The sequence below is a fragment of the Onychomys torridus genome, chromosome 1 (genome assembly GCF_903995425.1).
Source record: "Onychomys torridus chromosome 1, mOncTor1.1, whole genome shotgun sequence".
In the NCBI taxonomy this organism is placed as follows: Eukaryota; Metazoa; Chordata; class Mammalia; order Rodentia; family Cricetidae; genus Onychomys; species Onychomys torridus.
Window position 1 is genome coordinate 32548681 of NC_050443.1, and position 72089 is coordinate 32620769.

Sequence of the window (72089 nt, forward strand, 5' to 3'; positions counted from 1 at the left end):
CAGGGTTTTGAGAGTGTGCAATGTAGTGCAGAGTCTGAGCCTTAGCGGGCATCTGTCTTTGTAAATTGTACATTAGTCTTACGACTGAGGGCTATCTATTATCAGCATGATGAGCATTACAGTTGCATAGGTGTACAACATTTTTGCTGTTGCTAAAGGTGTTGTCTCATGAGGATGGTTCACAGGAAACCATTGGGCTCCTTTGTCTTTACTGTCCAGTGTAAACAGATGGTTCTCTTCCACCAGTTCCTGAAAACGACTCAGATGCTTATATTAACTATAAATGCTTGGCTGATGGCTCAGGCTTATTATTAGCTAGCTCTTACATTTAAATTAACCCATATTTCTCATGTATGCTTTGCCATGTGGTTCGTTGTGCCTTGCTACCTCATTTTTTACATGTCTTGCTTTCTCAGCAATCCTAAACAAGAGAGCTGTGGTTTTGGACAGAGGCTGTGTCCATAGCAACAAAAGTTGCAAAGAAACAGCAAGAAAGCTCCAGAGGAAGTTAGCTTGAGAATTTTATTAATGTCAAGAAGGATGAAGACGCGATACTTTCAGATAAATCCTTTTACTCTGGAAAAGTAGAAAAACTAAGTCAATGACGACCAGTTGAAGACGTTAGGGAACCACTGAGGTATGTCAGGTTAGAAGCCTGAGAGGAGAGCAGAAAGCTGTCAACTGCAGCAGAGTTGTGGTCACTCCAAAGCCACCTCTCAGGTTCGGGCAGGGGCTCTTCATCACTGTTCCACTCTGCTGCTTGACATCTCCACCGTGTCCTGAGGAACACTGCTTCCATTTTCACCCGTGTCAGGGGCGTCCTGGAGAGCCCTCTGGAGAACCGTTCTGAGGGTCAGGTGCTTCAGCTGGTGCCTGAAGGAGCCCACGAAGAAGTAAATGATGGGGTTGGCACAGCTGTTAATGGCAGTCAGGACCAGTGACGCCAGATAAAGACCATAAGCAAACACACCATAATCAATCTTAATCCAGATTAACAGGAACCAGTGGATGCCAAAGGGCAAGCCGCAGAGGAGAAAAACGAGCACTGTGAGCATGATGGTCGCATACAATCTGGTGAGCTTTATCCGACCAGCGCCACAGAACAACTTGGCCAGCAGGGCCAGGCTGGACAGGCAGAGGACCACAAACAAAAACATCAGGCACGCGGCAGTGAAGAAGTTCGATGCCAGACACCGGTTGTCATTTTCATATTTGGTATCTAAGAAGCCACAGAAATACCGGTTCAGAATGCTGATCAATATGGACAGGACCCAGATCGTAGCACACATGACAGTTGATGTGTGTTTTGGGCGGTGGCAGCGGTACCAGATGGGGCACAGGACAGACAGGCAGCGCTCGGTGCTGATGGCACTGAGCATGCTCAGGCCTGCGATGTAGGGAACCATCATGACGGTGTTAAAGCATGGGAGGAAGATAATGTTGGGATAGGAAAACTTGAGGAGAAGCAGAATGGAGTCTATGATGTGGCAGAGGAGGAAGAGGAAGTCAGCCACAGCCAGGTTTAGGATGTAGACGGAGAAGGCATTCCTGCGCAAGCGGAAGCCCAGGAGCCAGAAGACGATGGCGTTTCCTGTCAGCCCCACCAGTCCTGAGATGACTATCATCAAGTTTGGGATCAGGGTCCTGCTGTTGAAGCTTCCAGGCACGGTTTTGTCCATTGGGTTTGTTGTGACTACTGTCCCTGAGGCTGAGGTGTTTGGGCTTAGAAACCCTGCGATGGTGCTGCTGGGAAGACAAAGAAGACGTGAGGTCTGCTGTGTGTACACGCCTTTTGTGAAAGATGTATTTTATTAGCACGTATTAACTGTGTAAGATGATGAATTTTATTATGAGGTTTTTCAGAGATGTTTGTAATGTACTTTTTTATGATCACTAATTAATTGACAGGCCTACCTTACTGTGCAGGAACAACAGTTTCAGGGGAGGTGGTACAGGCTGGCAGAGTAAGCAACTTATTAAAAAACCCCAAAGCCCCAGAATCTGCCCCCTCCCCTTTGAGCAGTCCTTTAGAATCATCACCAAGGTGTATTGATTATATGTAGATAAAAGAAAAGCCAGAGAATTAATGTCCAAATTAGGTTCAAGATGGCAATCCATATCGTGGATTAAGAAGCCATCAGGTTTAAATGAAGTACAGAAAGAGTGAGGAAAAGAAGACAACAGCATGGAACAAAATAGTCAACTAGGAGGAAAATCAGAATCTCTCTCTCTCTCTCTCTCTGTCTCTTAAACTCACAAAAGCCGGCCATTCTTTCAGGAATTCACAGAGGCAGGGGGATACTTGTTCTTCAGGGATGCAGACAGGCACCCAGCACTGAATGCACACCATTCTCTACGTCCTTTCTAAGAGACACTGGCCACTGTTGTCCCTACTTCCAGTTAGGGAGCTTAGAAATTTGCACCGCTAATTTTTGGGTCTGACGTATTGTCTTTTTCATCAAGCCAGGAGCTTCACATGAACAAGTTATTTATACCTAGTTTTTTCACTAACCTACTTGGGTCTGTAGAATCCTTATTTAACAGGGGTGGAGGGGGGATGACTAAGACTTAATCAGACAAAGGAATACTCATCTGATCATGTCATGCAAGCCATTTTCATACTCATCCTTGATCTCCTGAGGTGCTGTTTAAGGCTTTCTCTCCTCATGTCACTACACAATCCCATCATTATGATCTTCATCACTATATACTCCTACCATGGTGCTCTACATCACCATGATGCTCTACATGATTACACTCTTTTACCATGATGTTCTACTTCAGTACATACTCCCACCATGATGCCCCACATCACTACATAATCCTACCACGATGCTCTCCTCACTATCCACTCCCACCATAATGCTTCCTACCATTGCACACTCCCACCATCACTGTGAGTCTAGAAATGTATATACAAATGACCACAGAATGAAATCTAAAATCACATGGCAAAATAAATAATCTTCACCTTTACTGGTTTGTGTCAGATATTTTGGTTCTAATAATGATAAAATCAACTAGTATAAAAAATCAATAATGAGATTGGGGTCACTGGTATGACTAAATCTGGCTATGTGTGTATTAAGCCTTTTAAACAGGTTTGTGGGAAGAATTGGGGAGAAATTGTTGAAGTGTGCTATACAAGCCCTAGTGCTATAAGCAGAGACAGAAGGCCAGACACTAATAGATCAAAAGAGAGGAAAGACTTGAGATTACAAAATTTTGATGGGAACGTTGGACTAGAAGAAATTAATGCCACCTCAGGCAAAGAATTTGTCTACATTTTGTCAGTATCCTGAAACTATGAGCAAGCCTGAATTTGAGATCACAGGTAAATTATATTAGCAGAGGAAGTCTTGGAACAGCAATAGCATTGAGAATGTGTCATGGGTGTTGCTGGCAGCTTTGAGCTAGGTTTATAGTGAGAATTTGGAGACAAAAATAAAGCAAAAAGATTAGGAAAAATGTGTAGTTTGACCAGAAAAGAGTCAAGTTATAATCTGTGGTCAATGAGTACATGGTTGTTAAAGAGATTAACACCATTAAAAAGAAGCCAAGCACTGCACTAGGACAATAGTGTCTTAGTGTTTCTATTGTCATAAAATATCATGACCAAAAGTAACTCGTGGAGGGAAGGATTTGCTTCAAGTTTACAACACTGAGGTCATACTTTCTCACTGATCACTGAGTGAAATGAGGGTAGAAGCTCAAGGTGGGACTGTGGAGGAAAGTACTGAAACCATGGGGGAACCACTGTTAACTAGTTTGCTACTCAAGGATTGCTCAGCCCACAGTGGGTGGGGCCCTTCTATATCAATCATTAATCAAGAAGATGCCTACAGACTTGCCTACTAGCCAATCTGTTGGAGGCAGACAAGTTGACAATACCAGATCAAACCAACCAACCAACCAACCAACCAAAAAATACAGTGGTCAATAAGCAGAAAGTTTCCTGAGGGCATTTCAAGGTTCTGTTTCTTGGCCAGACTATCCATTACAAGTTCAAGAGTGCTAACTTGTACACTAATTTGAAAGACTTTTCTGTGAGATGAATGAGCCCCAGGACATCCCGTCACCAATAGAAGTACTTTCCCAGGTTCATTTGCCAAGGTTCTCAGAGGCTATTGGAGTCATGGCCCTTGGGAGCCCAGATACTGCTTGAGCTGGTGTTAGACATAGCCGTTGTTCATGTGGTGCACCCAGGATAAAAAAGTTTCTGGATCATAGGATTTTCCACTGTAATTCCAAAGGAAAGCTATGAAATCTGTAGCAGGGTTGTATTCTCTATGGAGAACCTCTGAGAGTGTGATATGTGAACAGTGAAGGTAAAGCCTAAGCTGTAATGGAATCCCATGAATACAGAATTCTGGCACAGTAGAACCAACTTCAGAGAGAGGCCAAGTCAGCTACAAATGACAAGCCTCTAGGAGCTCAGCTGCCCAAGCCTGTTGGTACTCATGTCCTGATGCATATGTCCTAGATGTTGGACATGCAGCTGCCATGTGCTCCCTGCTGAGTTTTGTTCTTGTTGTGATCGAATCCTTTTTCTCCATTCCTACATTTTTTCCTGTTGGAATGGCAATGATTACTCTGTGTCACAATTTTATGGAATTGTACCCTTTATATATATGTGTGTATATATTAATTTTTAATTGATTATTTGTGGATTTCACATCATGCATCCCAGTCCCATTCATTTCCCACCACTGCCCTCTGCCCTTGCAACTTCCCCTACCAAAATAAAATAAAATTTGAAAGAAAAACAAAAAACAAACAAACAAACTAAAGTCTCAGCGCGGAAGCTATACTGTGACACAGCGAGTCACAGCATACCCTTTAGTCTGTACATCTTTATAAGTGTTCATTGCAATGAGCCATTGGTCTGGTTCAAGGCCTCTGGCTTCTGCTACACCCTTGATACTGGGCCCTCACTGGGACTCCTCTTGGATCTCCTGTTGTTTTATTGTGTCATGGAGTTCTTACAGCTTTGGATCTGCAGGTCTAGTCCCTTTATGTGCTCCAGCCACTCATAGATGAGGTGGATGTTGGGGTGAGCCAACTTGTAACCCTGATTCTGGGACTGAGTGGTAGCTAGGTTGGTCAACACACCAGTTTTCCCCCATCATCACCACCAGGGTGAGCTTTTCAGCACTGCCCAGGCTAGCTCACCTGCAGCAGGCAGAAAGGAGCTGGGCCAGTTCTCCTGCTCTCATGCCCTCAGGGCTGGTTCCCTGCCACTCACACCACCAGTGCCAGCTCTACTGTTTTGCCCAGGCAACGTGCAGGGCCTGCTCTCCCAATTGCTACAGTTAGTGAGGGACAGGGCCAGCTCTCCCACCCAATGCACGTGGCAAGGGGTGAGCGTGGGAGGGCATCTTTCTCTCACCCATGCCACCACATGGCAAATAAGGGGGGGTGGGGTTAACTTTCCTGCTCTCATACCCTCAGGGCTGGCTCACTTGAGCCCCCGCCAACAGGGTCATCTCTACTGTGTTGCCAAGGTGAGGTACAGGGCCTGATCTCCCGAGTGCTGCAGTGAGGGGCAGGCCCAGCTCTCCTACTCTCACATACCTGTCGTATTTTCATAGGTGTTCATAGCTGAAAGTTTGTCTTGAGTCTCAGAGGAGACTGAATTTGTAATGTTGGAACTGCTAAGGCTTTGGGACTTTTGCAGTTGGACTGGGTGGAGGACTGGGAATAGTTTTCATGATGAGAGATACACAAGTCTTTTGAGGCCCAGAGGTGGAATACTGGAGTTTAAAGTGATGTTTTTGGGTGTCTGATTGGGAAGGGGTGGACTTTGTCATAGTTGATCTTAGCTGTAAATATGATTAGGTTAGGAAACACCTAGGAACCTCATGAAGTATGTCTCTCAATATGTGTGTGAGGTCACCTGCAGAGTTCAGCTCATGAGAACTGATGCAATAAATATATTCAGCCACTGATGGACTCACTGAAGATTGTGTCACTGGGAGGTGTGGCCTAGTTGGATAAAATAGGTGGTGGCAGCATGTTTCTTGGGGTCACAGCTTTCTCTGGCATCCTCTCTATGTCCCCCTTTTTGCTTCCCACACTCCAAAGTTCGAATCTCCTCTGCCATGAACTTCCACCCCATGGTGTTTGTTCTGCTCATAGTGGGCCCAGAAACACAGGGCCAAGTAACCAGGGACTGAGCCCTCTGAAATCATGAAGCAACACAGACAAAACTTCCACTTACATTATGTCAGGTACTAGCCATAGCAAGGAAAAGTAATGCAGGGAGCCATCATTAATGGTTTTGTCTTCTCACTCTTGTATTGGGTTTAAAGTCATTTACCACGAAATTTGAGTTCTAGGGAATTCTCAGTGTTGATTTGTGTGCCAGCTCCTTTCATCTCTGCTGTGATGAGAGCATTTGGCAAAGCAGTTGGAAAAGGGGTTTATTTGGGTCCATCATTTGAGAGGACGCATCGTGGCAGGGAAGGTATAGCGGTGGGACCATGAGGAAGCTTGCCACAAGCATCTTAAATCAGGAAGCGGAGAAAGACGAACGCTTTATTCTTTCCTTTTTGTTCAGTCTTGGATCTCATTCAAACCATGGGGTGATGTCAACACATTCAGGCCGCATCTCCCCTCCTTAATTAAACTGTTCTGGAAATGTCCTCACAGACACGCCCAGAGATGCATCTCCTAGGCTTCTGTAAATCCAGTTAAGTTGCCAATGAAGAGCAATGCACTGTGACAGCCTGTGTTATTTGAATAATTGGGTTTTATAGTCTGTCCTTTTGTGAGTCTTGTGCTATCAATAACGGCCCATTTTTTTCTAGCTTAAAGAACTTCCCTTTCACATTTCCTGCAAAGTCAGTCAAGAGGTTATGAAGTATGTCTTGTTTATCCAGGAAAGTTTTCTATTTCTACATCACTTATGGGTGACAGATATGATTGGTATGGTATTCTTGCTCTGCAGTTATTTTTTTTAAACTACAGAAATTTAAATATTTTATTCTGTGTTCTGGTCTGTAGAGTTTCTGCCAAGAAGTCCACAGATGGTTTTATTGGGATTTCATCATTTGTAATACGTTAAAAAAAATCCTGATGCTCTCTGAATTTTTCTTTGATTGTTGATGGGCATGCATTGGTAACCCCCTCTTTGTATTGAAATTCACTGGAGACCTCTGACTTTTTGTATATTGCTATGTCTTATTTTACTCCACCAGGGGAGGTTTTTACCAATCATTTCTTTAAATATGCTTTCTAGCTTTTTTTTTTTTTTTTTTTTTGAGGCCAACTCATTGTAGCCCAGGTTGGCCTTGAGCTCATATTCTTTCTGTCTCAGGCTCTCCTATTGTGATTATATTGTGTGTCACTATACTTGGTCTTCTTTCTTTTAACAATTTATGTTTATTTTTAATTCTGTGTATGTTATGTGTCTGTGTGGGGTATGTACATATGAGTGCAGTTGCTTACTGAGGCCAAGTGATGGTGTTGGATCACCTGACCCTGGAGTTACAGTCAGTGTTTAGCTTCCTGACTTGGATGCTAGAAACTGAACCTGGGTTGTCTGCAAGAACAGTGTGTACTCTTACCAGCAGAGCCACCTTCCTGTGCCATATCTCCTGTATTCAGTAGGTATCTTGATGATAATTCACAACAATTCCCTACACCCTAGTAAAGATTACACTGAATTTTCAGACATTTTTGAGCAGTAGGGATATTTTGGTACATGACCTAACACTGAGCTGCATCAATCCCTAGCATGGACATTTAAACAATACTGGTTTTTCTAATCCAGACTGCCTTTCTAGTTTTTAAATATCCCTTCCAATTTACTTAATCAAACCTTCCATTTTAAAGACCTTTCATTGGTGGTTGAATATGTTCCTAGGCATTTTTGATGGATATAGCAGAGGACTGGTCTTGTCTTTTCTACAAAGCACGACATGTACCAATACTACTGATTCACTGATTTGTGTTTGGATTTTGTACTTTGCTGAGTTTGTTTATTAGTTCTAGTGACTCTTGGATTTGTTAGAGCTGTTGATATAAGTAAGACCTTGTCACCTGCAAAAGTCAGGATTTGGCTTTCTCCTTCCTAATTAGTATTTTTTTAAAAAAAATCTTTTATCTTGCCCAAATTTACCAGCAAGGACTTTCAGTACCATATTGAATAAAATGGTGAAAGTGAGCATTCTTGATTTTTTAAAATTTTGTATGGGATCTTAAAGAGAAGGCTTCCAATTTTTCCTATATTGTTAGCTGGGGCTTATTGTGTATGGTATTTATTATGTTGAGACACACTTCTTTTGTACCTATCTGTTCAGAGTTTCATTATTTTTGGTGTTTTGAAAGAATGAATTTTAAGAAGTGTCATTTCTGCATCTGTTTAGATGACTGTACTTGGGTTTTTGTGTGTATGTGTGGCAAAGTGAGTGAGGCTGTGTGTGTGTGTGTGTGTGTGTGTGTGTGTGTGTGTGTGTTTGTGCGCAAATGTGAGTACATGACGGGGGTAGACACTGATATCTGTTTTCTCATCAAGTTTTTAAGACATGCTATCTCACTGAGTCTAGAGCTCACTAATTGGCCAGCAATCCCCAAGGACCCCCCTATTCTGCTCTCTTGGTGCTAGCATTACCGGTATGTGCCACACCTGGCTTTTATGAGTGATGCCCGGAGTTTGAATTCACGGCCTCACGCTTGTTGAGAAAGCACATTACCATCTGAGCAATCTTCCCAGAACCTCTCTTCCTTTATTTTGCTCATTAGGGAAGGTCTTGATCTCTTGTGTTTTGGTGCTGAGAACTGAAGCTGAGGTTTTTGAATGTTAAATATACATACCACCCTCAGGCCTCCTTCAAACCTTCAGCTTGTTGGCAAAGCACACCATCCACATAGTCAAGGAACGGTGTGTAGATTTAGTGTTCGTAATCTGATCTTGTGTACCCAGAGATTCTAAGCAGCTTGCTCATTTTCTCTGAGCTCCCAAACTTGAGGTTTGCGGTCATTTAGCTGTTGGGATGTCGTCACTGTTTCACCACTAGAGGGTGTTCCAAGCCCAAATTTGTACTAAATTCACAGATTGCCTTCATCTTCAAAAGGCACTAGAGGGGTGCCTAAAAGGGGAAATTTGTTTACAGAAGTCTCAGGTTGGTTCTGTGCTAGACACAGGCACCTCACCACTAACATGTGCTCAGGCACTATATCCTTCGTTCTAGCTCTGGGTGTCCTCACAGAGTAACTAGCTCTCATGCAGTGGTTTGATGTCTATTTCATTTTTCTTTCCTCAATTACTCTCTATTTTGTACTGCCTGGGATCGGGAGAGGGGTACAGTGGGCTTTGTGGTAGGAAATACTGAGATCACTAAGCACACAGAGACCGATGTAGCACTTGGAAGGAAAAAGATCTTTCTGTTGCAGGCTTCCTTTTGCTGTGGTAAGTTCATGGTTAAAGAGAGCATACTCAGGTACAGGTGATGTAGGTCAGCGTAGGACCCAACCATCTGGGACCACTTTTCTTCCCATCTGGCATGTGGATAGGTCCCGAGGCTTTGTGATGGTCACTTTCCTGGGAACAGAGCTCTGTGTGGCTCGGGTCTGCACCAGATTTTCTGGCTCACACTGAATCCAAGGCAACACTGAGGATTCTGCTTTGTCTTATCTCCAGTGACTGGAATTTTAGTCAGTGGTATGCTGTCTGAGGTTGGGAGATGGATGGTGGCATATGCTGAAGTTAGTTACACCCGAGTCTAACGGATGAAGGAACCTGCCCTATCTCAGGAGTCCACCAAATTCCAGACTAAGGATGATGATAATGCACGTGAAACCCAAGTTGGTTCCTGTAGGGGATAGGTATCTGTGGCATGCCAGGGCTGAGATAGAGAATCATTTTGAAAATACTGGCCAGTGCTTGAGGCATTTTGGCTCTGCATAGTGTTGGATCTCATTGTAGCAAGTCTGGTATCATGATCCTTGGAACTCACAAGAACTGTAAAGCAAAGTCACCTGTCCACTTCCCTGCCCCACCTCCCAGCAGGTGGAGTCTTCTTTCATGATGTTGTGTCTAAAGTCCAGTAGAGGTGGTGGAGACAGACACTAGCCCTGGGCTAGTGAGTTCAAGAGGTTCAGTTCTTGGGTATTTGCTTAGGGGAGGCAGTTACGGGGTTCTGACTGGCACTAGGTGTCATAAAGAAACACCTGGTGCAAGATTTTAAATCTAAGGTCTGGACTCAATCCACTTTCCTTTCTTGAAGTGGCAGACATCTCTCTGCTTTGCTGCATGTGGACTTTGGGGAGAGATGATGCAGGCAACATTTCCCTTTCTGCTTCTAAGGTGTTTCAAAAAATATACTAAAACTAGGCACCCTAGTCTCTTGCCTAGTTTCCTCAGCTCCCGTGAAGGTGCTGTGCTGATGAATAGATGTTCCAGAGTGAGGACAGATGGGGGGGAGATGGTGAGTCAGAGACACCCACTCCTGCATTTCCACTGGTCAAGTGCATGGCTGCCAGGAAAAGTGGGTTGTATGGAGAGGCAGGAAGGACAACACTAAAGAGTGGACCAAGACAAAGAGACGCCTGGAAATACCGAATGTTAGACTTATAGAAGAAACAGTAGACCCTAACACAGGATGATAAACAAAGGAGTAAGAAGTGGGACTGGAGTGGGCTGCAATCAAAGGAGAAGAGCTCACAGCTGCTTCTCTGAACTAACAAGGTGTAACGCTGTGTCTGTACCCTGGAAGCATCTCCTGGAGGAAGGGTCCCCAGCACTTCCTAGCTTGCTCACTATTACTGAGGAAGAGGGTAATTGTAAGAGAGGTTGCAAAGACAAACATTTTGGTTTAGGAGACAAAATCACACATTTTTTAATATAGCCAGACCCCAAATGTAACTCACCTCCCAAATGGATATGAATGTCCAGTCTGAGAAGCAATATGGGTCTAGGAAGTTGGTTGTAATCATGGACCTGGATGTACTTGGGTGAGAAGTACTAACTGCTGAAGAAATAATAAAGGCAAACATCTAGGACAACTAGAGTCTATATTGTGGATCACAAATTCAGGGCACAAATGCAAGGGATATGGAAAGTAAGACAGTGTGTGGGTGATATATTAAAGAACCCAGAAGTCCTCTATAACTGAGTATAAATACACCCAAATGGTTGGAATGCCAGATAAATAATTCAAAAGTCTACTGTTAAAAATGACCAACAACCTCAAGGCATATTTGAACAAACTGATAAATGAAGTGAGGGTGTCAGTTGAAACCTACATGAGTGTTGTAGAATATTATTTTAAGGTACGTTACTTTTGTTTATGTTGAATGTGTTTAACTCTGTGAAGCTGTGTTACTGTGCCTGTTTAAAACAACTGATGGTCTAAAAAAGAACTGAACGGCCAATAGCAAGGCAGGAGAAAGGACAGGCAGGGCTGGCAGACAGAGAAAGAATAAATAGAAGGAGATATCTGATAGGAAAAAAGAAGGAAGTAGCCAGAGGAGGAGGAGGACTCCAGGGGCCAGCCATCCAGCTACACAGTAAGCCTTGGAGTAAGAGTAAGAGTTTCAGAAGTAAGAGAATGGGAAAAGCCCAGAGGCAAAAGATAGACAGAGCTAATTTAAAGTTAAGGAAAGCCAGCAAGAAACAAGTCAAGAGAAGGCCAGGTGTTTGTAATTAAGAATAAGCCTCCATGTGTGTGAGTGGAGCTGAGTGGTAGGCCCCCAAAGAGCCAAAAGATCAAGACAGTGAAAAACAAACAACAACACATGAGGCTGGGTATAGTGACATCCACTTTTAGTCTCAACTTTCAGGAAGGAGAGGCAGGTGGAACTCTGTGAGTTCAAGACCAACCTGGTCTATAAAGCAAATTCTAGGCTAGCCAACCCTACACAGTAAGACCCTGTCTTAACCAAACCTAACCAAACCAAACCAATGACAACAACAACAACAAGAACAACAACAACAACACTTGATGAGAAAAATCAGAAACAGGGATGAGCAACTCAGCAAGAAAATTGAGATTCTAAAAACAAAAAATCAAATACAAACCCAAATAGAAATGTTGAAATTGAAAAAACTCATTAAGTTAAATAAAAACCAAGTGGAAAGGATGACCAGCAGGTTACACCCAGTAGAAGAAAATTAGGAACTCAAGACAAGGTCAAGGACACATTACATCCATGAAGCAATAAAGGAAAGACAAAAGGATATGACTACAACTCTCAAGAACTCTGAGTCCATTCGAATGGAAGCACATGAATTATGAACCAAAGGCTGTGGAGCCCCCAGGTGGATCAGGCCCTCTGGATAAGTGAGACCATTGAATAGCTTGATCTGTTTGGGAGGCATCCAGTCTGTGGGACCAGGATCTGTCCTTAGTGCATGAGCTGGCTGTTTGAAACCTTGAGCTTACACAGGGACACTTTGCTCAGTCTGGAAGGAGGTGACAGGACCTGCCTGTACTGAATCTACCAGGTTTAAATGAATCCCCAGGGGTGCCTTGATCCTGGAGGACATGGGAATGGAAGGGAGGGTCTGGGGGGGAAGGTGGAGGTGGGGGCAGGAGGGGGGAGGACAGGGGAACCCATGGCTGATGTATAAAATTTAAAACACATAATAATAAAGAAAAAAATATTAATTAAAAAAAAAGAACTCTGAGCTATGATTAAGAGGCCAAATCCAAGAATCCAAGAGCTCAACCTACCTACAAAGCAAAACTCATCAAAATTATACCTGGGATTCTAAAATGCAGAAACATGTAGCCCTGCAGCTGTCACTTGATGAGAAGAAATGCAGGAGGGTGCTGGATGTCTCTTAATGTCAACAAAGATTGCTATCTGCGACAATACTATTATTTAAAAAGTGATAGAGAGGTAAATACCCCCCCCCCCCCCACACACAAGTACAATTAAGACATTCATGGCCACTAACTAAGTGAGCACCACAAACTCTAAAGAGATCCTACACATACAAGGAAGAAAGATGGGTGCAAACACCAGAGCCTATGAAGGAAGGAATTTCACAAGAGGAAGAGGTGAACAGTTAGTTGGAAGCTAGAAAGAGTAACATGTTAAGGTCAGTGAACCAGAAAGCTTGAAAGATGAACAAGAGAAAAAATGAAGTATTCAAGCCAACCAATAAAACAGTGTCAACCAAATTACAGATTTCAGAAAATACCCCTCAATAATAACCCAGTACTGTAAATAGTCTTAACTCTTCCTTTGAGAGATGCAGAATGGCTGATTGGGTCAAAAACAAGATAGCTTGTTGACTACAAAAACATCCCTTATAATGGCCAAAGCATACAGTGTTAGAGGATGAAGACAAAGTGCCCAGCCAGGGAAGGAGAGGAGGCAGGAGCAGCTACACCCTTTGCCAATAGAGGAAGCATAAGTTAAAATTAGTCAGCGAGATGAGGACGCTCATCACATGTTAGTAAAGGGAATGATCCATAAGGAAGACACAGGATTGAAAAGAGACTAGTTGGGTAGAGGAAGAGGATCAGCAGGAGCTGGGGGATGAGGGAATGTAAGGGAGGTGAATATGATGGAACATATTATATATGTCAAAAATGGCATAATAAAGTACATTATATATAGTTAACATATATTAATAAAAACTGAAAAAAGAGGATTTAAGGATTGAAAATATATATGCACTAAATGCTGTCACATACAATTTGTAAAGCAAATAACTGGACATAAAATGACAGGTAGGTTCAGAAACAAAAATAGTGGCTGACATCAACACCCTACTCTCACCCATAGATACATTATCCAGACAAAGTTTTAACAAATATACTTTATACCTAAACTAGACCATAGATCAAAAAGACTTACATCGAGAGAATATTCCATACAATAGCTGTGGAATACATTTTCTTCTCAACAGACAATGGGACTTTCTCTAAGAGAGATCACATTTTAGGTGACACACAAAATCTCAACAATATTTTTGCTTAATATTTTGCTTAAGCAAAACCTGTGTGATGACAACATCAGTTGACATGCCAATGTGCATGGGAGAAATCTCACAAGATCCAATCCTAGATGAAGAGCTATAGACAATTAATGACTCTTAAGAAAGGAGAGATTCCGTTTTCTTTAGGGATAAGCCCCCTGATCAATTATCAAATCCCAAGTCATCTGCCCTAAACACATACCCATACAAGCAACACTAAATGACACTAAGTGATCTTAGTATGCTGTATCTTTCTCTCTCTCTCTCTCTCTGTATGTAGGTTGTATGTGTATATGCATACATAATACTGTGGTGGTTTGATAGAAAATGGCCTGCTGTGGATATCGCTCTGTGTAAATAAAGTTCTGATTGGCCAGTGGCCAGGCAGGAAGTATAGGCGGGACAAGAGAGAAGAGAATTCTGGGAAGTAGAAGGCTGGGGAGACACCACCAGCCGCCGCCATGAAAAGCAACATGTAAAGACACTGGTAAGCCACAAGCCATGTGGCAAAGTAAAGACTAACAGAAATGGGTTAATTTAAGATAAAAGAAGTAGATAACAAGCAGCCTGTCACGGCCATACAGTTTATAAGCAATATAAGTTTCTGTGTGCTTTCTTGGTTGGGTCTGAGTGACTGTGGGACTGGCGGGTAAGAGAAATTTGTCCTGACTGTGGGCCAGGCAGGAAAACTCTAACTACAATGGCCCCCAAAGGGAGTGGCACTTTTAGGAGGTGTGGCCTTGTGGAATAGGTGTGGTCTCGTTGGAGAAAGTGTGTCACTGTGGAGGCAGGCTTTGAGGTCTCATATACACTCACAATACTACCCAGAGTCACAGTCCACTTCCTGTTAACTTCTGATCAGGATGTAGCCAGCACCATGTCTGCCTGCACACTGCCATGCACCCTGCCATGATGACAATGGACTGAATCTCTGAACTATAAGCGGCTACCTCAATTCAATGTTTTCCTTTATAAGAGTCATGGTGTCTCTCCACAGCAATAGAAACCCTAACTAAGACACATACATACATACATTTCAGTGTGTATGTGTATGTGTATGTATTTGTGTGACAATAATAATTAAAGAAGAGATTATGGATTTTAGAGGGAGGACCACATGGGAGGAAGACACAGGAGGAGTTGGAGTGAGGAGAAGAAGAGATAGGAATGATGTAAATACAGTACTCAAGTATTCAATTCTCAAAAAATAAAATTTTTAAGTAATCCAATTCTTTGCAAATAAAAATAAATTGAAAGAATTTCTTTTATCTTACTAGATCGTAGTAGAATAAACCAATAAATCAATAGCAAATGAAAACTTAAACAAAAATGGAGGTAGAAACTTTTCTTGGATGAAGAAAGCAGGGAGGAAATAAAAAAAGTACCAAATGGTCAGCCCTGAAAACATGCACACAAGTAACATTATATGGATGGAACAGGTTATATTTAGGAATATGTATATGTATATACAATACACTGAACCAGTAAAGCAAACTGGTTCTCTGAAAAGCAAAACAGTGTTAATAAACCACCAGCCAAACTAAGTCACAGTGACAGAGAGAAGGTCCAAACAAAATTAGAGATTAAAAATGGGGCGTTATGACAGAGGATTACTAGGCTATATCAAACAGGTGAAGGAAGCAGTTCAAGACGTGAAAACTGAAATAGAAACAATAAAGAAAACACAAACTGAGAGAATTCAGGAAAAACTACAGAGGCAAGCATAACCAACAGAATACAAGAAATGTTATTATCTAATAAACAAGGAAAATCTACAAGAAATTGTTACACTTCCAGGTAAATATGACTCACTAAAGCACAAATTCAATATTAATGGTGTAATAGTTTTCTTATATGTAATAAGAAACATCCTGAAGGAGAAGTCAGGGGAATAAAAACAGTTAATGATGGTGGTTTGAATAGGAACGGCCCCCACAGACTCATGTGTTTGAATGTGTGGCCCATAGGGAGTAAGACTATTATGAGGAGTGGCCTTGTTGGAGGAAGTGTGTCACTGTGGGTGTGGGCTTTGAGGTCTCAGATGCTTTAGCTCCGGCTCAGTGGCACACGGTACTTTTCTTGCTACTGGCAAATCAAGATGTAGAACTCTCAGCTTCTTCTCCAGCATTTTTCTGCTTGTGCACTGCCATGCTCTCCACCATGACAATAATGGACTGAACCTCTGAAACTGTAAGCCAGCCCCAATTAAATGTTTTCTTTATAAGAGTTGCTGTGGTCATGGTGTCTCTTCACAGCAATAGAAACCCTAACTAAGACAATGACCTAAGAAATTCTTGGAACAGTGAAAATAGTAAGGCTCAGAAGAAAAAAGTTAAAGAAGACAGTTAAAAAATTTGGAAAGACCAAAGTCAGGTGGGGTAATACATGCCTTTAATCTCAGAACTTGGGAAGCAGAGGCAGATGATCTCTGTGAGTTCAAGGCTAGCCTGGTTTAAACATCAAGTTCCAAGACAGCCAGGGATACCCTCAAAAAGCTCCCCCTGCAAAAAAAAAAAAAAAAAAAAAAATTGGAAAGACTCCTATCTGTTTATTGTCCATACTAATAGTGTGAAAATGGCTATGTCCAGACCCTGCACCTTTCCTGGGCAGCACAATAGAGCCAACCCTATTGGTGGAGGTGTGGGTGAGCCAGCCCCAAAGTTGTGAACATGGGAGAGCTGTCCCCATTACTCATCTGTCACGTGGTGGCCATGAGATTCCTCACCTACTCCTGCCCATCAATACCTGAGGCAGGTGGGAAAGCTGAGCCTGAGGCTGTATGAGCAGGAGAGTTGCCCCTGTCTCCCCACTTGGGAGAGCAGGCCCTGCTCCTGTCCTGGGCAGCACAATAGAACCAATCCTGTTGGCAGAGGTGTGGGTGAGCCAGCCCTGAAACTGTGAACATTGGAGAGCTGTCCCCATTATTAATCTTTCATGTGGCATCATGAGTTGGGGAAAGGTCTGCTTCCCCATCAATGCCTGAGGCAGGTGAGAGAGTTGGCCCTGAGGCCATAAAAGTGGGAGAGCTGTCTCTGCCCCTCATCAGCTGCAGCACTCAGGAGAGTGACCCCTACACCCATGCCTGGGCAGCTGGTCAACACAATAGAGCTGGCCCTGAAGGTGTAGGTGTGGGAGAACCAATCCTGAGGACATGAAAGCAGAACTGGCTTCAACCCTTGCTCATCACCTCAAGGGGTGAACTTGCCAAGGCAATGCAGGAGAGCTCATCCTGGTAGTGAGGACAAAGGAGAGCTGGTGGGTTGACCAACTCTGCAGCTACCCCTGCCCAGAACCAGGATTACGTGCTGGTTCACCCCAACATCCACCCCATCTGTGATCTGCTGGAGCACATGAAGAGACTGGTTCTGCAGATCCAAAGCTGCTGGATCTTCATGACACAGGGCAATAACAGGATAACCAAGAGTAGTTCCAGTGAGGGCTCAGCATCGATTGTGTAGCAGAAACCAGAGGCCTTGAATCAGTCAATCACTCTTTACAATGAACACTTGCAAGTAAAGATATATGGATAAAGGGGTTTAATGCATGACTCACTGTGTCACACTACAGCTTTCATTGACAAGATTGATTTTTCTTTTTTTTTTCCCTTCTTAAATTTTATTTTATTTTGGGGGGAAGGCTAGAAGGGCAGAGGGCAGATATGAAGGGATGGGGAAATGAATAGGATGCAGAAGAAGAAAAAAAGGAAGTTTGAAAAAAGAAAATGGCTATGCCACTCAAAGTAATCTGTGGATTCAGTGGAGTCCCCATAAAATTCCAATTGCATTCTCACACAAATAGAAAGACCCCAAGATTCACACAGAAGCACAGAAGACCACAAATGATGACAGAAACCCTGAGCAAGGACAGTGCTAGAAGCATCACAACATCTGATTTCAAATGATAACACTGATCTGCACAGTAAAAAAGAGTGACACTGGCACAAGAAGAGATAATGGAGGTCAATGTAGTAGAACAGAGGACCCAGATGTGAACCCCAGATGCCTCCATCCAATCTTCGACAAAGCTAAGAGAACCCAGGCAGGAATGCTATTAAAACAAGAAGAGATAATGGAGGCCAGTGTAGTAGAACAGAGCACCTGAATGTGAACCCCCAGATGCCTCCATCTGATCATCAACAAAGCTAAGAAAGTCTCTGCAGGAATGATGCTGTTAAAACAGGAAATCCACAGGTAGATGGCAGAAACTACCCCAATCTCTCATGCTATACAAAATCAGTTCAAATGATCATCCCAGACAATATAAACACCACTAAAGCAGTAAACAGGAATGGATGCTGGTGAGGACATGGTGAGATGGGATCCCTTGACTACTGGAGGGAGTGTAAGTTATTGCAGCCAGAAAGGAAATCAGTATAGATATCATTCAAAAACTAGAGCTAACACTGCCATAGGTTCCATGTAGGTTGCTTTTGGGCATATAGCTCAAGACATCAGTCAGTGCACAGTAGAGATAATTTTATATCTGTGTTTATCATGGTCTTATTCATAATAGTCAAGTTATGGAACTAATCTACATGTACATAAAATGATGGCTGGATAAAGAAAACATACTCCACATACACATGTACACACACACACACACACACACACACACACACACACACACACACACGATAGTTTTATTTAGCTATAGAGAAAAAAGATCAGGGGCTGGGGATGTGGTTCAGTGGGTCAAGTGCTTGGGTGCAAATCTCCAGCACCATTGTAAGAAGCCACGCATGATTGTGAGTGTCTATAATCTCCAATCTGGGAGATGAAGATGGAGAATCCTCGTGAGCTTGCTGGTGAGCCAGTCTGGCCAATCTGTGAGTTCCATATTCACTGGGAGACACTGTCTCAAAATGTGTGGTGGAAGCTGGGAAAACAGTTCAGTGGACAATGCTTTTTGTCATGCAAACATGACAATTGGAGTTCAGATCTCCAGACTCGGCTTCAAAGCTGGGTAGGTGTGGTAGCTACCTGTAATCCAAGCACTTAGGGGGCAGAAACAGGGTATGATGGCAATTTTCTGCCAACTTGACACAATCTAGAGTTATCTGAATGGAAGGAACCTCAAAAAAAATGCCTCTATAAGATCCAGTTGTAGGGCATTTTCTTAATTAATGATTAATGTTGGAGCACCCGACCTATTATAGTGGTACAATTTCTGGCCTGGTGGTCCCGGGTTCTATAAGAAAGCAGGCTGAGCAAGCCATGGGAAGCAAGCCAATAAGTAGCACATGTCCAGGACCTCTGCATCAACTTCTACCTCCAGGTTCCTGCTCTGCTTGAGTTCCTGCCCTAATTAAGTCCTGCCCTTACTGTTTATGATGCTGAACTGTTATATAGAACTGTGAGCACAATAAACACTTTCCTGCCCAACTTGCTTTTGGTCATGGTGTTTCATCATAGCAATAATCACTCTAACAAGACCTGGGGAATCCCTAGAGCAAGCTACTGTGTTGCTTCCATACCTTAATTAATTTCTTGTCTTCATATCCTTGAACTTCATTGACAGTTTTAAAGAGGATGGGCTGGTCTGGGTTTTCTGTCATTTCTGTCCTTGTTTAATATCTGCTGTTGTAGCTTTGATAGTGTCCTTTGGAAGGCTCACAATTTCTTTTTTTCTCTCTGATTTTGAGCATTTGTGGAGACAATAATTTCTTTTTCACTTCTCATGGTGTTCTTTGGCAAGGACAGACACCCCACCCCCGAGTATCTAATCTGTGATGCTGAATGGACAGCTGCTACTGGCCCTGAGCAGTCGGAACATGCTTTCAGTTTCTCTAGACAGCTAGGCAAGTCCCTTTGCTCTGAATTTGGGTGGGGCAGTTGACTGGGCTTTGCTGTTTGGCAAGACCACTGGCTGACATCTGCAACTAGGCTGAGCAAGAGGATGTGCACTAATGTTGCCTCAGGTCTGGTGGAACACTGAGTGTGTTCTTCGGTTACAAGGTTCTGTGATTTGAGCTCATCTGTTGGGCAGGTTAGCAGCAAAAGCTTTAGTGGCCAGGAGATCAGGATGGAGTCTGATCCTAATCAATTAGCAGCTTCTAACCCCTCACTGTCCAGCCTGCCAGCACCAAACTCACCAAAAGGGAGTTGCATGTTTCTCATCTTTTCCTGCTGTGGACCTCATGACTACTTGAATATTCAGCCCCAGTATGGAGTAATATGGTTATATACGCAGAGAAGATATGATATAGCAATAGATTTGGAAGTAAGTTATAGATAGAATCTTACCTTTCCCCCATTCTTCTTGCTGGATGTGGCAAGCAGGCTTGTGTAGAAGGGAAGATACAGTCACCAAAGGACACTTCTCTGCTCTGGAGAAGTGCATTTAAAAGCTGGAAGGAAGTAAAGTTTATCAATACACCAGACAGCCCTGTGGTTTCCTGCTCAGAGTCCTATTGACAAATGGGAACGTAGGGTCTGTTACATCATGTTCCTCCTGAGACATTTCTCAATCTCTGGTTTTGCTATGGTTTTATCTCTCAACTTGTACTCATCCCAAACCCTCTGTGTCCTCCTTCCTGTGCTTGTTGTTTTGGAGTTTCCTGCCATCAAGACAATAATGCCAAGCAAGGTGAGCTGTGCTGTCAAGCGCTCAGTAAGGATGGAGCAAAGCCTCTCTAGTTACGCTGCACTCTTCATAGCCTGGTTTCTCCTATTTTCTGTTAAAGCAGTGATGTCAGCACATTTCCAGCTTCTGGCAAATGGCACAGAAGTGTATCAAACAAAAGGTGAATGTCTTATAAAACATTGTTCTTTGGAAGTATTTGCTTGTTAAAGTGTTTATTCCTAAATATCTTATTAGTTGAGATTATAGTTTGATTAGCAAACATTCATTTTTATTTTTTAGAATTTGTCTCTGTTAATGATTGTATAATCCAACTCCCTTCATAAGATGTAAAGATGTTGTTACACATACTAGACACATTGAAGAGTGACTAAGAGATCATTTATTTATTTATTTATTGAGATGTGATCTCATGTATTCCAAGATGGCCTTGAACTTTTGCTTTTCTTGTCTTTTTCTTTTAATATGAGAATTATAGGCATGTCCCACCATAGCTAACTTTATATGGTGCCGGGGATCAAACCCTAGGATTTGTACATGTTAGAGAAGTGCTTTACATGCTGAGACATATCCTCATCCCCGGCCCAGGAGTGAGAGAGATTTAAACAGATAGTCTGTGTCTGGTTAGTAAGCAGCAGTGAATGGAACAAGGGCACCAAGAATGTGTGCAGAGATGTGACTATAACAACACATTGTAGGATCTGAGTGTAGCAAACATGGATGTGATGGTCAGTGTGCTATACTGGCAAGAGACTGGATTTTATGTGGGAAGGCCATTGGAGCAGAGGCTCTAGGGAAAACAGCTTATTGGAGGAGGCAGGCAGATGCTGTGGTAATGAAGACTCTGGCAGTCCTATTGATGTAGAAGATGACAAAATACAGAGCTGGTGGTTGTATGGAGTGAATGACAAGGTTAAAGAAGGTTTGAATATAGAGAAGTGAGGACTGACTATCTAGATGAATATAATAGTTACTGTAAGTGAGGATAGGGCTGGTGCTCAAAAAGTCTGCAAACCAGACAGGTCATAAAATAATATAGTAAACACTTACACACCCACTAGTGATAGTAAGAATGTAGTATTTTTATTATTTTCTACAGATTTCCTTAAAAAAAAAAAGACTACATATCTAACTAGTGGTCCAACTGTACATCACCTTTCTTTCTGTGATGTTTCAGATGTTGAAATTTATGTGCCTCACTGTGGCATGTGCTACAATATGTTAGAAAAACAAGTTTTACTAAAAAAGCAAGATACTGTAGAAACGCACTGGAAATGAATTTTAATATGACTTATAGAATTTAATAACCAAATTGTTAACAACTGGTTCCACAGCTATTGTGTGGTGGTATATTGTATACCCTAACAAATTTGCCTGGGGATTGGAGGACAGAGCCAGCCACTAGGTTAGATGTAGAGGTCAGGCAATGGTGGCACAACACCCTTAATCCTATCACTTGGGAGGCAGAGATCTGTCTGGATCTCTGTGAGTTCAAGGCCACATTGGAAACAAAGCCAGGCATTGGTGGCACACACCTTTAATCCCAGGACTTGAGATCTCATGTCTTTGCTTGGGAAGGACACAAGCCTTTAATCCCAGGAAGCAATATGGCAGGACACAGAAAGGTATATAAGGCATGAGGAAACAGAAACTCATGCTCTTTAGACTGAGGATTTCATAGTCTTGGCTGGCTTGCTTTGCTCTCTGATCTTTCAGCTTTCACCCCAATATTGGGCTTTTACTATTATTGAGACCATTTAGTGATTCGTGTTACACCTTCAATGTTCAAATATGAAAAGATTCAGAGTATAATTATATGTGATTTAGTTTAAAGATAAATCATCTACTCCTTTCATTTTGGGGTTACTCATCAGTTCTCTGCATGGTAGGAGAAACTTTAGGAAAAGCTGTGAAATTGACAAAAATCACAAACACCTAAGTTTTGCAATCAGCTGAGCCAATGACATCACATCATGACACCTTGCCTGGGCCCAGACTTACAGCATTATAGCATTTCCTCATAGCTGGTGGGTGTTCTAAACGTGTCTTCTATAGCATTTAGACATGTGCTGGCTAGTTTTTGTTAATCTAACACAAAACCTAGACATATTTGGGAAGAGAGAATATCAACTGAGAATTGGCCTTTATCAGACGTCCTGTGGACATGTCTATGGGGAATTTTCTAATGAATAATGGGGAATTTTCTTAATAAATGATGATAATGTGTGAGGGCCTAGTCTGAAGTGGGTAGTATCTGGGCAGATGAACAAGCTAAGCAAGCTATGCAGAACAAGCCAGTAAGTAGCCTTCGTCATGGTCTTCGCTTCAGTTCCTGACACCAGGTTCCTGCCTTGAGTTCCTGCCTTGGCTTCCCTGTGATGAACTGTAATCTGTAAGCCAAATAAACCCCTGCCTCCCCAAGTTTGTGTTGGTCAGTGTTTTATCATAGCAGCCAAGCAAACTAGGACAGAAACATATAGGATTTGGAATCAGCAGAGTCCTGGACTGGGGAGAGCTGTGAATCTGGAGCCAAGGAACCTAAATCTGCAGCATTGAACCGTGTTATAAGAGCCATCAGGTGGGGGGCTGGAGAGATGGTTCAGTGGTTAAGAGCACTGCTGCTCTTCCAGAAGACTTGGGTTCAATTCTCAGCATCCACATGGCAGCTCACAACTGTCTGTAACTCCAGTTCCTGGGGATCTGACACCCTCATACAAATACACATAGAATAAAATTAAATTAAAAAAGAGCCATCAAGTGTGGGTAGGGCAGAAGTGTGTGTGTGAGTGAGTGAGTGAGTGAGTATGTGTGTATGTGTAGTGAATATATAGGCTATATGATTTTTCATATGAAAATATCTTTATAATACCCATTATTATGTCAAATGAACATATATCAATTTAAAAAAAACCATCAGTATATTTGGTAGGGAAATTTGAAAACTGGATGGTATAATTTCATAGTTATTTTAAAAAGACTTTATTTTTACTTATGTGTATGTGTGTGCTTGTGTCTGTGTACATGCACATGTGCGCAAGTACCTATGGAGGCCAGAACACGGCACTGGGTCCCCAGAAGCCAGAGTTATAGGCAGCTGTGAGCTGTCTGATGGGAGTGCTGGGAACTAAATTATTTGGATGGGCACCAACCATTCTTAACTACAGAACTGTTTTCCCAGATCCTCATAGCTATTAAAAAATTGTGTTCTGAATATTCACAGTCTAGTTGTTAACGTGTAGACTGCTAGCTACAGAGATTCTGCATTGTTTTAGCATCTCACAGTGGTCCCTTCAGTATGCATGAGTTCTTTGTGGGATGAATAATCACTAGTATCAAATAGTCCTAAACTCTTTGAACTAATTTTTACCCGTATAATTGACACAACTATGGGATAATTGATTGCTCTAAAATCATTCCTCAAGAGGACTGACCATTCAGACTGAGCAAAAGTCATAGAACAATTGATATAAAGTCTTGAAATATCTATGGTTTCCAACCATGTAACAAATTTAATAAACTGTTAATAAATGGTTTCTAGGATATGTTTTATTTTGAAATAAATACTGAGATTGGAATGTTAAATTGAGATTGGCCTTAAATATTTCTAGAATTCACATTATTCTGGGTGAAAACTAAATAAATACCAATTTTCAAGGGTACAGGAACAGTCTCTACAGGGCTTATGGCAGCTTCTTGGGTATTCACACTGCAGGCAGTATTCTGCAACACTTGATGATAAAATGAGACTCTGGAACTCATTCACTCAGAACCAAGCCACCCACCTGCAGCAACACCTGGTCAGAGAACAGAGTCTGAGAGACAAATAAGGAATTGTAGTTTCTAACTGTCATGTACACAACAACTACAAATAGAACTTTTGGGATTTAGTAAGGGAATTTCCACTGTGGTGAAAGTAAAAAGTGCTGAATAAGAAATGATTTAGAAAGCACAACATAAGATTCTTCCTTTTTTGTATAGGGGAACTCAAGCATTCTATTTTCAGACTAATGCTTTCTCAAAGAAAATCATGAGAAGCCAGAATAAAGTAAATCCATGTTGAGGAACCCCAAGGCATTTTATATACATGAGGTAGAAAGAAGATCAGAAAGCTGTCAAGTATGGCAGGGCAGTGCTCACTTCAAAGCTAGGCTGTAAGGCTCCTCATCACTGCTCCACTCTGCAGCCTGGCATCTCCAAAATTCCCTGAGGAACATCCTGCAGAACCTTTGGGGAATAGCCTGTGAATCTGTTGACTCAGCTTCTGTTTCAAGTGCCAGTAAAATAAGCTATGATATCTGTATAGTGGCCATCAGGGCAGGACACACAGTGCAATGACCTTACAGAGGAATGATCTATAAGAAGTTTGAGCCTATAACCTAAGGAACCTTGGATGCCACTTTGTGAGCTGCAAGACAGGAGTATGAGGACCAGAGACAGGATGGTCACATAGATCCTGGCCAGTTGCATACTCTGTGACACACAGTTGGACTTGTATCTACAAAAAACCTCAAGTAAGAATGTTAGCAATGTGCTGATGCTGAAATAAAGTGCTTCAAGACCTGTAGAAGACTGCATCAGTCAATACTCCAGCAGGAAGCAGGAAGGAAGCTGAAGAACTACAGACAGTCAATGATGCTGAGTCATGGGGGTGGGTTTTCCCACAGGGACAAGACCCCTGACGTGTTGCCCATGTCCAAGTGGTCAGCATAAATACAGAAGAGCAACACTTAATGGACTCAGTAGATTATATATGTATAAAAACACAACAGAAGTGTGTAGTTTCTGTTCTGTTCTATTGCTAGAAGATATACCATGACAAAGGAAACTTTTTTTAAAAACTAAACTTATTTATTTATTTTATATACCAACCACAGTCTCTCCTCCCCCTCTCTTCCTGTTTTCTCCCCTACCTTGAATCTATCTCCCCCACTCCACTCCTTCACCATTCAGAAATGGAGTCAACAAAGCATGATGTATCACTCTGAGGCAGGACCAAACTCCTCCCCCTGCATCAAGGCTGGGCAAGCATCCATGCATAGGGAATAGGTTCAAAAAGTCCTGCACATGTGCCAGGGACAGGTCCTGATCCCACTGCTAGGGGTTTCACAAACAGAGCAAGCTACATAACTGTCATCCACAAGGAGCCTAGGTTGGTCCCATACAAGCTCCCTAACTGTTGGTCCAGAGTCTGTGAGCTCCTACAATCTCAGGTCAGCTATTTCTGTGGGTTTCCCCATCAGAGACCTTGACTCACCTTGCTCATACAATCCCTCCTCCCTCTCATCAACTGGACTCCTGGAGGTTGGCCCAGTGCTTGGCTGTGGATCTCTTCATCTCCTTCTATCAGTTACTGGATGAAGGCTCTCTGTTGACAATTAGGGTAGTCACTAATCTTATTATAGGAGAAGGCCAGCTCAGGCAGTCTCTCCACCATTGCTAGGAGTCAACCTTGTGGATTCTTGGGAGTTTCCTTGGCATCAGGGACAAAGGCAACTCTTACAAAAAAAATATTTGATGGGGGGGTTTCCATGATTATCATATGGGAAACAGATAGGCATAGTGCTGGAGCAGTAGCTGAGAGCTTTACAATCCTGATCTGCAGGCATCAGCTCCTAGATCTGTTCTATTTGGACTACAATCAATTCAAATTACTTGCTATCCTTAAAACACTGGGCCATTTCAACCCCAACTCTGTATTGTAAAAACAAACAGAAAATCTGGCAATGCTGAGTTCATATCCCATATAACTGGTCAAATGGAACTGGGCAGCAATGGCTGCTCAGGGCAGGGTACTTACAGTTCACCATGGTCCTTCCTGTTATCTTCCTTTCTAAGCGCCATGGTTACTTGTCATTTATCTATGTGTTTTCTCTGCTGTTGTTTTCAAAGGGGAAACTCTAATTCTGGAAGCCAGCATCTGAACTCCCTCTTATTTGACCCAGCTTGCTTCATTTCTGTGGCCTTTGTGAGCACATGGGTGTGGTCCACCCCTTCTTTTTCATACTACTCTATATTTGCATTTGCAAAGCAAGCTTTTTGGAGGTGGGCCTGCCTAGTCTGGGCTTCCAGTGACAATGTGTAATTGTTCCGCAGAGGAGTTTTGAGGGCTTGCTCACCTGAGCCCCTCTGTTCATGACTTTTGATTTAGCCAGTTCCTTGGAAGCAAAGTGTCTTTGGTAGGTTCATCCTTCATCTTTGATTTTTAACAAAACTAGCAGTTTCAAACAATGTAGCAGCTCCAGCTGCTAGGGAGACAGACAGTTTGCCTGTGTACCAGGTGAGAGCAATATGCACTTATTTTTCCTTTTGTTCTCTTCTCTTTTCCTCATTTTTCTCTTTCCCTAGTTTGGGCAAAGATATTGTAATCAACAATTCTTTCCACAAAGACCAGTTTTAGTCACCAATAGAGTTTAGGTTATTTATTTCTTTTTTGTTTTTTTGATTTCTCTGTAGTCCTGGGTGTCCTGGCACTTGCTCTATAGCCAGGCTGGCCTTGAACTCACAGAGCTTTACCTGCCTTTGCCTCCTGAGTGCTGGGATTAGAGGGGTGCACCACCACCCCTTTTAAAAGAAAGACCACTTCTCACCAGTCAACAGTTAAATAACCAATGAAATGACTTCTGAAATACAAGGTGGCTCTGAAGCTACGAAGTCACTTGGCCTTGGGTAAGTAATTCAGTTCTTCCCTGGGCATCATTTTCCTCACTTGAAAAAGTGGGAAAAGGAGAAAGGTTTGGGTTACTCCTGTTTCCTTCCAGCCAGAGCCATAGCATGTCATGTAGCAGTGAGAGAGGACTTACACATGACTCAGCAAGGCCCTCTGACCCCTTATCCTTGAAGCAGCAATATTCAGATTTCTTCTGGGTCTCCTCTGGCTGTATGAACGGAAGTTACCAGGAAAAAGCTGTGCCTGTGTTAGATTCTATTTGGTTGGTTGACTGGTTAGAACCAGTCAGTGATTGTGGTGAGTAGGAATGTTGCAGGTCTGGGGCCAAATTATGTTGGGTTACATTTTTCTTATTAGCCATTCATTGCCCTTCTCTGTACTTAACATGATTGACCCTAGAGCTTAACATCCTAGTAGGCCGTGCGTTCCCATTAACCTAAAGGCTAAGAATGCTATGAGAGAACTTCTGAGGCCTATAGCAGAGACTTCCCTGCGTGGCTACAACCTGCCTATTTGATGTTTCCTTCAGTATGCTTACAATTTTTGTGACTTTTTTTGATATGTTACATCTCATTAAGCTCTTTCTAAGTCGGAACATGGCGTGTGGGGAGGTTTTAACCTGTGTTCCTGGGCCCCTCATAGTTGTCTCAGAATAAACTCTCTCTTGTTTCTTTTAGGTGAGAGTGGTGTTTTGTGTGAATGATAGAAAAAGAGCTTTCTTTCCCTCTTTAAATCTATGTTGTTTTTGTAATTTTTCTTTTAGAATAGTTTGTTGTAGCTGGGCGGTGGTGGCACATACCTTTAATCCCAGCACTCAGGAGGCAGAGGCAGGCGAATCTCTGTGAGTTCGAGGTCAGCCTGGGCTACATAGTGAGTTCCAGGAAAGATGCAAAGCTACACAGAAAAACCCTGTATCCAAAAACCAAAAAAAGAAAAAAAGGAAAGAATAGTTTGTTGTAGAAAGGGCTTGTACCAGGGCCTAAATATCTCAAAATTGCCCTCCAATGCTACAGGGCCCAGCAGGAAGGATGCCCCAACGTAGGGAGCACTTATACTTACTGTGATCCACATAAAAACTGAAGGGATTTTCTGCCATTAGTAAATGCATTTGTGATGTCCATATAGTCAGTATGGTTAAGGTATGGTCAAACTCATGGTAGCCAGCACCTTAAAGAAAAGTGAGCCTTTCCCAACCTGCAAGTAGCCCTCTATTACAGAGAACTATACTTTAGCATCCTTATCAAAATTTTAAGAGTTTTATTCAATGAATTCCTGTCTAGGTTGTTACTTTTTTGGGGGAAGGGTGGGGGTTGTCACAGAAGCCTTCTATGTATCTCTTTCTCAATTGTGAATCTGAAGTAATTGATACTGCTGTGGATATCGCTCTGTGTAAATAAAGTTCTGATTGGCCAGTGGCCAGGCAGGAAGTATAGGCGGGACAAGAGAGAAGAGGATTCTGGGAAGTAGAAGGCTGGAGAGAGACACCGCCAGCCGCCGCCATGAGAAGCAACATGTTAAGACACTGGTAAGCCATGAGCCATGTGGCAAAGTATAGATAAGCAGAAATGGGTTAATTTAAGATAAAAAAGTAGATAACAAGAAGCCTGCCACAGCCATACAGTTTGTAAACAATGTAAGTTTCTGTGTGCTTTTTTGGTTGGGTCTGAGCGACTATGGGACTGGCGGGTAAGAGAGATTTGTCCTGACTGGGCCAGGCAGGAAAACTCCAACTACATGATACTACTGCAGAAGAAGCTTCATCATCCTTTACAGTCATCAGGAGTACAGACGATGGATTTCCACATGGTATCTGGCAACAGCCCAGCCTCAGACACAGACATGGCCCCTGATGACAGCACTGACTATGGACATTAATGTGGCCCCAGCATGGTCTCTGGTGGCAGTATAGACCACATACATCAACATTGTCTCCCAGTGCGACACAGGCCATAAACACCAACAATGGCTCAACTCAAGGATATTAATACGGTTTCAGGAATCAGTACAGACCTTCAGTGGTAACATGTCCATGGACATCTGGTGGCAGCATGGATCAGGGACATCAACATAGCTTCAGGAAGAAGCACAGACCATGGACATCTGCATGACCTTCAGTGGTAACACAGCCATGGACAGCTGATGGGAGCATGGCTCAGGAACATCAACATGTCCTCCACTGGCAGCTCAGGCCTTGGACATTGACATGGTTCATCCTTTCTCCACAGCATAAGCACCATTCCATTCTTCTGTCCTTCCCACCCCTCCATTGAAAATTCATTCATTCATTCATTGCACTGGCATTGGAAACAATAGTGTATCACTTAGTACACACACACACACACACACACACACACACACACACACATTTTGCCCACACAGCTCTACATGCAAATACTCATTGTCATGAGTCACGTTCTTGCTCAAGGGCTTTGGGCTCTGAAGTACCATAAATCCCAGACCATCACTGAGACTTCTCTGATCACAGCCATACTTCAGGTTTTTATCTTCTTTGGTGATGATGTGATCCCAGATCTGGTGTGCTCCCAGATATGGTTCTGCAGTACCAGCTCTTCCTTGAGGTCTAGCAGCTTGTAGATGGAGTAGGTGTTGTGGTTGACCAATGTGAAATGCTGGATCTGGGCCCAGATGGCAGCTGAGTTTGTCAGGCCACCATTGCAGCAGGCTGTTTTGGGCCAGTCTGAGTATCTTTATTGCAGATGATATGATAGTATAAATAAGTGATCCTAAAAATTCTATTGGGAAACTCCTGTAGCTGATAGACACAGCAAAGTAGCTGGATACAAAATTAACACAAAATCAGTAGTCCTCCTATATACAAATGACAAATGGACTGAGAAAAAACGAGGGAAACCACACTCTTCACAGTAGCCTTAAATAATATAAAATATTTTGAAGTAACTCTAACCAAGCAAGTGAAAGACTTGTATGATAAAAACTATAAGACATTGAAGAAATAAATTTAAAGAGATATCAGGAGATGGAAGGATATCCATGTTCATGGATTAATAGGATTAATATAGTAAAAATGGCCATCCTACCAAAAGCAATCTACAGATTCATGGAATCCCCACCAAAATTCCAACACAATTCTTCATAGATCTTGATATGACAATTTTCAGCTTCATATCAAAACACAAAAAACCAAGCATAGCTAAAAAAGATCCTGAATAATCTAAGAACTGCTGGAAGTATCATCATTCCTCACCTCAAATTGTTCTACAGAACTATAGTAAAAAAAAATAGCATGGTATCAGCTCAAAAACAGACACATTGATCAATGGAATTGAACTGAAAACCCAAACAAATCCACACATCTATAGACACCTTATTTTTGGTAATCTAGAAACATAAACTGGAAAAAAATAGGATCTTGAACAAATGGAGCTGGTCAAACTGGATGTCTGCAATGAGAAGAATGCAAATAGATCCATACTTACTACACTGCACAAAACTCAACTCCAAATGGATCAAAGACCTCAATATAAAACTGGATACACTGAACCTGATAGAAGAGAAAGTGGGGAGTAGCCTGGAACTCATTAGCACAGGAGAAAACTTTCTGAACAGAACACCAATAGTGAAGGTATTTAAGATCAACAATTAATAAATCAGACCTCATGAAACTGAAAAGCTTCTGCACAGCAAAGAATACTATTATTCAGGTAAAGTGACAGCCTATAGAATGGGAAAAGATTTTTATCAACTACACATCTGATAGAGGGCTAATATCCAAAATGTATAAAGAACTAAAAAATCTAGAGATCAAGAAAACGTATCCCAAGTTAAAGAATGGGGTACATATCTAAACAGAGGAAATTCAAGTGGCTGAGAAACACTTAAAGAAATATTCACATCCTTAGCTATTAGGGAAATGGAAAGTCAAAACTACTTTGAGATTCCATATTACATCTGTCAGAATGGCTAAGATCAACAACACAAGTGACAGCTTATTGCTTGTGGTAGTATACAGACTCACACAGTCTCTAGAAAAATCAATGTGGAATTGCTCTACCTCAAGATCTAGCTATACCACTCTTGGGCATATATCCAAAGGATGCTTAATCCTATCACAGAGATGCTGGGGCAACTGTGTATTGCTGCTCTCTTCATTAATAGACAGAAGCTGAAAACAACCTGGATGTCACATCCCTAAAACAGATGAATTGGTAAAGAAAATTTGTTACATTTATACAACAGACTATGACTCAGCCATTAAAAAATAAAATCATCAAATTCTCAGGTAAATTGATGTAACCCAGAAAAATACTCCTGAGTCAGGTAACTCAGACCCAGAAAGACAATATGGCATATACTCATTTACATGTGTATATTAGCAGTTAAGTCAATGATAATCAAGCTACAATCCATAGAACCATAGAGGTTAGGTAAGAGTAAGAGACAGAGGGAATAGATAGCTTTCTTTAGGGGGAAGTAGAATAGATAATTATGGATGGTGCTGGGAAAAGAGGATCAAGTGGGAAAGACAATATAGTATATACTCAGTTACACGTGGGAATTAGCTGTTATGTCAATGATAACAGGCTACAATTCCATTTAGCACCATGCTTTTCTTGAAACTTTTTATCTCTTTACATCCTCGACTCCATTACACTTCCTAATATTTCTTTTCTCCTCAAAATTGTACAACTTGTAATTCTCTTGTCTTTATATTCCTGATCTCTCCTAGACCTTTATAATGAAGGGGTGTTGAATTTTGTCAAAGGCTTTTTCACTATCTAATGAGATGATCGTGTGGTTTTTTTCTTTCAGTTTGTTTATAAAAGATGGATTACAATGATAGATTTTCATATGTTGAACTATCCCTACATCTCTGGGATGAAGCTTACCTGATCATGGTGGATGATTTTACTGATGTTTTGGATTCAGTTTGCCAGTATTTTATTGAGTATTTTTGCATCAATGTTCATGAGGGAGATTGGTCTGTAATTCTCTTTCTTTGTAGCATCTTTGTGTGGTTTGGGTATCAGTATAATTATAGCCTCATAGAAAGAATTCGACAATGTTTCTTCTGTTTCTATTGTGTGGAACAATTTGAGTAGTATTGGTATTAGCCCTTTGAAATTCTGGTATAACTGTGCTAAAACTATCTGACCCTGGGGTTTTTTTTGGTTGGGAGACTTTTAATGACTGTTTCTTGCTGTGGGATGTTCTGTATGTTAAATGTGTTGCTCTGATTGGTTAATAAATAAAGCACTGATTGGCCAGTAGCCAGGCAGGAAGTATAGGCAGGAAAAGGAGAGAGGAGAATTCTGGGAAGTGGAAGGCTGAGGCAGAGAGACACTGCCAGCTGCCGCCATGACAAGCGAGATGTAAGGTACCAGTAAGCCACAAGCCACATGACAAAGTATAGATTAATAGAAATGGGTTAATTTAAGATAGAATAAATAGATAACAAGAAGCCTTCCAGGGCCATACAGTTTGTAAGCAATATAAGTCTCTGTGTGTTTACTTGGTTGGGTCTGAGTGGCTGTGGAGCTGGCAGGTGAGAGAGATTTGTCCTGACCCTGGGCCAGGCAGGACCAGAAAAACTCTAGCCACAGTTTCTATTTTCTTAGGGGTTATAGGTCTATTTAAACTGTTTATCTGGTCTTGATTTAATTTTGATATGTGATATCTATCCAGAAAATTGTTCATTTCTTTTAGATTTTCCAATTTTGTGGAGAACAGGTTTTTGAAGTATGATCTGATGATTCTCTGGATTTCCTCATTGTCTGTTGTTATGTCTCCCTTTTCATTTATGATTTTGCTAATTTGGATGCTCTCTCTCTGCCTTTTGGTTAGTTTGGATAAGGGTTTGTCTATCTTGTTGATTTTCTCAAAGAACCAACTCTTTGTTTCATTGATTCTTTTTGTACTGTTTTCTTTGTTTGTATTTTATTGATTTCAGTCCTCAATTTGGTTATTTCCTGGCATCTATTCCTCCTGGGTGAGTTTGCTTCTTGTTCTAGAGCTTTCAGTTGTGCTGTTAAGTCACTAGTGTGAGAATTCTCCAACTTCTTTATGTGGGCTTTAGAGCTATGAATTTTCCTCTTAGCACTGCTTTCATGGTGTCCCATAAGTTTGGGTATGCTGTACATTTGTTTTCATTGAATTCTAGGAAGTCTTTAATTTCTTTATTTTTTTCCTTGACCCATTGGTGATTCAGTTGAGCATTATTCAGTTCCCATGAGTTTGTAGGCCTTCTGTAATTTTTGTTGTTGAATTCTAAGTTTAAGCCCTGTGGTATGATAAAATACAGGAAGTTCCAATTTTTTTGTATCTGTTGAGATTTTCTTTGTGACTGAGTATGTGGTTGATTTTAGAGAAGGTTCTATTGGTTTCTGAGAAGAAAATAGATTCTTTTGTGTTTGGGTGGAATGTTCTGTAGATGTCTATTAAGTCCATTTGAGTCATAACATCTGTTAGTTCCCTTATTTCTCTGTTAAGTTTCTATCTGGCAGACCTGTCCATTGGTGAGAGTAGAGTGCTGAAGTCTCCCACTACTAGTGTGTGTGGTTTGATGTGCGATTTAAGCTTTAGTAATGTTTCTTTTTTATATGGGGGTGCTCTTGGGGCATAAATGTTCAGAACTGAGACCTCATCTTGATGGATTTTTCCTTTGATGAATATGTAATATCCTTCTCAATCTCTTTTCATTAATTTTAGTTTGAAATCTATTTTGCTAGATATTAGGATAGCTATACCAGGTTGCCTCTTAAGTCCATTTGACTGGATAGACTTTTCCCAACCCTTTATTCTGAGGTAGTGTCTGTCTTTGAAGTTGATGTGTGTTACTTGTATGAAGCAGATGGATGAATCCTGTTTTTGTTTCCATCCTGTTAGTCTTTTTGCAGGTGAATTGAGTACATTGATATTAAAGGATATTAATAACCAGTGATTGTTAATTTCTGCTATTTTTTGGTGGTTGTATCTGGGGGATGTCTTTCTGCATGGTGTGAATATATGTTGTTCTCATTGATTAATGAATAAGATGCTTTGGCCTGTGGAAAGGCAACACAGGCAGGCAGGAAATCCAAAGAGAGAGACAGGAAAGAGAAAGGCAGAGTCTGGAGAGATGCCAGCCTGTTAACCCACAGAGCAACTTTCCAGTAGACCAATAATACCATGGAACATGTAGCAAAAACACAGATTAATAGCAAGAGGCCTACCATAGGCCATACAGTTTGTAAATATTATAAACCTCTGTGTATTTACTTGGGTCCGAGTGGCTGAGGGACTGCATGAGAAAGATTTGTCTGGACTGTGGGGGGCTGGGTGGGACCTGGGAAACATACAGCTACAGTTGTATGCATGTGTTTTTCCCTTCTTTGGGATTTGTTGGTATGGGATGACCTATTGCTTGTGTTTTTGTGGGTGCCTCTAACTTCCTTAGGTTGGAATTTTCTTTCTAGTGCGTTCTATAGGGCTGGATTTGTGGATAGATTAATATTTAAATCTGGTTTTGTCATGGAATATCTTGTTTACTCTGTCTATGGTGATTAAGAGTTTTACTGGGCATAATAGACTGGGCTGGCATCTGTGATCTTTTAGTGTCTGCATAACGTCTGTCCAGGACCTTCTGGCTTTCTGAGTCTCCATTGAGAAGTCGAGTGTTATTCTGATGGGTCTGCCTTTATATGTTACTTGTCCTTTTTCCTTTGCAGCTCTTAATATGCTTTTTTTAGTCTGTGTGTTTAGTGGTTTGATTATTATGTGGCAAGGAAACTTTTTTTTTTTTTTTTTTGGTCCAGTCTATTTGGTGTTCTGTAAGCTTCTTGCATCTTCATAGGCATTTCCTTCTTTATGTTGGGAATGTTTTCTTCTATGATTTTGTTGAATATATTTTCTGTGTCTTTGAGTTGGTATTCTCCTTCTTCTATCACTATTATTCTTAGATTTGGTCTTTTCATGGACGTTTTGTGTCATGACTTTTTTGGCTTTAGTGTTTTCTTTGACTGATGAATCTATTTCTTCTATCATATCTTCAACATCAGAGATCCTCTCTTCCATCTCTTGCATTCTGCTGGTTATGATTGCATCTATAGTTCATCATTGTTTACTCAGATTTTCCATTTCCAGAATTCCTTCAGTTTGTGTCTTTTTTATTGCCTCTATTTCAGTTTTTAAGTCTTGAACCATCTCCTTCACCTGTTTGATGGCTTTTCTTGGTTTCCTTGACTTTCTTTAAGGGATTTATTGATTTTTTCCCATTTTTTTGTTTGCCTTTTCCTTGATTTCTTTAAGGGACTTTTTAATTTCCTCTTTAAATACCTCTGTCATCTTCATAAAGTCATTATTAAGGTCGTTTTGTTCTGCTTCTTCTACGTTGGTATGTTCAGGTCTTGTTGTAGTAGAGCCACTAGGTTCTGGCTATGCCATATTACTCTTTATGTTGTTGAATGTATTCTTGCACTGGTGTCTATCCATCTCTTCCTCTAATCATTGCAAAGGGCATCTGTGTCTAAAGAGTCCTCTCTTGGTCTAATCGGCACAGGGTGTGTTTGTATCTCAGGGAGCCCTTATTCCAATAGGAGCTCTTGGTCCAATAGAAGCTGGTAGAGTCTGTGTCTCAGGAAGCAGCTGGAGTCTCCGGGGATGGGTGGGTTTGGGGGATGAATGGAATGGAGCTTGTAGGTTTAAATGGGTGTGTGTGTGTGTGTGTGTGTGTGTGTGTGTGTGTGTGTGGTAGTCAGGCCTGCCTGCAGGATTCTTGCCTGCTGGCCTGCAACTGGGGCTTCAATGGGTGGGGGTATGGAAGCATGGGTTGTGCCTCTGGGCCTAAGGCCTAGAGATTGGGGTGACTGGCTGTGAAACAGTGACTTACCTCTTGGTCCAATAGGAGCTGGCTGAGTCTGTGTCTCAGGGAACAGCTGCTATCTTGGGGGATGGGGATGGGTGGGTTTGTGGGGTGGAGTGGGGCTTGTAGATTGCAGGGTCTGATGGTGGGGTGGTGGTGGTCAGGCCTGCTTGCAGGAGTCTTGCCTGTTGGGACTACAATGGGTGGGAGTATGGGATGATGTGTTTGTTTTTATGCCAATACCATGCTGTCTTTATTACTATAGCTTTATTGTAAAGCTTGAAATCAGAAATTGTGATACCTCCAGCAATTCCTCTATTGTTCAGGTTTGTTTTAGCTATCCTCCTGTTTTCTTTTCGTTTTTCTTGTGTGTGTGAGTGTGTGTGTGTGTGTGTTTCCCTATGAAGCTGAGAATTTTGTCCTCTCAAGATCTGTGAAGAATTGTCTTGGAATTTTGATGGGTATGTGTTTTCTTGGGTGTGACTAACCTGTTTAAACTGAAGCTTTCCTTCTAGCACTGTGTGTAGGGCTAGAGTTGTAGACAGATATTGCTTAAATTTGGTTTTATCATGGAATGTTTTATTTTCTACATCTTTTGTTATTGAAAGTTTTGCTGGTTATAGTAGCCCTGGCTGGTATCTTTGTTCTCTTAGAGTTGTAGAAAATATTGATACCAGTCCTTTTGACTTTTAGGGTCTCCACTGATAAGTCAGATATTTTATTCTAATAGATCTGCTTTTATATGTTACTTGGTCTTTTTCCCTTGCAGCTTTTAATATTTGTTTTTTCTTTTTATTGTTATGTGCTGAGAGGACTTTTTTTTCTGGTCCAATCTATTTGGTATTGTTTGCTTTTTGTGCACTTATAGGCATGTCTTTCTATAGGTTAAGGAAATTTTCTTGTTTGATTTTGTTGAAAATATTTCCTGTGCCTTTGACCTGAGTTTCTTCTTCCTCTATTCCTATTATTCTTAGATTTGATCTTTTCATAGTATCCTAGATTTCCTGGATGTTTTGTGCCAGGAATTTTTCAATTTAACATTTTCTTTGACTGGATATCCATTTCTTTTACTGTGTCATCAGTGCCTGAGATTCTGTCATCCATCTCTTGTATTCTGTTGGTGAAACTTGTCTTTGAGGCTCCTGTTTAAGTTCCTAAAATTTTCATTTCTGGATTTCTCGCAGTGTGAGTTTTCTTTATTGATTCTGTTCCCACTTTCAGATCTGGAACTGCTTTGTGTATCTCCTCCACGAATTTTTGGAGTTTTCATAGATTTCCTCAAGAGGTTCATTCATTTCCTCTTAAGGCCCTGTTTCTTATCCATAAAGGCTATTTTAAGGTCTTTGTCTTGTGTTTCACTTATGCTCCAATTCTTAGCACCCACTGTGGTAGGGTTTCTAAGCTTTAGTTGAGACACATCGTCTTAGTTGTTATTGACTATATTTTTTAAATGGTATCTAGGCATCTAGGTGCTGATATCTGTGTGGTATTTGTTCAGTGGGTTTTTTTTTTTTTTTTTGACTTCTGTTCCCCTCTCTGGTTCTTAGAAGGGCGTGGCAGCTGTGTGTTTCCTGGTAGGGAATTCTTCTGGGATCCTCTTAGGTGTGGCCACTAGAGGTTCTGGGTAAAGTGTTTTGTCATATTGGGAGAGAGAGTGAATGTGTCTACAAGAGTGAGGAAAGCAGGGTGTTGGGAATGGGGGCAGAGAGTAAGGAGAAGCCACACGTATTCTACCCCTGAACCGGGGATGAGAGGAGGGAGATTGAAGGTCTGTAGTCAGTCCATTGTGTCCCTGGCTAGGGTGGCCTGAGGGTTCCCAGGAGACACATGCTGGAGCTAGGGCTGAGATAAAGCAATGAGTGGGGAAGAAGGTTGGAGTGGAATATCTGTTTGATCCACCAGAGATGAAGATCTTCAGTTAGCCAACCTGCCTTCCTGTCTGACATGGCTTATGAAGTCCTGGTGGATCATTTTCTTATCTTGTATAAATTATGCCATATTGAAATGCTGTGCTGTGACTTCACTTACTTTATCTTACTTTGCTTCATCTAGTCTGGGTTTTAGAATGTACTAGTATACAGTTTTCTCCTCCTCCCTCCAATCTTCCTTCTCTTCATTTTAAAGTCTGATGAGTATTTTATATAATTAATTTATGCTATTTTCCTATGATAAATAATGTCACATGAGTGGCACTGTGAGCATTTACTATCTGCTTGTATAGCTGTGTCTCTAGGATAGATCCCTAGAAGTTAGAATTGTGAGTCAAAAGCTTAGCATGTATTAAGGCCCATTTAGATATTTACAGAGGCCATGGCCCTCTTTCTAGTGACGATTCACATCAGAATGCCCGTTTCTCTAGTTTCACCAACAGAAAGCATTGTACAGTTTATGAATTTTTACCAATATAACAAATAGTGGCATTTTAAGGCAATTATAGAACAATTGCATTTACTGTGCTGTGATTAAGTTAGTCATATTTTTTTTCAAAGGATTTTATGTTGATAAAAATTCATTGTGCTGGGTCTCATAAAGACAGTTTCTTTTAATTATATCATGCGAGCTGACCACACTCACCGCAGTCATTACTTCCCCTGACTTCTCCTTCCCCCTTCTTAGCAACCTCTTTCCTTCCTGCAGTCTTCCTTCTGCTTTTATGCTGTGTGTGTGTGTGTGTGTGTGTGTGTGTGTGTGTGTGTGTGTGCGCGCGCACGCATTATAGAATTCCAGTACTTAAGTATAAGAGAAATCATGCAATATTTGCCTTTCTGTGTCTGGCTCACTTTGCTTAATATGATGATGACCTTCAGTCACATACTTTTTCCTGAAAAGGACACAATTTCACTTTTCCTTATGGCTGAATAAAACTCCATTGTGTATCCACACTATGTTTTCTTTATCTATTCATCTGTTAATGGACACCAGTCTGGCTAATGTGAATACTGTTACAATACATAGGGTATGCAGGTATTTCTGTGTTCTGCTGACTTAGAGTCCTTTGAATGTGTTAAAGAAAGTCTTACAGCTGGGTTACATAATAGTTTTCTTTCTTTTTCTTTTCTTCTCTTTTCTTTTTGAGGAAGCTGCATGCTGATTTCCACAGTGGCTGATTGGATTTACATTCCTCCCAGCAGTTGATAAAGGCTCCCTTTACTCTACATTTTGGTCAGCATTTGTTGCTTTGACTTCTCAGTTAACTGGACTAAGACAGAATCTCAATGTGGTCATAATTTGCATTACCCTGATGGCTAAGAACATTGAACATTTTTCAAATGTGTATTGACCCCTTGTACTTCATCTTTTGAGAACTGTCTGTTCAATTCCTTAGCTCATTTATTGATTGGGTTGTTGGATTTTTTGTTGTTTAGTTCTTTTCATTTCTTTTTGTATTTTTGATACTAATCCTCTATCAGATGTACAGTTAGCAGAGACTTTCTCTTACTTCATAGCCTGCCTCTTTACTCAGTCATTCCTTTGCTGTGCAGAGGCCTTCTAACTTCATGTAATCCTCCCCTACTATTATTTTCTGAGGTATTAATGTCTTTTTCAGAAATTCTGTGCCTATGCCTACAACTTAAAATGTTTTCCTCTAGTAGTTTTGGAGTTTCAAGTCCTACTTGAAAATTTCTGATTCATTTTAATTTAACTTTTGTATGGAAAAAGAGAGTTTTTTGATCCTTATTATTTCTATTTCATGTGTAGATACCCAGTTTTCACAGTATAGTTTGTGAAGATTTTTTTTTGTTTGTTTAAATTTCCAGTCTATGCCCATTTTACTCATGTGACTCCCCTTAACCCTCAGAATATAAATGGTCTGATGCTCTGATTAAAGTTGACTATTGAAAGAGGCTTTAGCTTTCCCTGTTAATCTGCTCCTGCTGTGGGGTGGTCTTTCTGTACACTGTGAATATGCGTTGCTAGCCATTGGTTAATAAAGAAGCTGCTTTGGCTTATGGCAAGACAGATTTGAGCCAGGCAGGAAATCTAAACAATGATGCAGGGAGAAGAAAGAGTCAGAAAAGACCCTGCAGCTGCAGGGGGAGCAAGATGTAATGAAACACAGGTAAAGCCATGAGACACATGGTGATACATAGATTAATAGAAATAGGTTAATTTAAGATAAAAGAGCTAGTTAGCAATAAACCTGAGCCATAGACCAAATAGTTTGTAATTAATATAATCCTCAGTATATTTACTTGGGACCAAGGGGCTACAGGACACAGGAAAACTTTGGGCTACAAGCTCCATTCGCCCATGCCCTACCACTTCTAGAGCAGACAACAGGCTTTGGATTCAAATTACTGCAACTATGATGAAATAACATGTGACTCAATCATTGAAACATTGAGATGACTGTGTTGAGTCCTGAGCACTAGGTTAAGTGAGGAAGTGTTAGAGTGATTGACTAAGAGCTCCAGCTGCACAATACTCGATTATTTATTAGTAGCATCTGTGATGAGTTATATTGACCTCTATGACTCATTTTAATAGATAGCCATCAAAAGACGTGAGCAGAGGGATAGAGCTGAATTTTCTGTTTTAAAAGAATCACTATGACTGCTGAATTGAACATTTAATGGTAGAAAAGTGTAATGCAGAAACCAGATAAAAGGCTGCTTAATGATTGTAGGTTATGGACAATTGTGACTTTATCACCAGGAAATGGGTTTATAGAGAAAAATGTGATAATATCTTAGATATATTTCAATAATGTACATTATAGAGTACAAGAGATCTGGAAGATGTCACCACCTCTATAACTGTGTCATGTGATTGGCATCATCCACATCTGTGCTTTCATTTACTAAATAAATCACTACTTAATTTTCTTGAGCTCCTTGCAGAATGAAAATGCTACTGATTAAGGTTTATTAAAAAAATACTAATTTAGTGGACAGTAAACATGTAGAGGATTGGGTTGGCAATAAATTAACTTTTAAGATAGCTAGCATTCTTCTAAGTAATAAGGTAGACAGCTGATACAGTGGTTAGGGAGAGGAATGTTTTGGAGAGATTAATGTTGCAATCATAAGGATGCAGAATTTTGTTTATCAGATCCTGAGCTAGGTATGGTTCAAGGGAAGTAATGTTGAGTGCAGATATTCAAAGATATGGCCCAGGAAGTACAAAGATTTAAAGATTGAGGAGGAACAAAAAAAAAAAAACCATTTAGATTAAAAATGCCAAAATTAAGAAACAAACCTGAAAAAACAAAGAATAACATAAAAAAATAAAACAAGCAAGCAAACAAACAATAAATAACATGGTGTCTGTTCTGTGTTGGCTAACTGCTGGGCATGGGGCCTAGCATGGAGTGTAATTGAAATGTCCAGTGATAATCCATTAGAGAAAACTGATTTTCTCATTACCAACAGGCATCAAATGCAAATAGTTTCTTGGTTCCAGCAGTTGTTTATTTTGACTTTTCTTTTAATTTTGTTTTGTTTTAATTGAAAGAGAGAGAGAGAGAGAGAGAGAGAGAGAGAGAGAGAGAGAGAGAGAGAGAGAGAGAGAGAGAGAGAGAGAGAGAGAGAGAGAGAGAGAGAACTTGAATTTGGGTGCATATATGGAGGTAAGGAGGATCTGGGAGGAAAAAGAATATGATCAAAATATACCATATGAAAATAACTTTTAAAAAGGGGTGAGGAGGAAGTATATAAGGAGATTGAGAAGAGTAACAGATGGAATTTGAGGAAGTCAGACAAATGAAATGCTTCAGTCTGGAGTGGAAATTATTGGTCCCTATTCATTGATTTGTATTTCACATACGCTATGATTTAAACAGTGAGAAGCAAAATGTCTCATTTTAAGGCCACTGGGAATAGCAATAAATGTTGGTAGAATTCCATCAAAGGGCAATCCCACATTAAGCCATCACATAAGCATCCCTAAAGTGAAAGGGAATATAAAATTACTTGATGCACAGTGACTAGGGCAAAACGATGTGGGAGAAAAGATCATCAGAAAATCAAATCATGTCTGGCTCCTCTAAAGTTTATTATATCAAGATGAGTATATTGTAAGCCACCATAGAAGGAGCTTTAAACTTAGCTGTGACGTGATCTATGATGTTCTTTATAAAGACCTGCCATAGTTCTGGAGAGTTGATTCATTATCTTGGGAATAAATATCAATAAAGCCTGCTGTTTGGCATCATGAAGACAACATAACTGGTTGACTATTTCACATTTTCAGCTCTTAGTTTTGACATGTATATATATATATATACATAGATATACAGATATATATGTATATATACCTATGTATATATATGTATATATGTACATATATGTATATATGTATATATATATATATATATATATATAAAACCTCTAAATAAAAATGGTATTTTTAGCATAAAAATTTCCAATCTAACTTAATTACCCACAAAATACACACCAATAGCAAATGCTTTCAAGACATTTTATCAAATAAGTGTTATATAATTTCTGATTTTTTCATATTTTTCAAAACATAATGGCTAAGTATAGGACTTAGAAATGTGGATTCTACCAACTTTACATTTCAAATTTCAGAGCTTTAAGCTCAACGGCATCAGAAAGTTCCCTTTTTACTGTAGGGATCCTGAGAATAAAACGCCACAGCACTGCAAAGTGCAGAGGCCAATTTACTTTCTATGTGCAGGGGTGAGTGCATACCACAGTGCACAGGCTTTAAGAGAAAACATCTTTAGCCGCTGAGCCATCTTGCTGACCCACCAAAGATTTCTTACACACACACACACACACACACACACACACACACACCACACACACACCACACACACACACACACACACACACCCACACCACACACACACATCCACATCCACCACACACACACACACACACACACACACACACACACAACACACACACACACACACACACACACACACACACACACACACACACACCTCTCCAGGCTGGGGACATAGCTCGATAACACAGTGTACACTTACTATGCAAGGACCTAGGTTCCATCCTGAGCACCAAAATCAAATTGCTCTTCTAACACTGAACTGTTCAACACAGGGTCGAGATGCTGCCCTGTAGCCACCAGCCTTCACAGACCCAAGGCTTCTCTGGCAAGCTCTGCTCAAGCCCTCCAGCTTAAACCAAGAGGATAAACTATGCTCCATAGGCCAACATAACTGAGTCAGTTGAACATTGGACACAATCCAGTCAGGCCTTATTTCTTTGTGCAAGATTTTATTAAATGTCTTTACAGGGTGACATCCAGCCTCTAGATGTGTCTGCCAAAACCCTGTTATGCTGTAGTCACTGGCTGGCGCATGGCAGGTGGCTCTGGCTTCTCACTCTTCTGTTCTGAGATGGGGGTGGTGGGCAAGATTTCATGTTTAGGGTCCACAATGCTCACATGATCAGGCATGATCTTCTTAGGGTCTGTCTTACCACTTGGGGCCGAGGGCAGCATGATCTTCACTTTGATATTAGCATACCCTGTCTGAGGAGTTCATGGCCCATGGCAGTGTCAGCATAGTAGTTAACAGGGTCTCCACTGTGGATCATCAGACCATCTGCAAACTTCATGGACTTGGCTCTCTGTCCTCAGAGCTTTCCAGACACCAAAATCTCGAAGTCCTTGGCTCCACTCTCCACAGTGAACACACCATAGCAGCCCCTTCACAGAGCAAGCCCTCCTAGGAGTTTGTAACATAGAGACTCTGCCTAGGCAATTATAACACAAATCTTAAATGGTCTTATTAATAAAAACAAACCCAGGGCCTGGTATTGGGGTGAATGCTGGAAGATCAGGGAAACAGAACAAGCCACAGCCACCTCACCTTGCTAATTCCTCAGCTGATCCTGTTTCCTCAGACTGGAAGCCACTGAATCCTCATCCAAATGGATCTCAACTGAACTGCTACTCAAAAGCCTAAAAGCTTAACCAGCCTAGTTCCTGGTTTTCACGCCTTATATAACCTTCTGCTTTCTGCCATTACTTCCTGGGATTAAAGGTGTGAGTCACCATTCCTAGCTATTTCCAGTGTTGTCTTGAACTCACAGAGATCTGGATGGATCTCTGTCTCCCAAGTGATAGGATTAAAGGTGTGTGTGCCACCATTTTCTGGCCTCTGTATCTAGTGGCTGTTCTGTTCTCTGACCCCAGATAAGTTGGGTGCATAATATTTTGGGGAACACAATATCACCACAGGTAATGGCACATAGACCTCTTGTGGTCACCCTTTCTTCATAAAGCTCTATGCTGCTCACAGGGAAGCTGAACCTCTTCTGGACTACAGCAGTCAACTCTGACAGACGACATTTCTCACCAAGAACATTCTATGTTCTGGTGGCAAAGATAATGATTTCTGTGCTGGTTAGTGTAACTTGGACTTCAACTCCAGAGTAGCCATCTTCAGCCAGCTCCCCCAGTGAGAAACTCATTCTGTTCAGATACGGAGATGCATCAGCCACACACTTCCTCTTCTTGGAAGTCTGCACCTCCATTTTGCAGCAGCGCTTCTCTGGAAGGAAAGGAAGTGGCTTACAGGCAGAAGTGGGTATATTCTGTGTTTTCCTTTAGTGTAGGTTTTTGGCATCTTTGTAAACAATCATGGGGCTGTCTCTTTGTCTTTCTTTTGGAAGATCTGTCTGATTCCATTGATCTATATGGCTGACTTTGTGTCAGCACTACACTGTTTTTGCTGCTATGACGAAGTTGAATGATTGAAATTAGGTATTCTGCTGTCTCCAACATTGTTCATTTTGCTCAGGATTTCTTTGAGTAGCCAAAGTCTTTTATGCTTCTATAGGAATTTTAGGGTTGGTTTTTCTACTTGAATTGAATTTTGATGGATAGTGCGTTGAACCTGTATATAATTTTTGGTAATATAGACCATTCACAATATTAATTTTGCCTATCCCATGGATGGTCACTCCATCTTACAGTGTCTTCTTCAATTTCTTTAAGTTTATAATATTTCCAGTTTCTTTCTTAGCATGTTCCTTTTGGATACACAGAAAATTAGTATCTTTTGTATGTTGACTCTGTATCTTGAAACTTTGCTGAAAATGTTTATCAGTTCTGAGAAGTGTCTAGTCTTTTGTGTCTCTTGTACATCAGACATATCTACAAGTAGGAATACTTTAACTTTTTTCTTCCTTATTTGTGACCACTTTATTCCTCTTGTTTTATTTCTCCAGCTAAGATTTCAATATAGTCACATTGAATAAGACTGGAGAAAGTGGACACCCTTGTCTCATTCCTCATTTAATTATATATTTATTGATTTGTATGTGTTTAATCATCCTTGCATTCCTTGAAAAATGTCTACTTGGTCATAGTGAATGAACTTTTTGATGTTTAGTTGAATTTGGTTTGCAAATATTTTATTAAGAATTGTTTGCATCTATGTTTGCCAGGGAGATTGTCCTATAAATTAATTTGTTGTGTCCTTGTCTGGCTTTGGTATAATCCTAACTTCATAAAATGAGTTTGTCCGTGTTCCTCCCCATTTTGAGTAGCTTGAGAAGTATTGGTGTTAATTTTTTAAGGGGTTGGGAAAAATTGGCATAATTTATTTGAGCTAGCCTCTTCTCTTAATTGGGAAACTTTATTATTGCTTCAGTCTGTTAAAGGGATAGTAAAGTGGGTTATGTCTTCTTGGTTTAACTTTGGTAGGTCATATATGTCTAGAAATAATATTAATTTCTTCTAGATTTTTCAAATTTCTCAGGAGACAGGTTTTTTAGAGCATTCTGTAAGAATCTGAATTTCATCAGTGTCAATTGCCATGTCTCCCACTGTGGTGATTTGGGTAAAAGTGCCTTGTGTATTTGAATGCTCAGTCATCAGGGAGTAACACTATTTGAAAAACATCAGGAGGTGTGGCATTGTTGGAGGATATGTGTCATTAGGGGTGGGCTTTGAGGTTTCCAAAAGTGTCTCTCTGTCTCAGCCAGTGGATCAAGATGTAGCTCTCAGCTACTTCTCCTGTGTGGTACATGCTGCCATGATGATAACGGACTAAATCTCTGAAACCTTAGGCAAGCCCCCAGTTAAATACTTTTTTTTTTTTTTTAATGACAGTTGCGTTGGTCATTGTATCACACAACAGAACAGTGACTAAGACTCCCTCCTCATTTCTAATTTTTTGAATTTGGTGTTCTCCATCCTCCTTTTTAAAAATACAAAGTCTGTTGTATCTCAAACTGGCTTCAAACTCACTATGTAACTAAGGCTGCTATTGAACTCTTTACAGTTTTGCCACCTGGTGATGTAGGGTCACTTTGTGTATTGGGACCATGATTTATTTGAAATTATTACCAGAATATCAGAATTGATGGTATCCATGACCACTAACACTGTGGGAAGAGAGAAATTAAATCTTTAAGTTGTGTTATATTAGAGAGCTGGCAATCTGAGAAGGCAATGGGTTAACATACTAGAAAATAAGCTTTTTACATTGTCTTTCATGTAGTGGAATTTATAGGGATAGAGATAAAGTTAGTCAATCATTATGGAGCTCAGTCTTGACCCTCTGGTGAGCTCATCAGCCACATTTTTAAAACTTGTAAAATGTGTGTTCTCTCATTATTGTCCATTACACTCTTCACTTCTTCTCTGGACATTTGGGCTTAGGAACTGTATGGCATTTTCTCAATGAGCGATCAATGGGGGAGGGCCCAGGCCATGGTGGGTGGTGCTGTCTCTGGGCTGGTGTTCTTGGGTTCTACAAGAAAGCAGGCTGAGCAAGCAAAGGGAAGCAAGCCAGCAGGCAGCACTCTTCTATGGCCTCTGCATCAGCTCCTGCCTCCAGGTTCCAGCCCTCTTTGTATTCCTGTCCTGACTTCTTTTGGTGATGAACAGTCCTGTGGAAGTCTAAGCCAAACATACCCTTTCTTTTCGGTTATGGTTTCTGGCTAAGCAATAGAAACCCTAACTAAGACAGCATGGGAGTGCAGATTCCTTTCCATAGTAAAGTACAAAAGTCTTCCCAGAGCATGGAATGGAACAATATCCTTATCTATCTTGTCACTCCCCATGGTTAGCAACAACTCTTCAGTTATAAGATCAGTTTCATGTGGAAGATGGCATCCTGCTGCCACGACTCTTGTTGATTGTTGGCATAACTTCTTACCAGCAAGGGAGTTCTCTACCACGTAGTTTTGCACATTGGAACACACTATATGCACAAAGCAACTGCTACTGTCACCCAGCCTTGATGCAGGGGGAGGAGCTTGGTCCCACCTCAATTTGATGTGCTACGTTTTGTTGACTCCCATGGGAGGCCTGCCCCTTTCTCAATGGAGGAGGAGTAGACTGGGGGGGGGGGCTTGACAGGAGGTGTGGGGAGGGAACAGGAGAGAGGAGGAAGGGGAAACTGTGGTTGGTATGTAAAATAAATAAAAAAAAAAATTAAAAAGGATAAAGAGTAGGAAACCCAGGAAAACTTTGTTGAGGCAGGAAAAGATCAAAACTGAAGAAACCCTCTCTCTTCATTACATTAGAGACAATCTTATGAATTATCTTAACTTCTTGCTAGATATAAACAATTTTTAGAACATATTGTGAAAAAGAGAGTCTTTGGCAGGGTAGATACCCATCTCTCCAGTGGGTAACAATGCCCCTACTTTGTTTTTAGAACTGCAATTTGAGGGATTGGGGCTGAAATGTTAGACTTGGTATGCACATTCTCAAATTATGCTTGTGTCTGAATCAAATGTCATCAATGGAATACAAATAAGAGCCAATGTTAAGGAGCTATGCCATTATTGTTAACCCTAACCATGCATAAGAAAACAGTTCTCCTTATCTGCTCAGCTCTAATTGCTTTGCAAGGGCAGTCATGAAAGATTCCATTTTTATTGTTGGTTTTGGGTCTTGGTATGTAGCTCAGGCTGGCCTCAAACTCAGAGTTCCTCTGCTTTAGCCTCCCAAGTGTGAGATTGCAAGCACACAGCACTATGCCCAGTGGGAGTTCTCTTTGGGTTTTGTAACTTCCCTCCTTGTCTCAGAAAGCTCTCTTTGAAGACATCATAGATGAAGCATCTGATGATTTGGTTTTGACTGTTCCTCATTGTTGAGATGACAGCTGTTCTAGCTGATCTGACACCACATTGGGGTGTGTGTAAGTGACAGATGTCAAGGAGTTAGTGCCAGTAAATCCATTTATGACCAAACTTGAGCAACTTACAAGAATGGTACTTAGTACAACCCCATCTGGTGTTCATTCAATTTGGTCTGTCCCGTGGATGATGCCCTCACATCTAAAAACTTGTAGCTCAGGCCCCTTTGTTAGAAGCTGTACTCTAAAGTATGTCAGTAGACAACATTTACTAGAATCATAAGGAGCATTTACTCCTTTGAAGAACTGTGGAGCTAGCCAAAGCTTTTCCCTCATCCTGGAGGATTGGGGGAAGAAAATAGAGAGTGGTTCAGAACTGGTTGTTGGACAGAGACTCACTTTTGGGATAATTGATGGTAGGCTGGACCCAGACAATTTATGTCTTCATTAAGAACTCCAACATATCTGAAAACAATAAAGACTAAGAAAAAATATTAATGACATAACATTGCATCTATTTATAACATCTATTAAGGGTTAATGAATAAAGCTATATCAATATGTGTGTGTGCTTGCATGCATGTATCTCACAAGGTTATTTTCTGTTTCAGTCAGAAATTTTGAATCTAAGGAGTCAATGAACATAGAGACCTAGATTTAATATAGTCTTTTTATGAATAATAATAGTTTTATCTTGGTAAGTTTACAATGTACATAATACTTAATTACATACTAAAATACCTCATCTCATCACTTATAATAGATTTTATTATTTATTAGGAATGGATAAATGTTGAGTGACAACTTCATCTTCCCTTCTTAGCAATGACAAAATTTATGTACAGTTCATATGGGACAAAGCCTAGAAACAATGCAAAAGTGTCTCTAAATGTCAGTCAGTCCTTGAGATTTTTAAAAATCTTTTATATACATTTTATGTTTGCCTGGAAAAATATCAGTTCAGAAATTTTCTGAGCATTCAACAAATGGATATTTTGATAGAATGAATGTTTAAATGCAAGATATTGTTTTTCTCATTTGTAAGCCTGCAGTAAGTTTTATTTTGCAGTCTGTTTCCAGAACTGACATTTGATAGCCAAGTCTTTGCATGACCAATTGTTCCCCCTTTGTCCCAAACATTACAGTTAACCCTTTAATGCAACTCTAGTACACACACACACATATGCACGCATGTATGCACATATGCACACATGCACATACCACATCTCCGTTATCCATCCACTCCTTTATGAAACCCAGGCTGATTCCATAAATGTGCAATAGTGACTATTTTAGCAATCAACATGGAGTTTTCAGAGAGCTCTACTGTATCTTGACATTGATTTCTTCCAGTGTGCACTCAGCAATACTATATCTGGGCCCTAAGATAGATCTATTTTAGGTTTTGAGGAAGTGTTTTACTGATTTACATAGTGACCACACTAATTTGAACTTTTAACCAACAGCCTACAAAGGTTCCTGTTTCCTTACATCTTTGCCAGCACTTAACGAGTTTTGGGTTTCTTGATGGCGTCTCAATGTAGTTGTAATGTGCACTTCCAGGATGGCTATGGTACTGAGCACTTTTCCACCACCACTTGCACTTCTGAAAAATGCTTGTTCTAATCATTTGCCCATTGCCTTAGTTACTTCTCTATTGCTGTGACAAAACATCATGACCAAGGCAACTTACAAAAAAATAAAGCATTTAACTGGGCTTACAATTTCAGAGGGTTAAAGTCTACAGTGAAAGGGCAAAGGCGTGGTGGTGGTAGAACTGCTGAGAGGTCACATCTTTTTTTTTTTTTTCCCGAGACAGGGTTTCTCTGTGTAGCTTTATGCCTTTCCTGGAACTCACTTGGTAGCCCAGGCTGGCTCGAACTCACAGAGATCCGCCTGGCTCTGCCTCCCGAGTGCTGGGATTAAAGGCGCCACCACCACCCTGCTGAGTGTTCTTTCTGTATGGATGTATATGGTATATGACCCACAAGTGAGTCCCAGGAAAGGTGCAAAGCTACACAGAGAAACCCTGTCTCGAAAAACAAACAAACAAAAAAACCCAAACAAACAAAAACAAACAAACAAACAAAAAAAAAACCAAAAAGAGGTCACATCTTAATCCACGAATTGGAGAAAGAGAGAACTCAAAATTGTGTCTTTTGAACCTCAAAGCCCACACTCAATGACATACTTCTTCTAGCAAGGCTACACCTCCTAATGCTCTCCCAGAAGTTACTAACTGGAGACCAAGTATCCAAATATATGAGCTTATAGAGGCTGTTCTCATTTAAATCGCCACACTCATGTTGATTGGATTATTTTTTTCTCTTGGTGTCAAATTTTTTTAGTTCTTTGTGTATTCTGTGTACTAACCCCTTGTATGATGAACATCTGGCTAAGCCTTTGTTCCATTATGTAGGGTGCCTCATCAGTTTCTTGTTTCTTTTGCTATGTGGGGACATTTTAGTTTGATGCTATTTGTCAATTCCAGCACTTGAGTAGCGCAGGTAGGGAGACTAAGCCTGAGGTCAGCTTTGGTCCCCTGTGGTGAGAAGGGGTCTAGAAAGAAAAGTAGAAAAAAAGAAAGGAAGATATAGAAATTAGGTGTTAAAAGGAAGAAAAAATGAGAGGGGACTATAAAAGACAAAAAGTTGCATAAATAAAAATTTATATCTAAATATTTGTATCTGATTAAAAGTTTATATAGAAAAAATATAAGTGCTCCAAAATAAGACACAAAAGAGAGAAATAAAAATAAAAAAATAAAAAAGAAAACAAGTTTGTGATCCTTTAAGGTCAGTCAATTGGCAGCTAAGGAAGATTTTGGCCTAGCCTGTCTCTTCCTTTGTAACCACTTAAGTGTGTTTTACTTGGTGAGAACAAATTTGTTTAATATTTGGCTTCCTCTCTCTCTCTTTTTTCTTTTTTGTGGTACTTGCCCAACAACCACAAGGTGTGGTTTGTGGGCAGAGACAACTGTAATTAGCTCTTCACAGACAGGTATGGTAGACAAGTTTCCACTGACTAGTCCTAGCCTCTTACACATTTAGATGTCTTCATGGGTGAAGTTGCTTTCCATCATTGTAGACTGCTCAGTGTCTCTGAGTTTTCACACTTTAGCTACTACAGGTAATTACTGGCAACTGCTTCCCTTAACTCCTTACCTCTCCTTGTTAGCTTCTGTAATTGATGGCCTCAAACATGAAACATTATTATCTCTCATGACTACATCTGATTTCCCACCATGTTCAGTTCATATGTCTGACTCAAAAATCTTTCCCTTGTAATTAACTTGAGAAAAGGACTCAATGGATTAAAACAAGAGCTTACCTGAGAATTCTCAGAGATATGACAGTGCAGGGAACTTGGATTTCTTAAGCTGGAGACTCAGGAATCTTTCCAAACGGATTACTACTGCCACAAAGCAATGGAATGGGAGGAATAGTGGAGAACTTTGCTAGTGCCGTCACATCATACGGGCTACAGGACCCTTGTCAGGTCATAATGCAATTTTGCTTGGCATTGGGAACAATGCTACTTTTGTTCTTCCAGTCTTTCCCTTCTTTCCCCCTCTGCTTATTCCTTTTGTTCCAGCACTTCTGTGACTTTCATGTGCTAGAGCAGTCTGGTCTGAGCTCTAATTTCTCTTTTTAAGTGAGATTATTTCTATTCACAGCTTAAAATGTGTGGCTTTTTTGAGGCTTATTTTCTTTATTTCTTGTATATCAGTCCCTGTCTTCAGTTGCGCACTCCAGGCATCATGTGCTAAATGGTATTTCCCTGTTCTCTCCAAACCCTTTAAAAATAAGGCTGTCTGTTGCCTATTGCAACTTCAATGCTGTCTCAACACTGTCTACCTTGAATGGCAACTGTTCTCTAGCTGTTTCAGCTCTACTTCCTGGAAATGCTAGTGATTGGTTGTTGCTAATAGTCAATGATCTTCCTGAGTCCATGGAGCTTTTATTCTTACAATAATGTTTCCATTGACAAGCATGGCTTCACTGTATATCAAAACTATCATATCTTGTCTAGACGGGTAATTTGACATCTTAGATTGTTATGCTCTCTTCAATTTCTTTCTCTTGTCTGTTTTGTTGACACAGTGGCAACGGTAGGTGTATTAGTCACTATTGCTGTGATAATGCACTGTGGCCAACACAACTTATACAAGGAAGGGCCTATTTGGGGCTGACAGTTCCAGAGGGATAAGATTCTATCATCATCACAGTAGGGAAGTATGGCGGCAGGCAGATAGTTGTGGCACTGGAAGAGCAACTGAGAATTCACATTCTGATCCATAAGTAGGAAGCAGAGAGTTCACTGGACATGTTGGAAGCCTCCCCTTCCCCCACTGTATGTGATACACCTCCTCCAACAAGGCTACATCTCCTAATCCTTCCCCAACACTTTCACCAACTGGACATCAATGATTCAAACATATGAGCCTATGGGGGCCATTCTCATTCAAACTACCACAGTAGGCATCATTTCTTCATTCAATATTGGGAATTATTTATTCAATGCCACTCCCCTCTGATATATCTATATCATCTATATCTATATCTATATAATTGAGTATTTTAGTCAGGAATTGTTATTGAATTTCGCCAAATGACTTCTTGTATTTATAGAGATGATCATAAGGTCTTTTTTTTTTTTGTAGTAACAAAGCTTATTTTGAAAGACAAATGTTTAAGTAGCATCTGTGACTTCCATACTTCAATGATTGGAATACTAAATCTTCCCTGAGGTAGTAAATATCTTTGACTTAGTGGCAACAACAAACTATCTCAATATTTCATGCAGCTATGGTACTTCCTTCCAGGTACTTGTGTCAGGGCTGGCAACCATGGAGTCAGTGTCAGTTTTTATCAGTGTCTCCATGGGTACCATGAGCAGATTCTGGTATATGTTTTAGGGAACCACTGATGACTTCACATTGTTTTAAGTACATAAGTACGTAGTTAGGCTCTTGATTCTGGGTCTCTTGTCATCATTATTTTTTTTTTCTTCTTTGCGTGGTGGGCTGGTAGAAATAAAATATTTTAAACTCAGCTGCTGAGAGTTCATGATAGTGACAGGCATGCCATGTCCAGGAACCAGTACATCACAACACTACTTCTTGGCCTTCGGCTCTTACATTCTTTCTTGCGTCTTCCAGGATGTCCCCTCATCTGTGGTAGTGGGGTTAATGTACATGTCTGATTTAGAGCTGAGCGGTCTGTCACTTCTTCCTAGCACTTCAGTTAGATTCATCTCTCTATTAACTATTCTCTACTGGAAAAATAAGCTTCTCTGATAAGCACTCCAGGTCTATAGGCAGAAACACACACATTTAGCAATTTAGCCCCTGTGATGGAATTCAAATTTGGCTTCAGTGAGCTTCAAAGATGTATCAGATTCCTTCTACCAAGAAAAGAGGAGACAATTTTCTCATTATGGTTCTGAGGCCAAAGAATTAATACCATCTTTTGAGTACAGTCAATTACATTTCTTCTTGTGGACTGCTATCTCTAAGCATGATGCTCTACCATATACCTCTGTTATGTAGAAGCTCCATAAAGCTTTGCAAGGAATAGTTGGACTCTCATACAACTTTTAGAATATTTTATTCATAATTATTTGTCATACTTTATGGGAGCCCACAACTGACTCAGTTTCCCTGGTTTGAATCTGAAGTCTATTCTGAGTCAATAGAGTTCAAGCTTGCTTGCTCCAAGGCTGTGAGAAAGTCCTGATTAGGCCATGGGAAGGAACGTACTAACTAGCTAGACATAGGCTGCTGATGCCAGCTAGAGGTACATTGAGACAGAAAATGAAACTGCCTGCTCCTTGATGCAAGGCAGGATAGATAGTGGCTGAATGCCTGTGCTGTGCATTGTTCTACCTCTGTCCTTCAAAACTGTATACAAGCTGCCTGTGAAATAAACTCATGACTGTTCGGCATTGGCTGGCAGTCCTCTTGACTCTTTCTTGTCTTCTTCATTGTCTCTACAATCTGCATGCCAGATATCCAGTGGACTGGTTGGCAGGTTCTGACAAGACTTCAAAAGGTGATGATGATATTTTCTCGTCTTTTCTTTGAACACAAATGCAAAATATATCTTGAAGTCAAACAGGTCAGCAAGATTCCTCTCTCTCTCTTTGTAAACTGAGCACACAGTCTGCTCATAGCTTATTTCTTCTACGAGTTTGGGTGCCCATTTTGAAATATAGGTGATACTAAAGCCTTTGGAAATTGCCTCTAAAACATGGACACTTTTTCTTAAGGTTCTAGTATAACCATCATTATCTTTTCTTGCTAATATTATTGAATAGTTTAAGTCATAATTTTAAAAAATAATAAATTTACTTATTTAACATCCCAATTATGGTTTGCCCTCCCTTCTCTCCTCCCAGTCCCTCATCCTCATCCCTACTCTGTCCCATCCTCCAACCCACTTTCCCTCCACTTCTTTTTAGGAATGGGCAGGTCTCCCATGAGTGCTGTGGGATGTTCTGTATGCTGTGAATATGTGTTTCTCTAGTTGGTTGATAAATGAAATGCTGATTGGCCAGTAACCAGGCAGGAAGTATAGGTGGGATAACCAGAGAGGAGAATTCTGGGAAGATGAAGGCTGTGTGAGGAGACGTCAGCCTGCTGTCCAAGGAGCAGCATGTAATGGCACACAGGTAAAGCCATGGAACATGTGGTGACATATAGATTAACAGAAATGGGCTGAGTTTAAGTGTAAGAGCTAGTCAGTGGTAGGCCTGAGCTAATGGCTGAGTAGTTTTAATTAATATAAGCCTCTGTGTGTTTACTTGGGTCTGCAGGGCCAGGCTGGACATCAGAATTTTATAAATGGCTGTGGGACCTTGGTGCTGGGCGAGCACAGGAAAACTTCAGCTACACATGAGTATCAACAAAATATGGCATATCAAGTTGCAGTAAGACTAAGTAAGCACCTCCCCATGTATTAAGATGGGGCAAGGTGACCCAGTATGAGGAGTAGGGTCTCAAAAGCCAGTAAAAGAGTCAGAGACAGCTACTGTTCTTACTGTTTAGGAGTTCCACAAGAGGACCAAGCTACACAACTGTAACAGTCAGTCCCATGCTGGCTCCCTGGTTGTCAGTTCAGTCTCTGTGAGCCCTTGTGAGCCCAGGTTAGTTGATTCTGTGAGTTTTCTTATGGTGTTCTTGACCTCTCTGGCTCCTATAATCCTTTCTCCTTCACTTCTGCAGGATTCCCTGAACTCAGACTAATGTTTGGCTGTGGGTCTGCATCTTTTCCATCAGTTGCCTCTCTGATGACAACTGGGCTAGGCATCAATCTGGTCACAGGACATGGCCAGTTCAGGCTACATGGCCGTTGTTGCTAGGAGTCTTAGCTGGGATCATCCTGGTAGATTTCCTTGTACGAGCTTTTTATCTCACCCCAAATGCCCCCCATCCCTTTCCAGTAGTTTCTTTCAATATTCTCCTCCTCTATCCCCACCCCTCAACCTGACTGCTTGTGTTCCAATCATCACCCTCCCTCAGTCCACTCTCGAAATCCCTTCTATTTTCCTCTTCTCAGGGAGATTCAGGTGTTCCCCCATGAACCCTCCTTATTACCTAGTCTCTCTGAGTCTTTGGATTGTAGCATAGTTATTCTTTATTTTACAGCTAGTAGCCACTTATGTTAAGTCATAATTGTCATCCCTAAACTATAGCAGACCATGATACTAGGGGTCAAGAAATAAAAATTTCTGCCCAGCTACACTTGGAGAGATGGGGAAAAGAAAGGGGAAGAAGAAAAAAGGAAAAACTTGGTCAGCTTTTTGGGCACCAAATTTTTCTAAACTGCTGTGCTAGTTAGCTTTTGTGAACTTGACATAAACTGGTGTCACCTATGAAGGGGGACCTTCAATTGAGGCATTGCCTCCACCAGACTGGTGTGCGGGCATGTTTCTGATGAATTTTCTGATTGTAATTGCACACTGTGAGCTGTGCAGCGGAGTGGTGGGGGTGGGTTGGTGGAGGTGAGTGGTGGGGTGGGCGGTGGTGGTGGGAGAGCCTGGGCTGTATAAGAAAGGAGTCTGAGCAATCCTGTAAGCAGAGTTCCCCTATCTGCTTTGTTTCTTCCTCAGGCTCCTGTCTTGGCTCCCTTCAGTGATGGACTCTAGGCTGTAAGATGAAATAAGCTCCCTTCCTCCCTAACTTGTTTTTAGTCAGTGTTTTATCACAGCAGAAACTAAACTAGGAGAGATGACAAACTAAAGGCCTTTAGGAGAAATATTAAGATTGAAGTGTAGACTATAACTCAGCCGACATCTACTCAATCCTTGAACACTGCTCTGTTTTAGAAGTCTGACACCAATGATGCTTTTTTCATAATCAGCATCGGAAAACAGAGAACGCAGAGTAGTAAAATCGAGGCATTTTACTTTCCCACTTTGCAAGGCCAGCATCATCTGGGAATGGCAGGTGCACTGGTTTCAGTCCAGAAAACAGTTTTAAACCCTGAAGCAAGTAACCCCCCCCCCCCCCTTTCCTCTTTGGCTGACTAGTCAGGAGGATTGTCTCAGTCACTCAGGTTTTATTCCCTCTGTCAATGATGTTTGTCTTTTTCTTGACAAAAACCATGTGAGAGTTAATCTATGTTTTATATTTTGTTTGCTGTAAAGCTTGTCAGGTAGGTACATGACCTTGTAGGCAAGTTTCCTATTAGTACCTTTCTACTTTAAACCTTTACTTTGGGGGCCTAGAAGGATTTGGGTGGGGACTCCTAATTTAGCAGGCTGCCGGCCCTAGAGACCCACTGTTTCCTGTTGGATATAGGTTGACTCAGATGTTTTTATTTTGAAAACAAACTATCAGATTTTATTTCATATGGCAAGTGTGATAGTTGCTTCTCAAGTGTAAAAGGAGAACACCAAACATGGTAGGTGAATGTATCAGACATACTCAGTTGGATTTTTACCAAATCAGATCCATGGCCGTAGTAGCCAATTCTTAAGTTATTTCAGAATTCCTTTTGCAATACACTCTCAGTACTTGCTAATGATTACTCTCGGCAAGAAAAGTACAAAATCAGCAGAGAAAGAAGGGGCAAAGGTACAGGGTTTTCCTGAAACAAACCACAATGTTTAACGGGAAGAAGGGCAGTTGTTGCTCAAAGGAGCCGCCACCACCTTTAAAAGAACCTGACCAAAGCAAAGCAACAAAAACCGATGAAGTGCTAGATTCTGAGTTCGCCTTTCCGCCCACAGACCAGGCTTCCAGGATTCCAGAGGGAGCCTTGGGTGTTGCCAGATGAAGCATAAACTGCCACCGAGGCTGGTGACAGGAAAGCCCCTTCCTCTATCCCTTAGAGGACTTCTGCACAGATGCTAACCAGGCTGGCGCCCTCTGGCAGCCCACTGCTCACCCGCAGGCCCCTCCTGCAGCGGAAGTGGCGGGGTGGGGGTGGGGATGGGGGTGGGCAGTGCTCGCAGAAGCAGCGGGGGTGCCCATGAGGAGGGCCGGTGTCTGGGTGAAACCCATCGGCTGTCGGGGTGATCCAAGGGCGAGAAGGAAGCTGTGATGGGGGAGACCGAGGGGAGGAAAAGTGAGGAGAAAAGGCAGGGTGGAGCATGGAAGCCGGAGGAAAAGGAGCGGCGCCCCTGCCTGCGCTCAGGGGTCTGTTGTTAGCAAGCAACCTCTCAAATACTTAGTTCCAGCGTCTGCTAGTCTTTCATTTCTCAGATGTCCCGGTCTGGCTCTGGAAGGATGATTCAGGCAACCTGGAGTAGGGGAGAAACCACTGCCAAGGAGGCTTCCCTCACAGCTGGTTCCTGCCCGGGGTCAGGAACAGAGTTTTATCTTTGAGGACGTTACAGCATTCTTTTCGACAGGTTTCTGGTTAGGGTGGGCTGTATTTAGCAGTTGAAACAGAACAATAATTATCTAAGTCTGGTAGGTTGGGGCGGGGGTACTTGGATGACCAGGTTGTGTTGCTTCCGTGGAGGTTACAACATGGTGATGAACTGGGAACTGGGCTTTCAGCTGCTCCAACTTCCGTTGTATACTTCATCTTTTCTGAGTCCTAGACCGGTATTCGTTTAGTTCCCCATGAAGGGGCACAACTTCTGCAAAGCACAACTCTTTGCAGACATTGAGTGAGACCATGAAAGGTACTAGTTTTTATGAGTTTTAGCTCTTCTTCCTGGGATCTTGCTGGCCCTGTAGACATCACGTGTGAGACAGACAAAAATCTCATAGACAGTTTAGCCAGAAGTTAACAATGGGGTAAGGTTTTCCCTTTACACGATAAATATGCAGTTTTCTAGAGAAACTAGTTCTTTGCAACTTGGTCAATCCAGTCACTTTGCAAAATGTCTCAAGAAATCAGGACCTCTGTGTTCAAGTTTTTATAAAGGACCTCTCACTTCCGTTCTTGATGTGAGTTCCATCTCCTGGGCCAAAATGATGAATTCCTGCTCAGAATCCTCACTGAGTTGAAAGGGAGCACAAATAATGCTTCAGTGCCTCTTATTCAAGCCTTAATTCTCAGGACCATACTGCTGTGTGAGAAACACTGTCCCTTATGTTACAGAAGAGGAGACAGGGTTTCACAGATCAAGAAAATTATCAAAAACTGGGGAGGCTTGGTGCTTCACATCCAGCTTTTCCCGAGTCCAGTGCCTAGGGGCAGCACAGGTCCTCTACTGAAGTGTGGATGTTTTGCAGTCTAGTCACATACCATGTCCCCACACCATTCCACATCTATATGTTATGTCATGCCCCTAGAATTTCTTGAAGAAGGAAAAGTAAGCCTGAGATAGGATCTGAGAGACTTTGAGGAGAGATAGTAGACTTTGCTCAGTATTATTCTCTATTGTGACAGACTTCTCTGAAGTTCAGGAATCAAAAAGAGATTATATCAGACAATACTGGCCACTAAAATCAGCCCAGCATGGAAGAGATCATGGTTTAGGGTCAAGAGGACAGTGTGACCTCTTGGAAAAATAGGAATGAGGATTACGGTGCCTGGTGTCCTGGAAATGTCTCAGTATTTCAACTATTAAAGACATAAACCCTGGAACTGAGGAGATGGCTCAGGGGGCCTGAATGTTTTCCATGTAAGCATAAAGAACCAAGTTCAAATCTCTAGCATCCATGCAAAAGGAAGGCATGGTTGTGTGTGCCTTTAATCCCTATTGAAGGGTGGAGATAGGCAGATAGATCCCAGGAGCTCTCTGGGTATCCCACCCAGCTAAAATAGCAAGTATCAGCTTCAGTGAGTGACCCTATTTTAAGAGAATAATGTGGAGAGTGATAGAAGCAGACATCTGACATCCTCCTCTGGCTCCTTTATGTGTACATTTATGCATGTATTACCCTCATAAATAAATGACATAAATGGTTTAAAAAAACTAAAGGACATAAATGCTCTCTCTCTCTCTCTCTCTCTCTCTCTCTCTCTCTCTCTCTCTCTCTGTGTCTAGCTCTACAGTTCAGATGGATCTCAAGTTTATGATCCTGTTTCAGCATTCTGAATGCTGGAGTTGCAGGCCAGTACTAACACACACAAAAAAATTGAAAATACTCTTGATATCACTGGTTTCTATTTGTGTGTGTGTGTGTGTGTGTGTGTGTGTGTGTGTGTGTGTGTGTGTATGCAGAGTACGGTGCTCTCATTTATTTAAAAAAACAAATACAAAGATGAATAGGCTAATTGATTGGGCTAAATGGGAAGTAAAAATGAAAACACATTTAAGGCTTTAGAATATGTATTTTAAAATGAAATGAAGAAAATGTCATTAATTGTTTTGAGGGAAGCTCTCTGTGCAGAAGCATTACTTATATGTGCCCAAATAATGGAAGTTGATCACAGATATGTCTTTAAAGAGGGGAATCAATTTAGGTTTGCTGAGCACCCAGAAACAATTTGGTGCACTGTGTGGGACTAAATTTTTGTCTGGGCTGAATCTCTCAGCAGTGTATGGGAGAGGAAAGTGAGGGTGGGACTGACACTAAGAAGAGGCATTTGAAGTAGGAGAATAATTCTGAAACAGTAGGCTCCGGGTAGAACACAGACCTGTTTCATTTTCTCTCACTGGATAACTTAGTGGACTTTGGTTTATAGATGAATATTTATGTGAGGGGAAGTTGAAGTAGTTTGAGGCTTGGAATGTGAAGAGATGCTTATGCCCGTATCAACTGGAGAAAGAACCAGTGTAAACTTAGGTGACTAACAGCTGCTGACTGAAAGTTTACCAGATGTCTCTCCCTCAAGAACCTATGAGATAAAAAATGAGTATTTGCCCCATTTAACAGTAGGTGGAATGGGAGGAAAATCAGAATGGGTGTTTAATTCCTGGTCTCACAGTATGATTTGAACCCAGCAGGACTGCTTGCAAACCACACTTTACTCCTTCTAAAAAGTTTTAGAGAAGTCTCTTTGTATAGCCCTGCTACCTGCTACTTATTATGAAGATCTGGCTGGCCTTAAACTCACAGAGATGTACCTGCCCCTGACTCCTGAGTGCTTATTAAACACATGTACTACCATGTCTGGCCTACTGTTTTTTTTTTCCAAGACAGGTGTAGCTTTGCGTCTTTCCTGGATCTCGCTCTGTAGACCAGGCTGGCCTCGAACTCACAGAGATCCACCTGCCTCTGCCTCCCGAGTGCTGGGATTAAAGGCTTGTGCCACCATTGCCTGGCCTTTATTTATTTATTTTTAAATCATCCCTTATGACCCACTGCTTCTGTGTGTAGAATAAATGTGGATAGGAAAAGCAGAGATGTAGTTTTCAGGTTACATCAAAATTGACAGTCAGAATTGTGGAGAAAATAAAATCCCTACAAACAAGGAGAAAAGTAAAGTCAGGACAAAAGAAGAAGTTGGAAGCTAGTTAGAACAGATAACCATTCAGGTGCTCCTTCTTAGATTCACAAAGGCAGCCATTACTGTGATATCTAGAGAACTTGCTTGGGCAGGTCTGAAATTAAAGAGGAAATGTCTTCCAGGAGTTCAGAGAAGTATTCAGCAGTGGATGCATCCATTTTGTACTCTCAGACAAGCTCCCACAGTCTTGATTGACCAGGAAAGGAAGTGGAAGGAAATCAAGAAACTCTGTACACAGTGTCCTTCATATTATTTCTTCTTATCAAACCTGATGGTCCATAAGCATCAGTGTTCTTGCTTTAATGACTCCTTTACCCCAACATCTCAACCATTTGTTGTAATCTCATATAACACAGGAAAAATTTGGGGTTAAATAATGAAGAAGATTTATCATGAGCAGGTCTATTACCAATCCTGATTACCTAGAGGCCTAGCTAAGTTGTTTACACTGTTTTCTACTCCATCACTTTTTATTTCTGAGGAGCTTCTGACAAGTGTTCTTGTAATCTCCATCGGGCTGTAGAGACTGCTGGTTCCCCTCAGAATCCATTCTCCTTTTTTGTCAGATAGTGGCTCTCAAAATTTTAATCCAGAAAAAGTATGTAATATTCTAGTTCCTCTTGTCAGATGATATCATGTAACCAATGGGATATGAGCAGAAACCGTGCAACCAACTCTTGGGTCATGGGATTAATGGTAGCATCTGTGATGGTTATTACTCTTGATTGTCAACTTGACAGGATCCAGAATCAGTCGGGGGACAAGCCACTGGTAATGCCAGTGAGATTACCTAGGGTAAGCTAATTGTGGTGGAAAGATTTATTTTCCAGGGACACCATCTCATGATTGGTGTGATCTGAACACAAATGTCTCCTATAGGCTCATATATTTGATACACTTGGCTCCCACAGTGGCATTGTTTGAGGAGGCTTTGGAAGTGTGGCTTTGCTGGGGGAAGTGTGTCACTGGAGGTGGGCTTTGAGAGTTTAAAAAGTCATGTCATTCCTAGTGTGGACTATCTGCTTACATGCTTATGGATGTGACTTTTAATCCTGTACCAGCCACCATGCCTCCTGCTGTTGTGGACTTGTATCTCTCTGGAACCATAAGCTCAAATAAACTAACTCCCTTCAATTTCCTTGGTTGTGATGTTATCACAGAAAGAGAAAGTATCTAATATAGCTGGGCTCTCAGGCTGACTAAAATGGAGGAAGCTAGCTGAGCATGAGGATTCACCACTCTCTGCTTCCCAAGTGCAGGTGTAATGTGACCAGTTGGCTCAAGAGTCTGCCATTCATGTCTTCACTGCCATCATGGACTGTACCCTCAAACTTTGGTCAGAAGTTTGTCACAATAATGAGGTATGTAATCAAGCTCCTCCCACTCCCACCTCCTTTTCTAGGATAGACTATTGATGTTCCTTGTAGTATGCCATTTTTATAGTGTAACCAATTAGTCATATGTTTTCATTTCCTTTTTATATTTTAATAGTGGTTTTTGTTTGTTTGTTTGTTTGTTTTTCCTAGATAGTGCCTCCCAGATGCAAACAAAACTGAAAACAGTGTTGGGGCATGAAGCTTGGTGGCAGAATATTTATGTAGAATGTGAGTCCCTGAGTTCCATCACCAACACTGAAGGAAAAAGAAAAACCGAAAAGCACAAAACAATAAATCATGTTTTCCTATTCCTATTTATGAATAATAAAATACTGTTATTCAGCACACAGCAACATTTATTTTCTTTTTCTCCTTATTTTTATTAGTTCTTTGAGAATTTTGTACAATGTATTTTGATCATATCCACCTCACCTCCCTACTCACTTACCTTTATGTCCTGCTCCTTTCCTTTAAAAACCCATTGTATTAGTTAGGGTTCTCCCCGCCCCCGCCGCCAAGCACACTCATGTTCTTATATTGTTCTCTACAAGGCTCAGCTACCCCATAGCAATGATGGAGGTAAGCATTCATACATGTATTAACTTAAGCAGATTATTGAACTGGTCCACTTCCTGGCCAAGGATGGTGATCAGAGAGTTTAGGCAGCCTTGACTGTTCTTGACAAAAAGGCTCTTGGAAGCTCCCTCCATTTGCAGGGCTTCTGGAACTCTGGTCTGGATTGAAGCAACAAACTCCTGGACAATTTCATCGTTGCTTTTCCTCTTGCCACCCAAGGAGGATCTTGGCTAAACCTCAAGGATGACGGTAATTAGGGTGTTGGTTCCTTTGTACTGGAAAACAAGGTTGGCATTTTCATACATTTCAAAAATTTCTAGTTCATCTATCAAAGGTAGATCTTCAATCTAGCCCTTAAACTCTTGGAGACTGTGAGCCAGAGGGGAAAAGTAGATGCCCAATTCAGAGTATTTATAACTAGCTTTCAATGTTTCAGGAGAGAAAAAGAGTTTGAAGGCATCTCTGGTCCAAGGTATTGGTCACTCTCCTGCCATAGGTGATTTCACCAGTAATGTAAACTAGAGTATCCCAGGGGGTCTTTCTTTCATGACAGTAAAGGTTGAGGTTCAGTAAGGCACATTCTCTGTCACTATCATTAAATTCATAGCAGATATTCCAGCCAAGGGGACCAAACTTCTTTCTCTCCTTGACAGAGTTCTGAAGAAAAGTAAAATTTAACTTTAATTTTTCTGTTTTTTTTTAAAAAAGATTTATTTATCTATTTATTATGTATACAGCATGTATGACTGCAGGCTACCAGGTCTCATTACAGATGGTTGTGAGCCACCATGTGGTTGCTGGGAATTGAGCTCAGGACCTCTGGAAGAGCAGTCAGTGCTCTTAACCTCTGAGCCATCTCTCCAGTACCCTTGGGTTTTTTGTTTTTTGTTTTTTGTTTTTGAGACAGGGATTCTCTGTGTAACAGCCCTGGCTGTCCTGGAACTCGCTTTGTAGACCAGGCTGAACTTGAACTCACAAATTTGCCTGCCTCTGCTTCCTGAGTGCTGGGATTAAAGGCATGCGCCGCCATGCCCAGCTGTAGTTAGGGTTCTTTAAAGGAAAGAACATACATTAGGTTTATTAGATTGGCTTGCAGGATGTGGTCCTTGTAGTGCAACTGTGGCTGTTTCACTTTGGAAAAGCCAAGTATCTGGTAGTTGCTCAGTCCACGCGGGTGGATGTCCTCACAGTTCCAATCTAGTGCTGAAGGCCAGGTAGTTCCTGGAGAGCTGTCGGCCTTCAGGCTATGTCGCTTCTAACATTGGTGAAGAAATGCTACAGCAACAGGATGGGTGGACATGACATTAAGAGTGAAGGCAAGCAGGCAAAAAGCAGAAGGTGCCGTCCACATCCCACACCCCTTTGTCTGGGATTCCAGCAGAAGGTGCCGTCCACATCCCACACCCCTTTGTCTGGGATTCCAGCAGAAGGTGATGTCCACTTTTAAGGGGGGGGGGTCTTTATGTTCCCTCACAGGAACGCCCAGCAGCTTGTGTTTTATTTCATTCTGGATGCAGTCAACCAAGATTAGTCATCACACCCACCAAGTACAATTTGTGCTTCCCATATGCTTTACACTGCCTGGAGGCTTTTCTTTCCCTACAATGATCTACAAGAGGAAACAGTTCTTTGCTATTGCCTGCTTTAAGGTGCTTCATCATGCATTGTCACTTTCGTTTAAATATATCGATTTTTGTAAATAGTGCCCCTTTGTAGTATTACTCACTTATTCCAGATTGGGCTGCTTGGTTCCTCCTGGCACCTTGTGAGATGCAGGGAAAGAAAATAGCTTTGGGGAGCATGTAAAACATGGAAGCCTGGGTCACTGCCTCTTAGCTTTGAGAACCAATGTTTGTATTTTCTCAGTGCTCCTGAAGCGAGGCGGCAGTCTCCAGATGAAGGCAGATTTGAATGGTTAGAGTGAAAGGGAGGAGAGTGAAGCAGAGTTAGGCGGGATAAAAATCTGACCCATTTGAAACTCTTGCAGCAGGGACATCCAACACTTGGTTGTCTGAAGGAAGCTCCATTTCCACATCACCCTGGTGGAAGCTCCACGATTGCTTGGAGCTCTGAAAATGCAAGGATGTGAAGTCAGGCTAAAAACAGCCTTGAAGCATGACGGGATCTAGCACACACACAGCTTTCTCATTTGTCTGACTCATGCTGAAGGGACTACATGTAAGCACAGCTGAAGTCTTTGTTCTCTGAGTTGACAGACAGATGGCTAAAAGAGTTGGAGTAAAAACTGGTAACTAAGTGAAAAGCTGATTAAAATTCTTGAAACTCTGCACAGGGACTGGCTGTTAATGGTTTGGATCCCAAGTATGTACCAAGGGCTCATTTTGAAGGCTGAATTCCATCCTTAGCTGATGGAATTATTGAGAGGGGGTGGAACTTTTTGGGGTCTAGTGGGTCTAGTGGGAATAGTAAGGGTGCTGGCTGGTTTTATGTCAACTTGACACAAGATAGAATCATTTATGAGGAAAGAAACCTCAATTGAGAAAATTCCCCCACTTGATTGACCTGTGGGCAAGCCTATGGTGGGTTTTCTTGATTGACCATTGACAAATGATTGATGATTCATGTGAGCAATGTCACACACCCCTCCCCCACAGTCCCACCCCTGGGCTCTTGGTCCTGAGTGCTATAAGAAGGAAGGTCAAAAGCAGTGGCCACACCCCTAAAGAAAAGTGACTTTTCCTCCCACAGAGCCCCTCCCCCATTGGATAGATCTTGAGGACAATATACTTACTGAGAAAAAAAAATCTAACTACAAATTAGGTACTGTATGTTGTCATACAGAGTTTTAAAATCTCTCTCTCTGTATGTGGGTGTGTATGTGCCACAGTGTTCATATAGAGATTGGAGAACAGCTCTTGGAGAGTCAGTTCTATCATGCCAACTTACGGGATCTCGGGGTCCAACTCAGGTTGTCAGGCCTGCACTCAAGGGCCACTACCTGATAATCCATTTTACTCGCCCTGTGGAACAGTTTTGAAATGACAACAAGAGTTGTAAAAAGTCAGTTATAATAATTTGTGAAGAGGGGTGGGAATGGGTGTGATTACGAAGGTAGATGGGAAGGCGTTGTGTGATAAAAAAATAGTTGGACATTGTGATGACTAGATTGTTTCCCCTGCTTCAGTGTTTTTGTTAGGCAAACTCTCACTCAACTGTAAACCCAGCTCTGGGGTCAGTCTAGATGGCCGACTTGACTGGATTACATGAAACAGCTAGGAGTGCCATGAAGCGCACATCTGGATATGTCTGCGAGGGTGTTCCCAGGGCCAGTTAGATTAAGGAGGCTCTGACCTGAAAGATAGCTTAGTGCCTTGATGGATTCAAAATATGATGGCATTATTCAGAGTTGCTAAGACGTGGGAGATGGGAACTTCTGAGGAAATAGGCTTCTGGGAGTATGGCTTTGAGGGTTTATCTTGCTTTAGCTTTGAGAAATCTCCTGTTTTCCAAATTATTAAAGAGCAGCTTCTATTACATGTTCCCACTATCATGTTCTTGTAATCAAACATATGAGTCCAAGTGACAATGGACTGGACCCTTTGAAACCATGAGCCAAAGAAATCTTTCCTTCCCCTAAGTTATCTCTGTCAGGTATTTTGATCATGACTATGAAAAAGTAATAAATACAGATTACTTATGTGTGTTGGTGGTAATATATGTCTATAAATATAACAAAATAGGGGGAAACTACCCATAAAAATGTGTAGCTGGAGAGCTTCTCTCCAGGTGCTACCAAGCCCCCACAGTCCCACAACCCACATGTAAAATAATCACTCAGACACTTATATTACTTACAAACTGTATGGCCATGGCAGGCTTCTTATTATCTACTTCTTCTATCTTAAATTAACCCATTTCTATTAAACTATACTTTTCCATGTGGCTTGTGGCTTTCCAGTACCTTACATCTTGCTTATCATGGTGGTGGCTGGCAGGTCTCTTCTCTTCTTGTCCTGCCTATACTTCCTGCCTGGAGAACTTGGTTGTGGGATGGGTTGAGGGGGCCAATCAGTTTTTTATTTATTAACCAATCAGAGCAGCACATTTGACATACAGAACATCCCACAGCAAAAACGACTTCCACGTACAGAAGTAAATTTGTGCAGAAATCTACGTTGATCAGTAGCCAATTTTGCTTCCTGGTTCTGATAAAACATTCATTGCAACATTTCTCTCTTGGTTTAGGCTGGGAAATATGTACACAGGAAATTCCTATACTTTAAACAAAGCAACTTGTAATTAGTTTGTAATTAGTTAGCAATAAAAAAAATGGTGTGGAAATGTTAGTTTATTGTATAGACTGTCTCCAAGAGTGAAGATGGGATATGCTAATAAGTGTGAACCAAGCATACAGGCAAGAAGGCAATATGTTCATATACTGTGATGGATCTCATGTGTGACAGTACCTTCTTAAAATTATTCTGGTGCTGAAAAGTCATTATTGTGGAGTGCCATTGTAGCCATTGTTATCCTCAATGCATTACTCATGTGTCACTCGTCACAACACAGTTGTAAACAAAAAGACACTGTAATCTATCAATATAAATGCACCACACATACTGTAATTCACAGTATATAATGCCTATGTTACCAGCTTATATATTTACTGTCTGTCTTTTTTATTTTTATTTTATGATGTTGTAGATGTATCCTGCTTGTTAAATAAGAAACACAGAGCCAGTTGCAGAGTTAAAAACCACGAGGTCAGAGCCAAAGCGGAAAACCTTACCCTTCACTGCTTCTGCGGTTCCTCCTCTCCGCAAGAGACCTACTTCTGTGCGTCCTGTCTATTTAAAGACTTTCTGTTCTCCTCCCTCATTGGTTGTAACCCAGCCACATGACCTCCTCGTCACTGCCTGTTTGTACAGACCTCCAGGTCTTCTATGGTTGGTATTGAAATTAAAGGCGTGTGTCTGCTATGCTGGCTATGTCCTTGAACACACAGAGATCCGCCTAGCTCTGCCTCCCAAGTACTGGGATTAAAGGCGTGCCCCACTACTGCTAGGCTTCTGCTCTGGCTTGCTCTGACCTCAAGGCAACTTTATTGACATACAAATAAAATCACATTTCAATACAAGTAAAATATCACTATATTTCCCCTTTTCTATTTTAATAAAAAGAAAAAAAAAGGAAAAAGTTATAACTAATATAAGAAAAACTATATACAAAAGTACAATAACTATATATACCATATATACAAACAATAAATACCTAAACAATGTCTAGTCCATTTGTAATTGACAAATTCAGAGAAAATAATTCCATTATCTATCCTATTTTGGTAAGTCCAGAATGTACCTGATTCACTTTTTATCCTAACTTATATGACTGTCTTATAACGTCTTTCAAATTTATACACTTACAGCTCTTAGTGAGTTTTTCTGAAATCCTTAACAAAGATAATTATAACTATAACTAACTGATCTTCAACTCCCTCAGAGACCCAAGAAGGAAATAATACTACCTAATAAAAAATAAAAACAAGAAGTGCATGCAAGCAGCTTCAAAAAAAAAAAATGTGAGTTGACAGAAACAGCCAGCTGCCTGGACAGTCACCTGAGGTTTCTCCACAGTGTTGGGGCATCATCTTCAGCCTACAGGCTTAGCGTATCTGACAGACTCTTTTGTGAACTAAGATGTATACAAGGTCAACAGTTTGACCTCACATTTGGTGAGAGCAGTCCATGTACCAGAAACACCTGAATTCCATTAGTGTCATGTCATGATTCAGGATTTTAAATTCTGGAAATTATTGATGTCTTTTCAATTCAGCTGTCAATTTTTCTTGGCTGTGTATATGTGGCTTCATCTTGGCATCCTGTTCTTCTCCACATCTCTCTATTAAAGGCCAGTCTACTATTGAAAGAGGTGAGCTTAGTTATTCCTCAAGAATAACTGTTTCATCTGCTGTTCCCTTGCATATCAGAAGCCATTGGCCCACTCCCTGTTCAGCTGCCTTTGAAGAAAAGGGCACAGTACCTTTTACAGATTGCAAAGGTCACTCACTTCAGGGATGGTGCCATATTGTCCTGGCTTCAGAAGATGCCTTTTGTTAAAGCCACAACCACAGTTGTTTTGGCAAGAATTGGTAGTCCTTGGTTTCATGTCCTGTCTGTCCTGTTTGTCAGCAGTTGATTCAGGGATACTTTGTTGTCCAGTGGCTGACTTTTGCAACAATGAAAGTTAGTTCCATATGCAGTTTATTCAATGCCCATATTTTCTCTGAAGAAGATTGGTACTGCCAGGAACCGTCATGTCTCATAGTCATAGGAAAAAAGAAAAATTCTTAAGTTATTAAAACATTTTAAATGCCATATTCTGTAGATCTCTGAAGGATTTGAAGATGACCTGTCTATCTAAAATATATCTGTTTGACCTTGAAAACACACCTAATATGACTACAAGTTCAATTGTAATGTCTAACCACTAATTTTCATTTCTATATATCCTAATAGTTGGTAATTACTAACATTCAAGGATTAGCAAATTGCATTACATTGTTAAATGAATGGTATAAATACAATATCTCGAACAAGATTAGAAATACGTATATGGTATATTCTAACAATCTCAATCTCAATAATAATAATTTGTATACAATATAAAACAATCCAATTGAATGTAAAGTATTTAAAACTAGTAATTGTCTTTTTCTTTTTTCTTTTCTTTTTTTTTTTTTAAAACAAGCACCTTTTGCCTAGCCCTTTTCCTAACCCTTAACAACAACTTGTAACCAACCCTCCTAAACAATGAAAACTATCCCAGACCCAATACCCATAAAAAGACCAAAAAAACCACCCACCCCACACCACCCCTTTGGGAATGTGGGCGTCAAATTCTTAAAATTGCTTCCTGCTGGGTATGGGCGAAGTTATCTTTATTCTGAAAAGAAAAATTTTGGGTTAATTGACAAATTCTAGGAAAGATAACTATATTCTTTGTTATCCATAATGCCAAAGTTCAGGGTTTATCTCAAGTCCTTATTCAAGCAGTCTTTGAAACTGGATCATCTCAGCTAGCCATCTCAGAATTGCTCTAAGCACTTTGTAGTCCAAAGCTGATCTGTAGATGATGTTTGTCAGCTTAGTGATATTATTTTCCACGTGGAATTGTCGTTGTGGGGCCCCATCTTCTTCCTGGAGATTTCATTTGATGTTAGGCCTGGCCGTGATTTCCTGCAGAAAACTGAAAAGAGACTCGAACACAAAGACATGTATAGGCAGCTAATCGAAGCCTTTTCTCTAAATTAATTAGTACTCATATGACCATTATTATCTCAACAAAGTTTAAAATATATATATATATCTTGTGAATTCTGATATAAAATTCATACTTTAAGAAAAGTTTAAAGAATCAGAATAGAGTCAAAGAATTGAGATTAGTAATAGAATAGTCCCTTAATTAATTTGGTTTTTCTCCTGTCCCATGTCAGAAGATGGCTCTTTCTTCTGGTATGATACAGGGAGTTTTCATTTTCTTTTTAACAACATGCTTGAGTTTAAAGGAGGAGAGAGCCATACTCCAACTCCAAAATCAGCTTGAAGCTTTAATTGAACTGGGACTACAAGAAGACTAAGAGTATTAATTTTTTAGAGAAAGAGCAGAAACAAACATTTATGAAAGATTTATGAAATTTTGTAGATGATATACCAATAGGCCATTTTACTCTTTTTCCTGGGACAGATGATTTATCCTTTTTCTTCATTTGTCTCATTTGTCCAGTGTTCTTCAGATTCCTTAGCCTTCATTCTCCTAAAAGACAAAAACAAAAACCCTTCCCCAAGACTAATTTTGGGGAGGTCCCCTTTTGGCAAGTTTCATCTGATTAAATGAAAAGGCATGTATTAATGGTATAAGTGAGTTTAAACTGGATGGTCATGTTGGTTGATGAACTATCAACTCTTCTAATTAAGAGGTCTCTCTTGTTCAAATCGAACCTTTATCAGTTTTGATGGTACCCACAGCTTATCTTCTCCTGCAGAAACAAAAGCAAAACCTTGTCCCCAACGTAACACATGCCCTGGTTTCCATTCTGAGGTCAGCACATCCTTGAAGTATATAGGCTGATTTAATTCTGTTGTTTTTTCTATTAACCAATGTCTCTCTGCAGCTGTTGTTCCTTTCTCATTAGCATTGAGAAAATTCAAAGTTAATAGAGCATTGTGCAGTCTATTTCTGGGGGTTTTTGTTACCGCTTTTTGTTTATTTATCATGTCCTTTAGAGTTCTGTTGGATCTTTCTATAACTGCTTGGCCTATAGGATTATGTGGTATACCTGTGATATGCTTTATATTATAATAAGCAAAAAACTGTTTCATTTTAATAGAGACATATGCTGGAGCATTGTCAGTTTTAATTTGTGCAGGTATACCCATGATGGCCATAACTTCTAGCAAATGAGTGATTATAGAATCAGCTTTTTCAGAACTCAAAGCAGTTGCCCATTGAAATCCTGAATAAGTATCGATAGTATGGTGTACATATTTCAATTTTCCAAATTCTGCAAAGTGAAACACATCCATCTGCCAGATTTCATTCCTCTGAGTACCCTTTGGGTTACATCCTGCTGGTAATGGTGTCTGATTGTAGAAGGAACAAGTAGGACATTTCTTTACAATTTCCTTGGCTTGTTGCCAGGTTATGGAAAAATCCTTTTTTAAACCTTTACTATTGACATGATGTTTCTTATGAAATTCTGAGGCCTCCAGCACATTTCCTATCAATAATTTATCAATCTCATCATTACCTTGTGCTAGAGGGCCTGGCAGACCAGTATGGGATCGGATGTGAGTTATATATAAAGGATGACTCCTTTCCCTGATTGTATCTTGTAATTGAATAAATAGTGAAGTTAATTCTGAAGCATCAGGGATAAATTCTGCAGTCTCAATATGTAATACCACTCTTTCAGCATACTGAGAGTCAGTAACTATATTGAGAGGTTCTGAAAAATCCATTAATACCAACAGAATAGCATACAATTCCGATTTTTGAACTGAATTATAAGGACTTTGAACCACTTTACTTAAATTTTCTGATTTGTAACCTGCCTTTCCTTGTTTGTTGGCATCTGTATAAAATGTCCGAACTCCAGATATGGGTTTTTCACGTACAATTCGAGGCAAGATCCAATCAGCTCTCTTTATAAGATCAATTCTATTGCTTTTAGGATATTTGCTGTTAATTTCTCCCAAAAAATTACTGCAAGCTCTTTGCCAAGGTTCACTTTCT

The 72089-nt window shown here is 40.9% G+C and overlaps 1 protein-coding gene and 1 pseudogene across 1 annotated transcript; both read right to left on the reverse strand.

The window, feature by feature from the left end:
* Positions 1-518: 518 nt before the first annotated feature.
* Positions 519-20238, reverse strand: LOC118572220 (mas-related G-protein coupled receptor member A). The gene is made up of 2 exons (XM_036171667.1): positions 20176-20238; positions 519-1743 (listed from the first exon to the last, which is right to left on the reverse strand). The coding sequence occupies exons 1-2, from the start codon at positions 20184-20186 to the stop codon at positions 741-743; spliced, it is 1014 nt and encodes a 337-aa protein (XP_036027560.1). The 5' UTR covers positions 20187-20238; the 3' UTR covers positions 519-740.
* Positions 20239-43263: 23025 nt separating this feature from the next.
* LOC118594574 lies at positions 43264-65808 on the reverse strand (annotated as a pseudogene).
* Positions 65809-72089: the final 6281 nt, after the last annotated feature.